We start from the raw sequence: 72,089 nt of genomic DNA on the forward strand, positions 1-72,089 counted from the left end.
TGACCACCCAAGATATTGCATTTTCCTAGACCTTTTGACCCATCCATAGTGTCACAGTCTGAAGCCCAGCTATTTGCAGGCTGTACTGCATCTTGCTTAAACACAGCTTTCAAATGGCTTTGAAAATGACTCAAGTGTGTCAGCACCTTCAGCAGGACAGTGCATGAGGTGCATGAGCTCCAGTTCCCCTCAAGAGCCTCCACTGTAAAAAGAATGTACCTGTATAAACAAGAGTGAGAGTAATCATGAAGAAGCTAAGCCACTGCAGTCATTTTACCCCAGAAAATGGTATGAGGGCTTATGCTTGTTCGAATAGGCTTTTAGAAATGGTAGTGTAGGAATCACAGGCTTGGTATGGCATGGTAAGTTAGAAGAAGTTTATTAATTGAGTGTTTTGGCAGAATTGTTAGAGTTGTGGGGCCCAAAATCCCTGGCAGCACCCCAGGTTGTTCTCACAAACTGTGCCATGCAATGTTTTACCAAAGGTTATTGCACTACTGAAAGTAAGAAAAACATTTAGATAAATTTACTGCTTTTAAAATAAAACTTATAAATTTAGAATAAAGAGATAAATTTGAGCAAGACAAAACACTCACCGCTGAGATCATCAGCTTTTAACCATGTTTTTTTTTACTGGTCTAAGAGTTCTGCACAGCACCATAAGTGCAGTATAACACTCCTGTGGGAAATCTGTCAGCCTGACATGTATCTTTGAGTGTCTATGAGAGGCCACCATCAATGCCAGCATGAAAGTGTGATCCTAAGAGCTTGTGATTGCGCTACAGTTGTCATGACTCATTAGCAAATGTGTGTGTGATGTGTAATTACTGGACCCTGTGTCCAGGCCCTGACATTGTCACATGGGATAAAAATAAACTATAAAAAGCTTGCTTTCTTAGATCTCACTCTCTCTGTCCATGTGCCACACTGTACACAGTGAAATATTACATATAGTTAAATAATAACTAATAATTTTTTGTGACATCACAGTGAATTCAGAACTGATTTGCAAATAAGTTTCCATTAGTGGGAAGTGAAGGGGCCATTACGAGCCCCTTAAGACAGGTTTCTTTCTCATTATCAGTTTAAGTGGATATGATCCATGTGGTCCATGCCTATGCTTTAACTCTTCAGTATAATGTTATTATTTTCCAATTCCTCTCCTTCCCAATTGTCTGTCTCGTATGTTAGAGAAAGTGATGTAATTACAAGGTAATTATCCCAGATTATCGTGCATGCGCAGGACATTAGTGAAGGTCTTTTCCAAGTCTGATCTATTCATAGACACATTGCGTGAGCTGTCAACTCTAATTATAGTAAATAACATGCCAGTGCTGGCGTGGAAAGCACTCACATGTTCACTTTTTTAAATTCATGACAAGAGGAGTCATGTCTCCTGATAGCTGCTGCTGTCAGGTAGAATACACTGCTCCTTTAACTGACCCATAAACACCTAGAGCTAAAGGGTCCATATCATGGAAACACAAATCCTCCTCATTAGTTTTAATGTAAACTTGTGCACCTCCAGTCTTTAGAACCTAGGCTCTGAAAATGGCTTATTTTGCATTAATTGCTATTGTGAAGTCACTAAAACACTAATCTAGTAAACTAATTTACATAGCCATTATCATACCTTACTGCAATTTGTCTCTAATTGCATTCAGCATGTTGGAAAAGATGCAGCGTCGCCTCTCTCGAAATAAGCACCTAGCCCATCACCCATCCTGCCCTAGTTTTCTGACTACCTAATTTCTGTTGGAAGTTGCTCTGAAGAATAAGGTATTCGGTCCACCTCCTGAAGGCCTAACCAATGAACCATTGGGAGTGTGTGGAAAAACTTCCCTACAATCTACTCAATTTGTAGTGCAATGAAGAACATTTGGAAATACAGTCCAAGACATGAGAAGATTTTACCATTTTAGCCAGTGTGTTGGCTCTGCCCTTGGTTTTCACTTTTCCATTTTCCTGTGCCTGTCATTCCTGGGACTGCTTGTCATTGTTTGTTTTGGTCTGTATCTACTCCCTAGTCCAGCCCTCTTGTATGCCATTGGTCATTAGTTTATATCGTCACTGTCCAATGAAATACATAAAAGTACCAAAATGGAGATTTTACAGGAGAAGGAACAAACTGCTTAACTTTCAATGGAAGTCAATGTAAAAAAGATTTCATTCCAAGTACTTTTAAAGCATTACTATTGGTCCATACATCAGGAAGTATTCATTAAGTGTACAGAGCAGCTACAGGGTTCAAATGATGAAGAAAAGTAAAAGCGGTCAAAAATGGAGAGACATGTTTTTTCATTGGACAGCAGCGATATGTAGTCTGGTGTTTGTCTTTGTAGAGTCTTTGTCTCTTGTTGCTTGTGTTTCATGCTGTCATAGATCGCACTTGTGTTTTATTTGTTTTTTTATTATTGTATTTTGCTAGTTTGGTTACCTTTGGCTTTGTTTGCAAAGATTATGGTCTGTAAAATGGTTAACAGGCTGGATTTGCTCCTTGTCTTTGAGGAGTAAGTGAGTAGATTAAGGGCAGCTCCTGTAATCAAACTGTGGGGTTACAACAGGCTACTTCCTGATGAATCATAATCTGGCAGAAGGAATATTTTGCAAACTGCTGTATATAAACAACAGAACACTTGAAGTCATGTGATAATACACTTGCTCTCATGTTGCATTGCTTAGTAAACCTAAATGTATAACCAAATGATCATATAATAATTAAACACCATCAACACTCATGAAGTAATGATCATGCTGCAAATATTTAGGAAAAAGCAGCCAGGCTGGAGTCACCAAGCTGAGTTACCAAGCTGAGTTTACGTTCCTCTGTGGTAAAAGGCCTGTTCCACAACTGTGTGAGATATTCTGGGATTCTGCACTGCAGATCACTGAGGCATAGAACAGCACACATAGTAGAAAAAGAGCTTTATTCTGTGTGGGGTTATTTGAAAAGGTTGATGTGATTTTTTCTTTTCTCATCGACACGTCTCAGGACTTGAATCGGCAGATTCTCTGCCATGGCTGAGACATACAAAGCGATCTGATCTACAAACACTGGCAATATACATTAAACATGCAGCTGGAATGAAATCAGTCCGTTGGCGTAGAACAAACACAGGGGCTGAGCCCGGAGAGACGCCGAGCTCTCTGGTCTCTGTAAATGTTCTAATCTAATTACAAAACGCTTTTAAAAACTGCTTGGATGGGTTAGACAGTGTGCAGGTTTTAAAAAATGAGCTCCATGCCTACATTCTTGAGAGTATTAAAGAGATGTTTCATTTGAGAGAAAAGCTTGAGGTACATTCATGATGATGCACTACATGCCCAAAAGTTTGTAAACACCATTTAGATATTGTGAAATCAAGGCTATTAAAAGGGAAATTGCCCTGCTCCCTTTTTTTGCTGAAGTAACAGTCTCTTCTCTTCTGGGAAAGCTTTACACAGGATTTAGATGATGTAACATTGCTGTTAGGAGCATTTGATTGGATTGGATTGCTCATGAGAGCATTAGTGAGATCAGGTGCTGATATCAGACGATTAATTATAGCCCAACGCTGGGGTACCTTATACCCCTCTTGCTGATGGCCATGGTATTCTTACACTCATGTACGCCATGTCAGGGCTTCACTGTATAACTGAATGTCAATGTCAGCAATGTGTTCACCTTGAAGTAGACAAATTCACTAATAGGAAGGGGCATCTGGGTACTTTTGGACATATAGTGTAGGTAAACAGCTAATCGCCCTCATCTGTGTCTACAGTTCAATCAAAGCTACTGTTATACTGGGACTATTAAGGCCTACTTTTATAGACAATGTCAGGGGAACATCTCAACTGCACCTCAGCAAAATGTTTCCTGGGCAAATAGCATGACTAGACACAGACAGATTCAATCTTTGGTTAAATGATGTGGGACGTTTCCATCTACCTCCTTACTTTTCAGCCCAGGGTTATGCTTAAAAATCAAATGTGTACAATTCTGTATTTACCTCAAATGTAGCCAGTCAGACAAGATATGTTTAGTGTCTGCTGTCTGCTTTATTAGTTTTGTACTGTTGCTGCTCGTTTATTATAGTTAATAGAGTCGAACAGCCCACCAATAAGCATTGTGCAACCTGGATATTAGTAGTAGTTTTAAAGTTTTGTCTCTTCACCCTAATATCATTTTGTGAAGTGTGGACCATGCTTGCTAGCTGAGGAGAACGGGCTTCAAGCTGATGGGAAGCCAGACCCCCCTTGCCAGGTAGAGGTTGCGTATTGTTGGACCATCAGGAGGAGCAGGGGCGGTGGGGTGTGAGTTTTCATCAGGAGAAAGAGAGGAGAGAGGAGCAGTTTTATAGTTTTAGTGCGTAGTAATGGGGAGGAGAAATTTGGGCATGATCCTTCCCACAAAAATGTTGTTATTACATAAGTCCATTAAGATTTAAACAAAATTATTCAATGTGGATTGGTGTGAAACCAGGGGTGGTGATAAGAACCATCTGTATGGCAAAATAGTCCACAAGGAATTGCCACTTCAAGCAAGCAATTACATCTTCAAAATGACTATGATATCAAACTGAAAAGACAGGAGTAGGATCCCTGGTGGGTTTGGATGGTGGAAATCCCATTAAACTTGAACTGTTTTTATCTCAATGAGACTTATGGGAGCACATGCATTATCAGGATTTTTAGTTTTGTGAGTAAAATTGCCATGGGAGTGTATTCAATATCTGACTCTAGAAATTTCATCCAACTACTTTTTAAATGCTGCATTGAGGTTTTACAGTACTGTGAGGCATTGCCATTAAGAATGTGATTTCCAAGCTTCACACAACTTCAGGCGAGTGTGTATTGATTTCGTTCATGCAGTTTGCTTCATGCTAACTGGCAAGTTGTTAACGTCCTTTACTTGTTAGCTACATTAGCCACGCAGTTCCAGTGCAAAACTAAAGGCACTTCAGGCCGACTACATTTGGAGCAAGTGGGGAAACTGTAAATCATTTTTTTTTTTGCTGAGCTGTCACATTTAGCTGTGTCTGGAGCTGAGCTAAGTCGTGTGTTATAGTTGTTTTGCTGAGGCGTGCTGACGTTCGTCCCCCAGACATGTCAGTATAGTGTCCATGTTTCTCCTCCTGCAGCCTCACTGAAAGCACACTGTGTGTAGAAGTTCACTTTCAGACAGGTCCCAGTGTGGAGAATATAAATTTATGATGATGCTCATGTGTACACACAAATACACACACACTCACATACACCCTCTCTCTCTTATAAAGTCCCCCAGAGGCGGCAGACTTCTTTTTATGTAACAGTAGGTCTTAGCCTGGCTACAGTCTCCCTTATTTCCCTTCCTCTCTCTGTGACAGGAGGGCGTGCTGTCACATCACATCAAACATCAAACACAGAGGAAATCATGGGAGCGAGCTTTCCACAAGCTTTTAACATCATCCTGCTGAGCTCCTGGAGACAGGATTGGGGGCCAAACCACTGCCACAGAACGTCGCTGGGCATTCCGTCCATGTGCTCGTGTTTTACAGAGGACATAGTGGGGGACCATTTGAAACAGCATAACTTATATTAGATGATTAGCTTAGCTACACTCTTAAAAAATAGAGGTCTCTGACGGGCTCTCCGCTTGTATGTACAGTTCAGAAAAGACATTTAATTGGTATGAATATGTACATTATGGGAAGATTCTTTAAATGGTAATTATACTACATTTGTCTTGTCTTTTATATCATCCACTCATAGCATTTGTACAAAAACATTGTTGGTAATATTAAATGAATGTCAGCAAAACTATTCTCTGTTCCGGTTTAGCAGATAAACGTTTCATCTTTATCAGAAAAAGTGCATTTACACCAATTTCTCCAAAGTCCTCCTAGTCCTCCTGCATTCCAAATAACTTACTAGATAGACCATCAGAAGCACAGTCATTGATGTAGTAAGTCAAGTGCAGAGGTGTGTGATTTGGGATGCAGCAAAAAAACCCTACCAGCACATTGAATAAGTGGAGCTGGACCAGGAAGAAAAGCAAAATGGCTTTTAAAGAAAGTCTGACACTTTTCAGCTTTTACAGAGAGAGACAGCCAGAAACGGTTGCAGTCGCTCCAACTGGAAAGCGCTCAGAGAGACAGGATCTCTCACCCTACAGCTCTAATGGAAAGAGCAAATAAGGTGCACAGAATTTTCTGATCAGTAAAATATGGGGACATTAGAGAAGTCAATTGTACAGAATTTAGGATATATGTAAAATTAGAGATGCCTTTATTATATACTTAATATTATATACTTTTATAAACTTTAAACCAAAATGCTAATCCTTTAAACTTAAAATCAGAAATTATGTAGAAAACAATGTAAAACTGAGTTATTGTCAAAGGGCACATAACAATTCTTTAGTAGTTAAAAACTGGAGCATTCAATGCAGTATGTAAACACTTGTAAAATACAGTGTGCTCTACAGTCTATAAGGTCTATATAAGCTGCAAGTAAATGTCCTTTTAATTCATGCTCACAAAAAATGTCTTAAAGTAATTTAGCTCTGCTAATTCATGCTAAATTAGCAGATTTTCAGCCTTAGCTTATTTCTGAGTGTGGTTTAATACAGTTCAGCCGATTGGAACAGCCAGAGCTCATTTACTCACCAGTCTTAAAGTCACCCACATAAAAACAGCCTGTTTAGTATGTAAACGTTAATACAATGAATTTCGGCTGTTTTTGTTACTTAAACCTGAACAAATATCATAAGTGGACAATAAAGACATCGAGAGTCACCAAATGGTATTTAAGTACTAATAACTCTCCCTTGTGGACAAGTCTGCTAAATGTGAGTAAGTGAGTAACAAGCTATGTATGTTGCAATAAAAACATATATGTTGCAAATTGGTAATAAATGTTATAACCTACTGGAAAGTCATTTAAGGTGCTAAAAAAACACCAGTTAAAGGTTAGTCCTATGGCATCACTCCAAAGAGTCCTTTTGGCACCTTTTTTTTTAAGAGTGAAAGCTAATCAGCTGTATTTAATAAAATACTGCTGTTTCATGATTTCGGCTTTGAAACAAATGGAATTAGGCTAATTAAGACTAGGTGGACGACTACTGTGCAGTTCAATCACAGTTAAATATACAGAATCCTGCAAGACCATATCAGAATCCCTCACTATTTCTCTACAAAGGCCACATCCTGGATTTGGCATACAGCGATGTAAATGATCAACACACGGACAAAATGCAAATCTGTGAGCTGTATGTTAAAGTCACACAAATATGAAAATAAAAGCATAAATGACATAACAAAGCAAACTTTTCAGTCTCTCTCATGTCTAGGAATTTTAGTGTAATCATAACTCTAGCATTTATGAATTAAATAATTAGACAATTGGTTGAAGACTAATAAAAAAGAGGCGGCTCTATTGGATTTGGCAAATTGACTCCAGTAGCTTTCTCTAGGTTACAGATATAACATATACTGATAGTTTGTGATCACATATAAAGTGGTTCATGCATGCACATATGTTGTATATAAGGAAACCTATAAAAGGTCAATAATAAAAAAAAAACCTTCAACCTCAATTTGGAGCAACCATTTTGGAGCTAAAATACAGTGTACTGTATATCATTCTAATGAAATGCCACTCTCAAACTCTCAAACTTTATCCTAACCTTTTACCAACTTAACTTCTAAACAATAATTAAAACAGTGAAAATGCACTGGAAGTAGTTGAGCATGGTAATATCATAGCAGTAACATACCAGAAAAACATTCAAGTAAGACTGAGTAATATCTCTATTGCCACTTTCCCTTTTCTTTGCATATACGTCCTTCAACATACCAATATATATTAATATCATTTGAGATTACATGCTAGACAGCATACATCAAAACCAGGATAAGACACTGCAAAGAAACAATATCATGTGAAAGCATCTTCACATGTTGATGATGTATGTAATGTTTCTCGTTAGGAGAATGCTTTATGGATATTCTGAGATTATTCAATCTGAATATTAATTATAGCAATTACATTATCTTAATGCACTGGTAGATTTGACTTAATTTCAGTTTACTTATCTTATAACATTTGACTTATTGCATGCATAAAAATGATAATTTCACTTCATGTTTTTTTTTTTCATTCTAGAATCATTTTACAACAATCTCATATTGGCTGAATTTAAAGGGCCTATTATAATGTCATAATCTTATAATAATTACATGTTTTTTTTCTGATTCACCTAACAACATGAAGTGAGGTTTTGGGCATTTATATAATTTTTTCCCCAACATTATGTTTTCATTGTGAATGCGCTTTAAAGACTGATAGAAAGTTGGACTGCCTTGTGTTGTGCCTCATTCAAAAAAACAGGAGGATGGATATACGCAACATTGTTGGCTTTTGTGACATAAAAATTTTAAAACAAGAAATTGAGGAAAAGTATGTATGGGCCCTTTCAGATGTTTTCACTTACCAAGAGTTTTCTAGATCATAACATGTGAAGGCCTGAAAATATCTAAATAGTAAATATGGATATTTCTAAGATATGTGATGTGATAGCATGGAGTGTGGAGTGTACAGGTAATTTCCTTGTGATTTGCTCGCAATCTCAGTGCTGGAGCCAGATAATGAGATGGGATGAATCAGGTGTGCTTGAGCAGGAGAAACTCGAAAAGCACCGGGATTGATAGCTACTGGTCTAAGAATATCCTGTGATTATTTTGCCCTGTTGGTTTCACTAGCAGGGTAACAAATCATGTATCCTATTCTATCCTTTTCAAAGACCCAATACTATTTCGATGTTGCCGTATCGTATACTTCCAAGTGAAACTGCTGCATGGCTGAGATAAGGCATGTAATACAAACAGAGTCTTGGTACTTTTAATGAGAAATGCCACTGAACTGGCTCTACAGTCATGTCTCGGTTTTTGCGCCTGTAGCCCACAGGGTGAGAAGAGGGTGCAAGTCAGACTATACTCAGTTGCCATGCTATAGTAACCATGGTAATCCTTGCTCGTTGCGGGGACTGGGACCTCTTTTTTTTGAGGGGGGGGGGGGGGGGCAAGAGGCTCAAGTCCTATTCCCAGATCACCATGGCAACAGCAGACCTCCTCAGACCTTAGGTGGTTCAAAGTTCAGATCTAGGCAAAACCCATCTCCATCTCCTGCCCTGTTTCCTTTCGGCCTGGGGTGCTTTGCCTTTAAAGCAAAGGTGGATGCACACATCCTTTTAAGGTGGATTGTGAAATATCGTTAAAACAAATAACCAAGCAGAACCAATCCAGAAATAGATCAACACATGCAGTGAATGTTCTTGAAGAGAGAGAGAGTGTGTTCCACAGTTCCATAGGAATTAAGGCACTTTTGACAGTATCTGACAGTAAAAAGCTGCAGGACTAAAAGACAGAACATTCTCTGGTCCAGACCTTCTTTCAGCAGACCGAAGCAACTGAAAAAAAAAAACTGTTTGGCCTTCAGAACAAGAAATACACATTCACCTTAAAGCTTTCCCAGGGCTGCAAGCAATGGCTCGAAGTCAGCTCTTAAATGAGTTCCAGTAGTGTGCCCTTTGTCTCTAAACAGGAGCGAGTAAAAAAAGGCAGAGTGAATGCAGTCCCATTCATCGCTGATATAGAGCGGCGTAGCAGGGAAAACAATATAACCTCTTCATCTGATGCAGACTCTGGGGCCTTTGGGCTCATTGGAGGGTTTCTCAAAAAGTGGGTGGGGGGTGGAGTCAGGGGACAGGTGTGCTGCACCTGTGCAGGTGGGCCATTGTCGTTACCTCTCAGGTGTGTAACTAATATTTGTCCTTAAACTGGGCTGGTGTGCAGACGTGTAGGTCCCTGAATTAGGAATCTGCCATTAGGAGTTGCGCTGGCACTGGACCTTCGTACCCTCGTAAATATTGGCTATCGCACTGAACACGAAGACATTTCTAAAGGCGTCTTTTGAGGATGTAAACAGATGACTACATTTTACATCATTTAAAGTCATCAAAAGCTGTCTGTTGCTAGCCGCCAAGATGACTAAGCTCTGGACAGTTTTAAATCTATGGCCAGGCCCAGTTAATGTCAGTCAGTGCTTTTTATGATGTTCACATTACAAGCCTTCTGTTTCACATTAGTTTTTGCAGATGACCCATATCTGTCATATATTATGTGATTTCTTTACATTATGGCGGAGCCAGAGGAACTAACATAACTTCTTCTAAAGAATTTAGTTATTTTCACATATCTTGAACAAATCAGCAATTTTACACTACTACAAGCTAAAGAAAAATAGAATTAAAGGTCAAGAATTTGAATGTTGGCCTTGCAATCTCTAAGCAAACTAACTTAAAAGTAACTAAAAAGTACCATAATCTTCTGTGGAACCAATAAAACGACTCCTGGCAATGTGTTGTACAAACCATGTAAGTACAGCATGAGCAATGATTATGAAATGTGTTTAATGGCAGGTATGGGTCACTCACTAATCAAAGATCTCATATAATTTGTACATATACCACTAACGTCCACGTCCAAGAAATTCTCAACTTTTGCCTGAACATTTTTGTAAATATTTTGCGATTTACAAGGAGCTCCCGTCCACTAGTGGTGCTGTTTTGGCAATTCACACATGCCAGCCTGTCATGTAGTCATGTAATTGAGAAAGCAGCAGCATCACAGCTACCTTCATTCTTCTTTTCTCAGTTATGGAGCTTCTAATAAAGGAATTCATGGATGGAAACTCCTGCAGAAACTGTAAGAATTTCACAATTTATGGTTATGGGTTAAGTTAAGGGTTAGGTTATGGTTCAGGTTAGCATTAGGTTAAATTGAGGTGTAGGTCCATGTGATAAAGATGCACAGTTTGATTTGGTCGTTTGACTTCAGCATGTTAGTAATTTGTGCATATACATCACACATTGGTACACATTCTTTTTTTTTTGTCACATATGTACAAATTCCTCTTATGACCAGGCTACACTCACAATACGAATGTGATCGTGACCTGTTCTGATAGAAAGATCTGATTTCGGCAGAGAACTGGAAGTGAGCAATAAGGCTTGTAATGAGAATATAGTCTTAGTCCTGTAAAAAAGTGTGTAAAGGAGCACCTACTGAGCAGAGAACAGTACACACTGCCACAGTAAACACAGCACTCTCTTTTCATTCCTGACCCTATTTTCATCATCTGCTCCCTCATTCACAATCCTCCCCACTTTGTGATCTCCTCTCGCTCACTCTCTCTTTCTCTCGCCTCATTATTTTCTCCTTTTAGAACCATCCCCCTCTCGCTATACCCAAACCCTCAATATGTTACTGAAAGATCACATTTACACAGTTTCTTCATATTTACCAAATGTAGTGGATCATAAAAGACATGTTTGCTGTCTTAAGATTCTTAAGGCAAATATATTTTGGTGTCTGTTAAAACAGTACTGATATGCATTGCTTGTATCTGACTTGACGTGAGATGACATGACTGAGAATCTTGAGCTGGGAACATTTTCAGCAAGATAAATAATAGATAGTAACTATGAATGAACACTTAAGCTACTATCAAATTTATAGAAATGTGTTAAACTTAACAGTATTTTAATCCGTTAGCAAGTACAGTCCCACCAGTGGGATCTGCCATGGCTGGTCCCTGGTTGGATCGGTTCCGGCCAGTAAGATTGGGATGTTGAGTGTAGAACGTTCAGCTTTGAACATGACGCAACAGCTGTACTTCCACTAGTTCATCTAACCAGCTTACCCCAGCTAACAGCGTGTCTCTTCAACACTGCCGAAACACAGCAACACCTGTGTTATTCATTGTAAATGTGACATACTGGCCATGTCACTCCAGTGATATATTTCCCTGGTTTACGCTAAAACAGCACTGAGAGGTTTTGCTGAATTTTTCTGTTCCACCTTAAACGGTGCAGAGGCATAACTCTCAGAACATAACTGCAACAGTGTTTTAAGGTGGAATCAGAATTATGCTGTGAGATCTGCACATGACAAACTTTTCACATTCTTTATATCTTTAAAATGGTATTTTATATCAGTCAGATCCAGTGAAGTGTTATCAAAAGTGTCAGCCGTAAAGAACGGCTGTTATAATAAATGATACCACAGGATTCTTAATCGGGCCTTGTCTGTACAGTTACTGCCTGTAGATTCCCCTCATTGTTCTACAGATGATAGACAGCTGCGTTGCTGAGTAACGGTCAAGTATTGGCTTGAACTCCCACTTTGCTTGTGCCAAAATAACTCACTCTGTGCGGACACTACTGAAAGGGATAAAGCTTAATTAGCAATATATAGACAATTCAAGCTAATTGTAATTACTTGCTTTTATTGAAATGCCATGGAGGTGATCACTAATAGTGTGATGTGTAGACAATATGTGGCCTTGAAGCCTGAAAGCCTGAAAGCCCATTTTGTGATTTAGGTGTGCAGGGCTATTTAGTGGGGAATTAACCTCATAGCTAACTGAATCAAACTCCAGACATCAAACATGTCTTACCTGATCCACTACACTCCAAAAAGAAGGGGACTGTGTATATTTGACTTTTTTCGCACACCTATCACTTTAATATACTTGTAAGGCTTACATCCCATCCGTTTCTCTCTCTTGCTCTCATTTGAAGTGTTCTATAACAGCGATGTCCCGGCGGTCAGCGGCATACTCAGGACTGAGGCCGTTCATGAACAGACTGCCATTGCGGGACAGGGGGTAGGAGGGGTATGCCTCCCTCTCGTCCCCCAGGTTGACGGACAGCGTGCGCTTGCCCATCTCTTGGTTGACTGGTGGGTTGTTGAGGCCCAGCTCGGCCGAGAGCTTGCGCTTGATGGAGGCGGCGCGCTGGAACTTGTCGTAGATGTCGACACTCAGCCGCCGGCGAGTCTCTTTGAACTCAGCCGAGACGTTGGCGGTCCACTCTGCAGCGTGCGCTCGGAACTCGCCCACCTGGGTTGGAGACACACAGAGATGGATGTAGTAACATTATCTAGGAATTCTTGCACCACAGTATTCTTGAACAGCCTTGAAGGAAGCTGCTCTAGTCCCTTCTCAGATGGACACTGGGCTTACAGCATGGTCAGAGAGGGGGTCATTTGGGTGACTATATGTTTCTAAGTTCTCTCTCCCTCAAAAGTACAAGTACACCCCTTCTGAACACAAAGAAGTGAAGTAGTGTAGTTTATTATATACATATTATATAGATATTATTGTAGAGGTTAATTGATCCACTGTGGTGCATTAACTGCTCTGTACCACTTGCCAGAGTCGTCGTTCTCCTCTGGCTTTCAATGGACCATGGGGCACCAGTATTATACTGTTGGGAGGAACTCAATGCGTGAGTAGTGTTTATTCTCGGTACATGTTCACTATGGTGGCACTAGAACACCTGAAGTTACAAATTCTGAGACCAAACCCGCACACTACCCTATTATCATGCCTTTCTGGACATTAGTGAAATTGAGTCCTTTGCTTATGACAATTGTATTGCCCTCTGCTACAACTGACTGGTGTGCTCGCTTATTTACCCATGCAGCAAACCCTGTGACATTGCATCTATGACGTCCTGGGATGGGTTCATGCCAAACCAGGGATAATAGTCTGTTACGACTGTGACAGTGGGCGAAGGGTAATACAGAGCAAGCAATGCACCACAGTGGACCCGTTAACCTCTATAATCAACACCTGCCGCCACCTAAACCACAGCCCATGCCACGTTTTGCTAGTGTCATCTGAGCCAAGAGGGGGGTTATTTCCACTATTACATAGGTTGTCATAATACCCTGATATGACTGTGTATATATTTACATTACATTTACATTTATCTGTGTATATTCACATTCACTGTTCAAAAGTTTGGAATCAATGTTCTCAATAGTATGAAGCTGGAATATATAAAAGTATTCTAGTGTTAGGCCTGTACAATCGGTACCTTCTCTTTTAAGAGTGTCCAGAAACTTTTAAGAATGTCCAGAATGAATGGCTCAGAACTAAATTGTAGTAAAATTAATTACCACAATTTATTAAGTCTTGATTTATTAATCATTTAAAAGTAGATAACATAAATACACATAAATAATTGCAGTTTATTAGAAATATTAAGCAAATTATCCTCAATGTACACTTTTTGTATTATACAAAAAACATGCAAACTGTTGGTGTAAACAGTCGTGTAATGTAAATAGGTCAGCTGTAATGCTGCTGAACAGATGTGATAGTGTGCAGATGACCGACAGGAATTGAATCAAGTGAAGGAGATATTTGGGGTATCATGGAGGGGATGACTTGAAGTCACTTGAAACTAATGAAGTGACATCAGATATAGCAAGGTCTACATCTGCTCTCTCTCTCCCTATCTCAATTTCTTACACATGCACATTCACAAATGAAATGATTCTTATGCAAGAACCTTTAAATATACACACACTGTTCACTTGTAAAGACAGCAAACAGGATGAGAAAGTGAGAGAGAGAGAGAGAGAGAGGGAGAGAGAGAGAGAGAGAAATCTGATTTTAGCAGAACTGATTTTGATTGTTTGTTTGTGTGTGGACAAGGATAAAAATATAGTACATGGTACAGTGGGAAATGGTCATGTTAGAGGTATGAGTTTACACCTGTGTATGTGTGTATGTGTGGCCTACACTCTTTTCCATTTTCTCTCTGTATGTAATGAATATCTCTCATGGCCGATTCGCACAGGAGAGGGAGGCGGTTGCTAGGTAACCTGGCGACAGGTGTGATGGTGACTGGGTTACTTGGCTGTGTGAGCAGTTAAGAGCTTTTATCCCACAGGGGCATCGTGTTCATCTGTGATCATCTGTGCTCAGGGTTTTTCTGTGTTAGCCCTTGTTCATTGAGCATAACGCACACCTAGGTGTAACAGCAAGCCTCATAAATCACTAAATATGTATATTTATGCTCAGTTTATCGGCGAGTGTCAGGTTTGCCCATGGTCGATCGGGAGCAAACCATGTGTGTCGCAGTCCTTTTTGACAGCTGAAGGATTCCAGTGACACTTATTTGTCTTCATTTGTTATGGCTTGTAACTAGAAATCTACATATTAGTCTGAAAGCTATAGCTGAATAAGCATGTGACAAGTCATTTACTGTAGCTTGGGGAGAACACACCTCTTCTTTCGTTTTCTTTGATATGACCCGGAACCAGTCTCCGATCATGCTGAGCACTGCGGCGAAGTAGGCCAGCCCCACCAGAATCCAGAACCAGACCACTGGTTTATAGTAGTCCTGATACTCCATCTCAGACCCACCTGAACAGTAGTGTGAGAGAGAGAGAAAGAGAGAGAGAGAGAGAGAGAGAGAGAGAGAGAGAGAGAGAGAAATGTCTTATATTTAATAATGATTAAACATTTAAGACAATGAGACAATGCTAAATGCCAAGAGCTTCTTTTAAGTCTTTTATAAAACAATGTCTTAGGCATCAGGCATCATATCTGTGACCATTTCATATGATAGCTTTAGAGGCAGCTCTTAGAGACTTTAAACCCAGCGGGGGACCCTCAGGGCCTTCAGAGTTGGCCTAATGGATTTCTGGGAATTTCTTAAGGGAATATCTTAAGTTTTGATTCCTTTTTATTTCATTTAATTCAAATCATATTTATGCTTAAACTCTGCAAGATTACAGCACTAGCCCTTTTCATTATTAAATATTGGTGGCAAGAAAAGAGCTGAAACTGAAAATTGTCCAATCAGAATTGGTTTTCTTAATGGTATCTGGGTAGATACACCTAAATGAGCTCTTCCATTGGTTGAGATTTAACAAGCAGATGTGAAGGCCTAATGTTAGGAATTTACAGAAAAATCAATCAATTACGTTCAGTTTTCCAGTGGGTTGGAACAGTTTCATCTAAATAAAACACATCATTTAATGACTTCTAAAAGTCACGCATGTCACTGACTGTGAAGTGGTAGCATAACCAGTTTTAATCAGTTGTTCGAAATGGAAAACGCTGTTTACACTCCAAAGAAAAGGCATGTACATGTCTGTAACAAACATGAAATCCAGCTTTGCATGTATGTGTTTATTCTAAAAACAATGTTCAAATGCATTGCCCTTAGCTTTGTGCTAGCATACTACTAAAATCCCATATTAGGGCTAGCAGAAATGTATATTATTTTGGTGGATAGGGCAGGACAACAGTTGCGAGAAATGTTTAATGCTGCGTAACCCAGAGTCATATCTGTGTAAAATCTGTTTTTATTACTCTACTATGTGAACCCACATGATTCGTTCACTGTCAATGTGTCTTCTGTATCACTTAAAAGTCCAGAAATGCATGTGTAAAAAGTATACTTCTTGAGGGGCGACTCAAAGCACACATTCTACTTCCTGACTGCAGGGGGAGCCCAGGAGCAAGAAATACAAATATGCACATAATGCTGCTTTAACTACAGCGCAGTGCACCAAAAATAGAAAAGTGGTGTCTGTCTAAAAATGACACACTACATCAGACACCTCTTCATGCCCTGTCACTAGCAGCTGGTATGGACAGCATCCCTTATTATAATGAAAGACTAAGGTAAACATAGTCTCTAAGAGGCTTGATCTGTTATCCAACACTGCTTGCCAGGTGTCCTGAAATCTCCCACACTTCCAGCTGCAATTCTACTCTCTGCCTTCAGTTTGATAAGAATGCTTTTTTCCAGCTGTGTGCACATGAGGGGTTTGGCAAAGGACACTGAACAATCTCTTGAGGCCACTGGATTAGTCCGAATTGCTTTATGCAACCAAATACTTGCTCCAATTCAACTGACATCTAAGACAGGAAATGGATTGTTTATGCAGTATACCACTGGAACAAGAACGAAAGTCCCAATGATCAAACAATATGAAAACGTTCTTTAATGTACTGCCATTATTGTTTGCCCTCACCTGCCACAAAATCTCCGAAACCAATGGTCGTCAGTGTGATGACAACAAAGTAGATGGCCTCGAGGGTGCTCCAGTCCTCTATGTGCTGGAAGATGATGGCTGGCAGCGTCACAAAGAGCAGGCAACCAAAAAGGATGAAGAGAACTGTGGAGATCACACGTATTTTCGTCTGGCTCACGTTCCATTTCTGCAATGCAAGAAGAGATGGATGGATGGATGAAGTGATAGTATAGATGGATAAATGAATAGACCAATGGATGAATGGATAGATGGATGGACAGAGAGTAGCATGTATGATTGGGGCATGGGAATGAAAAATGGATGGATAGATTGAGTGGAAGGATTCAGAAATGGGTTTGTGGATAAATGCATGTTGCGGAAAGATGGAGAAATGAGAAGAAGGTACACATGAATTGCAGGTTTGAATAAAGCAGTAGATAAGGCAATAGAAGAAAAATGAAACTGTACACTGTAAAAACTGTATATTGTTGAACGGGCAAAACAATGATTATATAGTCATAGACTGCTATGCTATGTCACTTCTTCCTATTTTTAGACACAAATCAGCAAAAGAGACATATTGTCTGGTTCCATTCACCACTACTGTGAACTAACTCTGACTCTGTTTCTCTAGAATGAAGTATTTCACATCAAACCCATCTAAATTAGATGTTTTGTGACAGTAGTCAGTTAAGCCCCAACTGTTTAATGTAGTCCCTGTAGTTACTGAATAATGTACCTTAGTGTGTAATAGGCCTTTGTAGTATTTTACTATTATATTCAAACTATTTTAATATAATAATGTTATTGATTTTTCATGAACTTTATTTAAATATGGTTTGGTGATCACACACAAATTGTACCTTTATTCTTATCAAAGAAACAAAAAAAAATATAGCTGTAGAAAAAAGTAAATGTTGAAGTACATCAGATTAGCACAGGTGTAAAAATGAGTGCAGAACCTAGGTGCACTGTCCCTCACTGTAGTATAAACACATACAAAATAAGACATGAATGAATCCACATTAACTACATAAATTATACATACAGTCTTGCACTTTTTAAAATGTACTGGGTCATATATATTCTCTGAAATGTTTACATTGTTATTATTACATTGTAATAATAACATAATAAACATGCCTATTGTGACAAACATATAAACATACATGTTAATTCCATAGAAAAACAAGATTTAAAAACCAATAGCATTTGCAATATTTTTATGTTCACCTACAAAAAGATTTTGACAAAAGAAGTTACCTAGAAATTTTTAATTTTGAAATATTTGTCATTATGAGATTATGATTAAGAATATTATCAATATTAATATCAATAATATTTTTTCACATTTTTTATTGTTTCTATTTTTTACTTTGAAATTATTTTTATATTGTTCGAATATACATGTGGCAATGTCATAATGATAAATCGGAGGTATTCTGACTAGATCTAAGATGACTTTGCTTACCAATATATATTATTCCGCAATTTTGTCATTTCGTGTCATTTGATATGTTCTACCTAAAGACTCTGCTAATATTTTAAGCAAAATAGGTACAGATTTTCATTTATGTTTTGAAAGTTTCAGTGAGTTACTGAGGAGGTATTTAAGGACAAGACGATTGTTTTCGCTTTGCTTGTTCTTGACTGTCCCCCTGAGTGCTGTGAAACCTCCTTTTATATGAGTTTATTCTGAGTTGATATTCTCTTTTAACCACCCAACAAAGAGAAATGACTATTTAAGCCCATATTAAAAAGCCTCTCTCACTCTGACTTTGTGAGTGGATGAATCAGCATTTCCCTCCGGTCCTTTGAATGGCATATTCGCTCAATCCCCCTCTCTCTCTCTCTCTCTCTCTCTCTCTCTCCTTCAGGCTGTTCTCTATGCTAGAACCACACTTTGTGTCAGCCTCCCGATTACAATTTCAGCTGCACACATTAAACTATGGCCTGCCAATAACACCGTCAAGCCAGAAATGAAAGAGAGCATCCCCTCAACAGCACACACACGTTCCTGTGACAAACTCCCACACTGAAGATCGCCTCATTTGAAACTGACTCACTTTGCACTCCTGCTGTCATCATTATCACCTGAGCTGGAGCACAATGAAGTGGATGGCACTTAGCTGACATTTTATTGCATTCAGGAAACTGCCGTACTGGTTATGTCACTGAAATAGCCATTTTCCGCCTGTGCTTGGTGCATTATTCATCGGCTGTGCTCTGCATGTAGGTTTAGGATTCTTGTCAATCTGTTTGTGGGGAACATAATAAACAACCCCCCCAAAAGGGACATTTGACACCAAAATACAGCTTTTCTTGAAAAAACTAAATGTCATTTTGGATTTTAAGATCTTGTATGTTTAGTCGTTAGATCTTTTACAAGAAAACTATGTTTGTATTATCTAGTTTTTATGACCAGCTCATTGCCATGTTAAAGTCCCAGTTGTTATGCCTAAGAAGTACTATTGCCATGTCCAAAAAGAACTAATGGCATGAGGACCAATTCAGCAATTTGAATGTAACATGAAAATAAAGAGTTAAGTGTTACTGTACTGCAGTCAGGATGGGTAAATGTTTGATTCTATGCACTTTATTAATACTATCAGGTGTGTGCATCACACTGGGTCTTGGTAAATGCATCCAGTATACAAACCAAACAGAAACCTGTGTTCTTTACTATACAAGAACACCATGAAAAAAAGTTAAACTCTTCTATGTGGACTGTGAGAATGTCACTGGACTGTCTCTACAGAAAAGAAGACAGTTAGTAAGGCTGTTGGATGATGTCATGCTCTAGATAAAGCTGCAAAGGCTAAATTATGTATTTGAGTTTAATTAGATATGTAGCACTGTTCCTTGCTCAGTGGACAAGCAATCTGATCTGATGCTGCAACAGTAAAGGCAAACTACTGCTACAGGGATTTAATCTAATTCAATAATAAATAATAAACCAAATTGTTTCCTATGTTTATACAACATTTTAGATTTGGACATGCATACTCTAAATATCAAAAATATTTATTATTTTCAAATGAACTCATCAAATCAGACAGTGTAAAGGTCAGCTGAGGTCAAACTGAGGCTCAATTCTTGTTCAAGGAAGCACACTACATTCTATTCTTGAGCAAAATGCCTAGTGCTACATTTGTCTACCTAAACAACAAAGGATTACACTGTCATTCACCCTGCATGAGCAAAAACTCACTATGGATAAGAGCAGATGCCTCCCCGCATAACCCTCAAGGTTAAGAGGACCTTGCATGTACACATGAGGTTCTGGTGTGACAGCAAGGATATACTTCAAACAAGTGTCTGTGTGTGAGTAAGAGACAGAAGACTTATTGGGCAGGTCATAAATGCTGTGAGAGGCACTTTCAGTAAATTATAGTGACACACATCCATGACAGAATTACAGAGCTTGCACATGAACAATGAGGATGGATAGAGACAGAGAGAGAGAGAGAGAGAAAGTCACCTTCACAGCAGTGCAAGTACAAGTGTCTGCATCACTTAACTCTATTAAACCCAACATTTTACCAACAATTTATTCAGATTCTGTGTTTTCTCCTTTAACCCATTAAAAAGCTTATATGTTATTTATAATTTTTTGATTCCCAAAGAATAGCCCCACTAGTTTTTACAGAAGTCCCTATAGTTATAAAGAAATACACCTAAGTGGGTAATAACCCTTGGAGTGTTAGGGGGTCAACTGATTTAAATGCCACTCCAAATGAGCTGCATGTCTTCATGTCCACATGTCCACATGTCCAAAAAGCTCCATGCTGTCTTTATTGTTGGATGCACTGCAATAGCTTCTGAGTATGCATACCTTCAGAACACAATTCACATCCCTATGGAGATGTTGAAATGCTTTGTTTGGTCACAGATTCACAATATGTCAAAAAGTGAAAAATATGGAAACACTAGTTTTTTTGTGTGACAGCAGCAATAGGGTTGTTATTAAATGAATTGGTACATCCATGAGGTGGGCAAAATAATAAAATAATACAAACACCACCTTAAAATACACATATTATATGTCCATATTATCAGAAACATATACCATAGGTGCCCTTTGTAAGGTTACAGATTGCAGACCATTTGTTACTTTACAATTTAGTAGCATCCCGCCTCCTTTTATCAGTGGAAAAGGACCACCCCAAGGCCAATGCTGACTAGACATTACTTGGATAGTAAATCATTCTCGGTGCAGCAGATGAATGGGCTACAGGGTGGCTGATGCATTGTGCCTCAGCACATGGGCTACAGATGAGCCCCAGTCAATATGGTAAGTGTTTCAGATAAAGTGGCCCAACAGTATGATCATTTAGGTATAGCATGCTGTGTTTCTGTTATTTTGTCCACCCCTGTGGTCTATATGTAATAGATAGTCCAGCTTGGTGTTGTACATGCTATACCATATAGGTCATATGTCATATGTGTTTCTTGCTGGAGAGCACGTTGGCTTGCAATGCACTGCTACCCTCCACCTTAAAACAGCTGAACAGATGTATTAGCATCTGTTTCATGACTGTGGGCAGCAGAGCACAGCTGATGAACTGGTAGCACTGCTGATTACAAATCAACTGGAAATAATAAAAGCTTCATGTACAGATGCTAATGTGCTCCAAAATATTGTAAGAAGATTTTTATTTTATTTAAAATAATAAAACATCTCCTTTTACTAACAAAAACAAAGGTATGGCTGGAAAGATTAACAGCATTTCACATTGTAATGACAGAATGCTCATTTAAGCACCAGTTTAGTGAGCAGTTTCTGCCCGGTCACTCTGACTTCATGTGGCCTGGTGAACAAAAAAACAACAAATCAAAGACAGGCTGTATTTAAAATGCTGGGAGCATGGCCAGGAACTGGCAGCCGTCTTCACTGCCTGTCCTAAAGAGCCACAGCACAAGCACGATTCATCCCAGCAGCTAATTAGCAAGTACTTCATTAGCTAAGTGTGGTGTATTACAGTGGGGAAAACACTAAACTGTAGTGTTTCTGTGTTTGTGAGTGACCTTCCAGGATTAGAGCTCTGAAACCTTCAATGACCTGGCAATGACCTGTCACATGTCCCAACCCCTGACAGATTAATGTTGACTGTTTTGCTATACTATTTAAATATAATCAAAAATGTACATATTCAACTACAGGTTATGTATGTACTGTGATAAATGACATTTGCATGCAAACCTAAAGCAGTAAACATCATTTACCAAACATGTCTTGGCTGACCATCTAAGGAGGGGAAAACTGTGCAAGTAAGATTTTTTACTGATATATTACTTTAAGATAACAAAGTCGCCTGAAAATATCATGCAGGCACTGGAGGACTGTATTTCGCTGGGTTATAGTCCTAAGTGTTGGTTAGTTTAGCAGCTCAGCTAAAGCAACAGTATGTAAGAATTGGGCTTCCCCTACAGTGTAATGTAATTCACTTTTACTCCATTGTTGTAAATACATATCACAAGGTAGGCAAGCTAGAGTAAGACTATAGGAATTACACAGCGTTCTTCACAGTTCTCAAAAGAAGTCTCATGCACACGCCACTGAAATAGCAATGACAGAGGCGCCATTCTCTTTGTTACAGTTAGTGTACCATCATTAAGAATTTAGGCCATACCTGTCAACATTGAGGATGTGTATGTATGGGAACTTTTCCAGCACCCACGCCCCAGACCATCCCACCACCCTTGTCCACATACAGACACAGACAGAGAATCTAAAACTCACCCACAGGAAACCACTTGCTCTACAAAAATATCAGTACAACAAGGATTGGGTTTACTAGTTCAAGCAAATTACTATGAAATGTTGTAAACATCCCTCAATTAAATAAATGAAAACAGAAAAGTGTACATTAATTCAGTGTATTTCTCTGTGTTTAATGTTCTTCATGCATTGCTTAAATAAACGTAACGCAAACTAAAGTTGTTGTGTGATATAAATATATATAGAGAGCTGAAGCATATTTTGCACTTGATGTGTGTGGTTGTAAAACACTTTACACAAGAGTGGGATGTGTCTGGAGTGAAATGGGCTTTCTTCTTCTGTTGGCGAATGCAGTTTGATGTTGCATAAAAAAAAATTCCGCCAAAAAAATTGTAATAATGGAGGACAGTGGGGAAGAAGTGTAAAATACTGAGAACCTCTGGAAAAACGGGAAGGAAGACAAGTATGGTTTATGCTTTTATTAGAAGTTAGAATACATAATGTTTCTTTAATATGCTTTGCTGGGTTACAAAATATATATTAATAAGTCATTTGTTTTTAATGCGGGTAGTTTTGGGGTAGTTTAGCAGCTGGTTTAATGTGTTTTGTTGGGTTACTCTCACCATGATAGTTTGCCTACTGACCTAGTGTCTGGATCATTGTAACAAAATAACCGAATGGGCTACATTACATAAGGACACTGCTTAGAACAATTTCATTTGGTATTATGCCAATAACTATTGGTGACGCAAGTAAAAATATGTTAACCATGATTTTTTGGTTGTCATGTGTTTGTTAGTTGCTGTCATTCCAATACCTTGTATCTACATGTTTGCTTTTTTTTTTTTTTTTTTTTTTTTACTATTTGACATAATTTAAATATGCAGTTCAGTAATAACTAAAAGATTGAAAGAAAGACCAGGTCCAAACCCCTCCTCTCCATTACTACTCCTACAATATAAAACTGTTCCTCTCCCCTCTCCTTCATATGACAAAAATTTGCACACCACCACTGCCCCAGCTCCCAGCTTCCAAAGCCAAAGTTTCCGAGTTTCCCTTCCTATCCACAGCCAGCGAGCATGGTCCGCACTTTGCAAACTGGCTGTTGTTCTTTACACTATGTTAAAGTGTCACAATACATGAACCAGTAAACATGTTCCAAAATGACTGTGAATGATATCTGTTTATATTGACGTTCATGAACAATTAAGATTTTTTTTTTCCGTCTCTTTCCAAATGTGCATGTTATATGACGTGGACCAGTGTTCACTTAATGTGTGTGTACATGTGTTTATGAATGTTAATCATAGGTGAATGTATGTTGTTCTGAGTGTAAGTTGTCTATCTTTATCTTTATTTGAACCCTGGGTTGATGTAATCCTGCAGCAATCCATTTTTTTCACTCGGCACTTGAATAACAACTGCACCCTGGGTAAAGCTCTTAACCTAACACTGCCTTGCTGAAACAACCCATGCTGAGTTTGTCAATAATGGACCCGATTGACCCATGTTGGGTTATTTTTAGCACAGAAATTCTTAGAGTGTACACTTTCAAAGCTTGTCTATTCCAATGTAAGTATTGAGGCTAGAATAAAAGAAATAAATTAGAGAGAGAGAGAGAGAGGTGGCTGCAGTGCCCTGTTTGTGCTACAGTGCTTCTGTTGCAAATTGCCAATTGCAGTGTTATAGATGTGACATTTAGACTCGTATTGACTTACATAACACTTCAGAGTGCAAGCTTAGCACCAATGAGGCAATTAGCATATTTTATTATGCAGTCCCTCAGGATGAGCAGGGACACATTTTCAACACTTGCATTTTCATTTACATTTAGCAGCATTATGGGCGTGATACCAAATGGACAGAGAGTTGTTGTTTTTTTTTCTGGGGGGGCTTGCACATTTTTTATTTAAACAGTCCTCCACAGACTGTCCTCCAAATCACATGGTTAACATTCCTATAAAACATAATTAAGAATAACCTCTCATTTAATAGTTCAGTGCCACCAATAAAATGTGACCTACTGTATAAATATCGGCTTAAGTGGACAGTTTAAGGTGATCTTCCTGCGCCTATAGCTTAATTTCTCTGTGGTTAGTGTGACATTTGCATATAACTGCCTGGCTCATTTTTTCATTTCCTGTATTCACACTTACGTCCAGCCGATTTTATTCGGAAGCGTGCCATGTGTCTGCTGTAAACTGTTTTGATTTTGCACGTCTTTATTCATCGTGACCATTTTCATTACTTTCAGAAGATGGAAAGTATCTGCGTTGCTGACATCTCATTCTCTGCTGTGGTGAATAACGTTTGCTGGTCATTCTGTAAAGCCCTGATAAAGATGAGGAATGAATGTTCTCTTATCTATTGTAGAGGGGATCCAAGATGAGAAAATGGCAAAGCAATTGAGTATAATTAAATTCAATTCACTTCAGCCAAAAAGATGAAGACGACCTGAGTCATGGTGCCACAAATAGGATGGTTCCATTCTGCTGCATGAGCTACCATTAGAAACTGGGATGGGAGAAATGTCACTTATTACCAAGCATTCAGAAAGAATATAGAAAAGACAGAAAATATATTTAGAACCCAACAATTTAGGTTGAATAGTTTATGAGACTATTTTTATGCACTTGAACATGAATGGTCAGCAGACTGAATGAGGTGAGATAATGCAAGGTGCATAGGGACATTTTAAGTACAAGATTTAAGTGCAATAGAATCAAAGTGGGTCACAATTAGGATATTGCTAATATCCTCACCAACGTTTTAAGTGTAAAGTAAATTAAATTTACATTTTACAATTTCTCTGCTCCATTTTTGTCCATTTTTACCTTTCTCCATGATTTGATCCCTGTAGCTGCTCTGTACACTGTGTAAGTAATTCTGGATGAATAGACCAATTGAAATGCTTCCATACTTGAAATAAACTTCCATTTATTGTTAGGAACCATTTCACTCTGTAAAGTCACCATTCAGGAGAGAAACTTTACCATGTATAAAAATGTTTATTTAATTCTAGAACACTCTTCACTAAACAAAATTTTATTCGATTTTGCAGAACATATTGTTAAAATTCCGACACTATATGCTTTTATTTTCAGGTTATTCAATTTTATGAAATGTAACATAAATCCTGCTATGAACAGTATATTAACAAATCCCTGTAATATCCTTACAAAAAAAGTATATAAGTGTAAGTTTAAAAATGCAACAATTTTAATTGTACACTTTTATAAAATCTCCCTGTAAATAGTCTTCCCACAAAGTACAGCATGTCTCAACACTAGCAAAACACAGTGACTACTGCAATCAAGTTTGCACGTCATACTGGCTATATGTAGCCATCCTTTTTTAGCTGTATGCATTTATGAAGCTGCATAAATGTCACAGCTACACACATGCCAACTAACTCAAGTCGAACCTTTTGAAATAACCAGAAATGCATAAAAAAGCATTTGACTAAACAGCTGTAGGCTGAGTAGTCGGACATGCCGGTAAATGCTTTGGTTTTGTGACCAAGCAATGAAGTCACAGTGGGCTGTTCTTGCCGCTTGGTTTCCATATCTAGGCAGTATGAGCTGGGAAGTGAACGGTACATTTTAAAACTTTAACAGTGTTTGTACACCATGTCAAAATTTCTTTAAAGCAATTCTCCTACAGCCCCCGTTTCTTATTGATTGCTGCTGTTGTGAAATTGATGTATGTTCTGTGTTTGCACTGCATTAATACAGCAGGGGTCTATTTATCATAGCCTTGCTGCGCCTGTAGTTTCACACACACCGAATTACAGCTAGCTTGATTCTTTATCCTGGCTGCTTATCTCACTGCACCCTGGTGTGAGAGTCAGTACAGCACTGATATTGCTCCTGGCCATAAATATTAGTTATGGTGAGAGAAGGGAAAGTAGGGATTTGGCTTGGCCATCTCATCCATATTTTAAATGGATCTCAAGAATGCACAGAGAATATGTTATGTTTTTTTGGAGGACATGCTGCAGATTCGCCATGAGAGCAGCTCGTTAAAGCCAATAATATCAGTCTAAACTGAAGTTAATGCCTAAAAAAAGAGCTTTAGCTACAAGGCACAAAAGCAATTCGTGCAGACCAGCCAGAACAATAAAGTGAATTGACCCCAGCCAGGAAAACCATAGCATAGCATAAGCAAAACCAACACATTTACATATATTCACTTATTCCGCAGTGCTAGGGCAGTTTAGCTCCACCCAGTCAATCATTATAGGTCTCATTGACATGTATCAGTCTTAAGTTACAGTAATGAAAACAGTTTGTTTAATTCTAAGAGCTGACTTCTAGCTGTTCTTTTGTAAATAAAACCAGACAAACATCATGTGGGCCACAGGGGGTGATAATGACAGAATTTTCTCACACTAAAGCACTATGGAATATATCTTAACAGTTCTTCAAAAAGATTCAAAAACCCAACCATCAGATTTATGTTAAGAGCTAATAGCATTGCAAGTGCTCAGTCATAAATGAAGACACTGTAGTCTGTTTTACAATTTGCATGAAATGGCGCTTTACCCTCAGTTGTACTGTTCAACACAAATTCATAACCATTTCGCAAAAAAACCAACACCTGAATGAGTCTAGCACAAAGCAAATAAGGATTTAAAAAAGCTTTAATATAATGCCATTAAACATATTTGGTAAAAGAGCCCATATATTGGCTTATTAACTCATATTTAAAAGGACAGTTAGGATCTGTCAACAATTTAGATTGAGCATCATGACAAACAGCATACCTGCTGTTCTTTGAGAAGGATTTGAAAGCTTTAATACACTATTTAATAGTAATATTTAATTTTCATATTTAATTAATATTTCACAAAAGCTTCAACACTGACTCAGCCTTTTAGAACAAACAAATATGAATTAAGAAGAGATAATTCCATCATGATTTAAAAAATAATAAGAATTAAAGTATCAATATTCTGTTTATATGAAGCACTAAGACTTCCTGCATATCTAAACACTTTTCCTTTAACTTTTATATTGCCTCTGACATTAGACAAAAGTTTATATTGATTATGCATTAATATGCATGAGTTTTATGAATTCTGAAATTGTGATGGACAACTAGAACTGTTTTTTAGAAATCCTGAAAAAAAAATTCAGGAGTAGCTGAATTTGAAAATGTGTTGAAGCGTACAGTCACACAGGTCTACCAGCAGTGGCAAAAATCCCAGTCTGCAGGAAATTCTTATCATTATTAAGCAGAAGTAAGCACCCTTGTGTGCCTCTTTGCTCCATGTATTCACGGTATGCAGTTCTCTGAGGAGTGTTCTTTCAGAAATTGGCTGTGAAGGACCTGTGTTGACTAGAAGCAATTTATGCCTGGAAGTGAAGAGATTTCACAGGTCATGAAACCTGCCGGCAGGTTTTGAATGCAATTCTGACAAGAATTTCTTGTAGACTGGGATCTTTGCCACTGCTGGTAGACCATACACTTCGATACACCTGCAAATTCAGCTACTTCCTTCACACTATGTCCTTTACGGCCATTTCATTAACTTTAAGATTAAGATTAAAAGGCTGTTACACTATCATATAGGTCTGTGCAACCATACATTATTACCATACATAAGGTTCATATATACGTGTGTGTGTGTGTAAGAGAGAAAAAAAAAAAAGAGAGAGAACTAACGACAGAGCTACTTTACTTCCCTAATGAAGGCTTCTGGGGCTGTTGGCAGCTCCTGTAGCATTGACCTACTATTGGTCAGAGCAGGTCAGGTAATAGAGCCGATCTGCCTGCAGTCGGATGAACTGAGAGGGTCTCTAATGAACACTACACTGTCTGCTACAAGACTTAATGATCTTGTCTGTTATGCGATAGTGCCTGTATACTGAAATGCTGAGAGTTACTCAATAAAATTACAGCATACTACACTGTTCTGTGTTGGTTTGAGATTCACAGAATTAGACAACACAAATCCTACAGTAGAAAACTATTTTGCTCTTTTTACATTAGGCGCATTATGGCAAACTGCAAATTCTGTCACCACCAGTTAAACGTTCCATCAAATAGTATTTTTTCCTAAACCAGATATTGATATTTGATGTAAAGACCACTTATATGCTATTGTGCAAAATAAAGTTTGACACCTTTTTTGAAAGTAAACCAACCTGAGTTATCGCATTCTCACCTCAGGTTGTGTGATGTTGATCAGCATCATCTCTTATATGTGGGACTTCTTTATGTGTGATCTAATACAACGTGACACACTGGTCTAATGTACTGTGGAACCCAACATAGCTTGGACGGAGACTTAATCCTACAAACTGCAAATGTTCAGAAATACTCACATCCATACATAGCTGTCATGACAACTCATAGTAGCATATGTCATCTTCAATGACACATTTACATAGCTCAAACAATTTGAGCAGCAATCATGAAGATTTATGCTTTTTCTGTTATTCATACATTTATAGCTGTCCACATTACCTTGAATTTGACAATAGTGTGTTGAGTGTAAAGTCTAAAGTTTCAGACACTTAACTGTTCATAGAACTGAAAATCATTCACCACAAGAACAAGAAACAAGGCGATCATCATCTCATCTTTTGTGGTTTGGCTGCTTGTATTTGGAATCTGCTCCCTTTTCTCCAGGACAGTGTGGTTGATAGTGATAAAAATCTGTCTGTCAGCCATCCTGCAAAAGCTTGATCACCCTGCTAAGACATGTTTAGTGTGAGTACACTGCGGGTTAGCCGGAGAGAGCCTCTCAACTTAAAAAAACAACTTCTCTTAGTCGCAAAGCAGGGGGGAGGGGGGGTAGAGAGAGAGAGAAAGAGAGAGGTAAGAGTCAAAGTAAGAGAGAAACTCATAAATGTTTTAAACGGCGCAGGAGAGGAATTTCAGATGTGGTTGTTATGGAAACGTAAGACACAGTTCCCACATCACCTTGTGTACCTGCTATATTAAAAATTGCATTCATTTTGGTTCTACTTCTAGCCTTTTGAGGTATTTGTCCTTGCCTTTATGAGCAGATCCCAACACACATCGGTCGGAAAACAGACAACAAAAACTGAACAGTAAATACACTTTAGTGTCGAGGTTTGCATCCCCTTTGAAATGACAAAAGGACTAAAACAACGTTATTACTCGAATGGTCCATTGTAGATGTGTCATAGATGCTCATATGACATTCAGACATGCAACTGAATGTCTATTAAATACAACTGAACTAAGGTAAATGAGTTACCGTCAGGTGCAGGGTTACATTCAATATACACTTATTTACATTTAACTTAGAGTTCAGATGCATTTAATACATATTCAGCTAAATGTTAGTTGAGATGAGTCTGGTGAGCGTCTGTTAGGCCTCTACAGGGGACCCTCCAAGTGAAAGAATCTGGGAAATGTATTACTCTGCAGTAAAAATGTAAAAAACAGCTTAAGATCTTTTGAGATGTACAGTTTAAGTACGGTTCGAATTGCACACTATCAATTTTAAATAAAACTGAGCCATTCATCAGTCAGCCCAAAATGTAAAAAAGGAGGTTGATACCTACTACACATATATTTTGAGCTTTGACCCTATCATTGCCTCTTTTTGGAACATGGGTAAAAAAAAAAGCTGCACCATTTAGAGTGAGCCCTGCTTTTTATACTTGGTATATGTAAGGATGAGGTCAATCTTACATTATCTTTTGTGTGTTAGTTACTCTCTGTTGCTTATAAATTTTGCATTTTCAGTGGCTGATGATAGACCACTCAGAATTAACCGATGATTAAATTATGAAAACTCTTCCCTTTGAGGGCTTATATGCTAAATTAAAAGGTAGTAATGCAGAAATTGAGCACATTTGCTCTCCTTTCCTTGCTAGTCTTCAATGACATGTATGTGAAATTGCTGAATGGCAAAGTTTGTTTGGTTATGTTTGAATTTGTGTATTTGGCTGCAGTATCAATGCTGTTCCTGGTTGTGTTTCTATAACTCCACAGGTGTCATTTTAGTTAATTTATGCTGCCATATTTGCTGCAACTGTACCAGATTGATGAACCATCTGTCATATACTGCTTTGTTCAAATCTATCCACATATCACACCTCAGCTGACTTTGCTGCAGTATCCATCCACACTTTATTTCAAAAGGCTTAGTTCTAAAATCTGTTGATCACTTTCAGCTCCAGTTCCTGATGCAAACCATCATCTTTTACTGTGGGAAGGTGTTCCCCTTACAGTCACACATGTGTCTTGCCACACATACCTGTGTAAAGTATTTCTCACCAGACAACATGACGCTGTTGAAAAATTCATCTGGTGAGTTAATATTCTCTACGGTGTGTCAAGAAGGTTAAGTTTTAAATGAAGTATTATGGTGCAGAGACCAGAAATGTAATGTCCCCATATGAGGACGCAGGGTCTCAAGAGATTAAAGCTGTTTTCACACTGAATGCAGTACAGGCTGTGTTTGCCGCTCACGTCCACGCAAGTGCCAACTGTGCTCTCTCTGTGCCCGGCTGCTGATGGCTAGCAGCAGGACCAGGATTCGAACTAGCATTCCTCTGGTCATCCTGACAGTGCCTTATTTCGCTGGACACTCTGGGCCCTTCTTTCTGATAATAATCTGTCAGTGTAGGGAGGATGGAGACCAAGTTCTACCACCCAGACCCAAGCAAATCCGCTACAGACATCAAGCAATTCAACACAGTTGATCTATGAATTGACACACTCACCACAATCATTTTCTCCACTTTGGCAATGCCCTTGCCAAATATGGTCCCCAGCTGGTCACCTACTCCGGCCAGCAGGAAGCCGAACAGAGGGATTCCCAGAAGAGCGTAGACAATACAGAAAATTCGGCCTCCCTCTGTGTGGGGAGAAATATTCCCAAACCCTGCAGGAGGAAAGAAATAGAGAAGTAGAGACTGAGTGCTCTCATACTGCAGTTCAACATGATCCATTTAATTCCTTAAATAGTATTCAGATATTGACATATTATTATTATTATTGTAATAAGACTTTATTATCAATTAATCCAGTATTTAAAATGATTCTGTAGCATATATACATTATACACTAACTAAAACTATTTTAATATCTATTAAATATTACTCAGTAACTATTATAAATATTTACTATAAGTAAAGTACTATAAGTAATTTAGTAACTACTATAAATATTACCAATATCTATTAAATATTTCTCAGTTACTACTATGAATTATTTAGTAACCATTTAAAGTAATTCAGTACCTAATTTAAAGTATTCAATGTATGATGCATTTAGTAACTATGAACTGTGAATTATTCAGTATATTATATGAATTATTCAGACACTGCTTTAAATGATTCAGAATAATTTATTAATTATTTAGTAATGACTAATTATTACTCAGTAACTGGTATACATTTTCAGTAACTGGTATGTTTTTACATTATCTACTATGAATTATTCACTAGGTACTATGAATTTTTCAGTACATAAAATTAAGTATCCACTATGTTTTATTCAGTTTTTACAATGAATAATTTAGCATGTACTCTGAGTTTATACAGTATTTTGTATTAATTATTCAGTTATTCAGTAACTACTATGAATCAATAATAAAATGTATCTCCTTCTGCTTATTGACACTAATGTGATTTCAGTTTAAAATTAGAATATGTACTTCCTGGCTATAACTGTGACTTCTAAGGGCTGAGGGATTAAGTGTAAGTAAGAAAAGCCTAACATCAGAAAGGACTCAAGGACATAAAACATGAGACGCTTTTACGTTTTTACTGCATTTTTGAGTTTTATGATGCGAGGGAGTAAATTACTGTAGCGTAAAAATGTCTGCCTCAGTATGGTGTGTGCTCAAGGGGCTGCGGTTGAATCACACACTCCACATACACACTCCAACTCCTGCTCCACAGCTCCAGGCTAAAGGCTAAATGCATTTTTCAAAGACTGATGCTAAAGCACACAAGAAGCTTAAACTTGCATAAACACAACTGAGGGCAAATAAAGTGCTGCGCTTGGTGATTTTATAGCAGGATAAAATAGTGTGTGTGAAAGGGACAGAAGGGTGTTTTAGGCTAATGTGACTATTAGCATCAATAATTAAAGTCTGATGTTCCTTGCACTTTCTTTCTCTTTTACAAAACACCTATTCACATAAATAAACACACACATAGTACACACAACCTCTCATTCATACAAACAGTCATGATGTCCCACCAATGGCACAGTATTCAGAGGGACAGTTATACCAGGGTTGTAACTAAATTCTGTAAATCCAAGTAAGTTTAAATCCAAGAGGTCAGTAGCACTGTATAAGCCATCATTAATGGCACTTTCATATTCACACTAATGGCACTTTCACCATTCTTATTCAAATAACAATGACCATTATTTCACTACACTCAAAACAAACAAGCAAATAAATAAAGTAGTCGAAATTGTTTGTATTTTATATATTTTACTTATTAGTAACTAGTTTATGTTGTAGTTTATGTTGCTGTTGCTGCCTGATCAGAAGCTGATGAACTATGAGCTACTGTTCTAATAGGCTTCCCTAAGTGCTGTTTATTAAGCCCAGCAGCTACACTGACTAGAAACTAGGGCTATTCAATGTATTGTCTCAGCATTGCCATAACAACATGAGCATGCGCAATAGCCACATCGCCGGATGTGCAATGTCACGCACTATTCTCATTTTCCATGACATATCTACATTTCTATTTCTACATAGCTTTCATTTTACTTCAATCTGCAATACACTGAGTGCATTGCTAATATTCTGACATGTTGGATCATTGACTTCGGCTGACTTCTGGTGAAAATCCCTGTGTTTCTTAATATTGCTATATTTATCGCAAAAAGAAGAAAAATAGTGCAATGTCAGTTTGTTACAATATTGTGCAGCCATTCTAGCAACTACTCAAAAAATACCACAAAATAAGCACCACTGGAAATTACCAAGCAAAATGACCCAACGGGCTAAACAGTGTAAATTGTATAGTCTATTTTGTACTTTTTTGTGCTGGGTAGTTTTTGCGTAGCCTAGCTGGTGGGTTACCTGCTTGAGCACAGTAATAACCAAGCCAAAGAGTGAATAATTAGAATTTAAACAGGTTTACTCAACTGACAGAAATTTGTATCAGAACCAGAATCAGTATCAGTATCAGTAAGAAAGCTTCCATTCATTTCACTTTTTATTGATTTATATTTATTTATTTATTTATTATTTATTTAACATTTTACTACAACAAGTTATCAATATGGGTGTTTCTTGTCCAGCAAAAACAACACTATAAACTGTATTTCTGTGCTGTGACTGATTCATGTATGCGAATGTTAGCTTGCAACATCAGCTAGTTGTAGTGGTTGCTTCCACTGTCTTACTGAAGAGTCAGTTGTTTTTTTGTCAATTTGTCACTTCAGTGCAGAAGGTTTTTAGGTTAACAACGTTAACGTTATCTGTGTAATAACTGTATTGTAGTTGACTAATAGTAACTTAGCAGTTGAATAACCATCTAGCTAGTTAACCAAATGTAAATAGTCTAATAAGCTAGATAATACCATTATAACTGTTATAGGTTGGTGCATTACTCTGAATAAGGTATTTGTTAGTGTCTGACATTTCATGCATTTTATTGTGAGTCTGTAAATGTGCATTTTTAAACCTTTTTTAGGTTTAGTAAAGTTTTAAGGACATTACAATAATATACAATGTTTTGAGTAATGAGTAATTTTTTAACACCCAGCGTGTTCGGTTGCTCAAATAACCCAGCAGTGCCAGGTCAGTAAAATAACCCAGCATGTTCTGTAATGGGACCTGCTATGTCCCAGTACTGTGCTGTTTTTAACCCCACAGGCAGCATAGAAACACTTTTAAGAAGTGAAGTATTAGCTTAATTAAGCTACAATGCCACTTTGAAACTGTAAGTGAGCACCACATTACAGAAACACTGCTGTAAGGATTTGATTGCATGCAGCTATAGGAGCATGAGTCAGACTTTAGATGGTCATCTGTGGATAACAAACAATACTCATCCCATAAATACTGGATGAAGCTACATACGTCAACATCTGACTGGGTCTCCAATCAGTTCAGTCACTCATTCAAAAGCACTTGTAGTGAAGTATTTTGTTCTATCAAGCAAACTACACTGACCTTTAACGACTGAAAAAAACCCTGCCTTTGGGCTGTTCCCTTAAGAGTCCAGCAGGAATCCTCTCTGGTGTGAGGGACCTCAAGAGCTTTAACCATGAGTGCAGAATAAATACAGTATCCTTTTGTGTCATAACACATTACTACAGAGGTCATCACAGTATAACCTGTGTCCAAATGTTTGTGGACACCCCTTCTAAAGAATGCATTCAGCTACTTTAAGTTGCACCCATTTCTGACACAGGTTGCACACACAGACACATACACACACACACACACACAAACACACAGCCTGTCATAGAAACATATTGTCAATAAATGTAGGCTAGAGCAGAGTTATCTGGAAAGATGGTACTCCATTCCAACTTTTGGTATGAGTTGGAAAATTAGGGGTGAGGTGGGGTGGTGAGCAACCAACAACCTGACCTAACTAATGCTGTTGTTGATCCTCACAGCAATGCTCCAAAATCTGGACAGTAGAGACTCTAACAAAAGCAAGATGTACTCTTTTTAATACCTTTGATTTCAGAAGAAACAATGAATGAACATGTGTCTCAATACTTGTGTCCACATTGGAAGGAAGGGAGAGGGAATGGGAGAGAGAGAGAGAGAGAGAGAGAGAGAGAGAAATAGAGAGAGAGAGAGAAAAGAGAGCATGTGAGAGTATAATTGCGTGACTGAGACTGGGAGGCTGGGAAAGACAGACTGAAGAAATAAGAAAGGGAGAGAATGGACGAGAGAAAAGAGCAGCTGAAATGAAAGAGAAAAATAAGGCAAATGGGCAGCTGAGGGAATAGTATAAAGATGTTCATATGTGACATGTCAGGGATAATAGCTTGGGAAAAGCCACTGTGGAGAGCTGAAAAGAGGCACTGAATGAGGGGTGGCTTTTTAAAAGCCTGTGTGATTCTCCACACAGTCAGATCACTGCTGCCCTGGGCTATTCGTAGCACACTGTCACCACAATGACCACAAAGCTACCAGTGTTTGGTTTAGAAATGAAAATTGTGGTTGACTTAATTACTTAATTGGTGAATGACTTGTGTGCACACACTGATTGGCTTTCAGAGTGATCATAGTGTTACTACATCATGACAAACACTACCTTATCTTCATACTCCTCATATCCTGACCACTTTATTAGAAACCCCTGCAGTTCTTTTTACTAAATAGTGGTAAATGTAGCCTATCTTTGCTCTCATTAATAACTGTTTAAGGCAATTTCAAGGATTCCAAAGCCTGTGAACCCAAAAAACGTGCAATTATCAAAATGAAGTCAATTCTATTTCTTAGTTTATGTGAACATGTATAACATTGCTCTTGCAACAGCAGCTCATAAAAAACATACATTCACAACTAAACTTTGCTTAAAGACTCCTATCCACTGATAACACTGTTTTGCCAATTACACATAATCTGTCTGCCATGTACTCGAAGAGGAATTGAGAAAACAGCATCAGCTTAGTTACATTCATGCTGCTTTTCTCCATTATGGAGCTTCTACAAAAGGAACTAATGGATCATATATGTTTAGGGTTAGGGTTTGGGTGTTGTTGGTTAAGTATAGGTTTAAGTAATACTGCTTGCTTTGTAACTTCCTCTGTTTAAATAAATTTGTGTGTGCCTGGGTTGTGTCAGTACCTTGTACATTTGCACAATGCTCGATCTATATTTACAGTTATGTGAAAAACATAGTCATCTGTTGTGTGTTGTTGTTTATCTGAGGTAGAATTGACCTTATTTGTAAGACCTACCAGGGACCAGATGTTTTTTTGAATATGTCCTGATAGGTAAAACCATAGAATTCAAAGAGGGTGTACTTTCACATGACTGTAGTACATATTGTATGAATCCTGAAACGGTCTTTTAGTCACATATGTATGAGTTCCTCTTGAGTCCAGGCTGGACATTGATATCAGATGGAAGGGTAACTTTAGCATTATTTCACACACATTAGCCAGAAGCTATTATTTTCCATTCCACTTTAAATGGTGCAGCCCTTTATATTCTATCACCTAACCAGCAATGTAACTGTGCCACCACTTCAGGTGGAACAGAAAGTTCAGACTAGAACTCAAATTTAGCTCACAATCCCCTGTCTTTTCCATATGGGCCATTTAACTTTCTGTTTTGTGGTGACTGCTGTCACAAAACAGTGGGTGCTTGGTAACATCATGAACCAGAAAAACAAATTCGCACATTCTTAGGAACAACATTTTGATAGTTACACTTCATGGAGAAAAGTACTGGGACACATGCTCATTCTGTGTCTCTTCTGACAACAAGGGTATTAAAACAGAGTTTATCCTGCTTTTGCTGGAGTAACTGTCTTTATTGTGCAGGGGGGATGTTATACAAAATATTGGGAAATTGTTGTGAGGATTTGAATGCATTCAGCAAGAAGCGTGTTACTGAGGTCAGGATGTTGGATGATCACCACCCCACTTCATCCTCAACTTCCCAACATCCCAAAAGTATTGGATGGAGCATCATTCATCATTCCAGAGAACATGGTTCCACTGCTCCACAGCTCAGTGCTGGGGGGCTTCATACAACAAGTTCATATTTATCTGCTCCAGAGAGTCCTATTCTATTGGAAATACTACTGCATCAACAATCATCAACTAAACTAACATTTAACTGCACTAGTGTTCACTAACTAAACTAAAATTCATCAACTGCACTAACACTCAACTGCAATAACTTCCATCCACTGCACTAACATGTATCAACTGCACTAACACGTTAATCAACTAAACTAACATTCAGCAACTAAACTAAAATTTAAAAACTCTAACGTTCATCAACTAAACTAACATTCATTAACTAAAATAAAATTCAACTGCACTAACATTCATTGACTAAACTAACATTCATCAACTAAACTAACATTTAAAAGCACTTATGTTCAGCAACTAAACTAAAATTCAACTGCATTAACATTTATCAACTAAACTAAAATTCATCAACTAAACTAAAATTCAACTGCACTAACATTCATCAATTAAACATTCAAACAACTAAACATCTCTGTCAGGTGCTTGTGCTGATTAGGATCAGCTGGAGTAGATCAGCCAGAGACACAAAGTGGAGAAGAGGGAGAGACATGACAGCAGACAAAATGGCAAATACTGGCAGAGGACAGTTCCTACTGCTCCATACTGCTAAAGTCTCTCAGCCCTTGGACAAAATGCCAGTACGTACAACAATCAGAATGTGTGTATGCACACCCTTCTCCAGATTCCCTGTTTGAAGGCTTTCACAAATTTAGAGTATTTGACTAAATGTTTAAATTTTCACTTTATGTGGATGGTTTATGAATTATATATTGTATATTCAAATTGTGTTGTTGCACAGCAGTCTTACTGGTGTCTGTGGCTGAAACATGCGGCTAAAATGTGAATGAAAAAATGTTTCAGACTACCTCCTGAAGTGGTTTGAGTGATGGGGTTTGTATCTGGTTTAAATGGTCTTGGGTGAGTATAAACTTGCAGTTTTATGTGGCTTGGCCTTATTCGGATATAATCCTGATACTCAAGACACATAAAGTGACTAAATGTAAACAGGGTCAGAGTGAGAGCATGTTTGCCGTTTTTTAATTTTTTTTTTATGTAAGGGCTTTATGACATCATAGACACAATAGAACTGACAAATTTGCTACTGATACTACAATAATAATGTAGTAAATATTCATAAACCCAGGAGAGGAAAATTTGGACTTTTCATAGGTTTAAACTGCTCTGTATTTAGAAGTTAATACAAAAGTAGAAGTCATTGCATAGTCATTGGCTTTTTCTAAATGCTAATGCTACGTATTTTTTACGCAACAACTGTAGCTACATAGCATTATACTCTTCTCCAGTTTCCCTATTTCACTGAATCAGAAGATTTGACTATAGATTTGTGTCTTTGACAGCATCTCAGAGTGAGAGCATTAGTGTTTGCCTTTTGTTTTGGATACACAAGTGCATTATGACATCACACAACAGAGCCGAACAGTTTGCTACGGAAATGTTTATGACATCATTAGCATAATAAAAGTGTTCTAATCATGAAAGAGGCAGGGAGCAGATAGCAGGGGGCATGAGAATCCTGAATTCCTTACCAGAGCGGGGGGTTAAAGAGGTAGGTGGTTGGGGGGGCAAAAGATTCAGAGATACATTCTAAGGGAACTGATTTCCCTGGGGAATCAAACAGCTTTGTGATTCATCCTGGTTCTTTCCCTCTGTCTGTGTCTCTCTTTCTGTTTCTGTTTCTCTCTCGCTTCTGTCCTCTATGTCGCTGAAGAATATCAGACAGAGGTTATGACTGAGGCCACTTGCGATTTCCTGATCAGGGGAAATCGCAAATACTTAGCTCCATGCAATTACCATTTCCGGTTGCCCTTCACTCAAACCAACCAAATCAAACTAACCAAACAGCCTGTCCTTTACTTTCCTCTCCGCCAATTAACAAAAGCGTCGCCCGTTTCTATACCAATCAGCTGATTGCAATTACTGTTGCTGAGATCCGACTCATTGAGGCAAATTAACGAAAAGTCAGGCGGAAAGCGGCATCCAAGTGAACCGAACGAGTGCAGAGCTGTCAGAGAGGCGGTGCAGATGGAGAGGGCCCTTAAGGGCAAGATGCTGATAGAAGTTTCTGGATGGATAAGACACAAAGGAAGACGCAGCAGCTTACAGCACAGCTGCTTCTGGCATATGCAAATACATGACACACACAACCACTTGCTCTACCTATCAGCCTTTTTTTTTTTTTTTAGAGATGTTTCTGTGTTTTCACACGTGAAACAAGTAACAAGTGAATCATGACAACAGTTGGCAGTGTCATCTCTTTCTCTCTCTTGCTTTCTTTTTCTCCTCCTTATTCTTATCTCTCTTTCCTTTTCATTGGTTATTCCCACACCTCTGTCTCCTGTTGCTCTCTCTTTACTCTGACAAACTATTTTCTGTGAGTATATATTTTTTGTAAAACTCGATAAATATTTGCTCACAAAAAAGTCAGTGAATAAATAAATCTATTTAAAAATAGAGCATCTCTAAACTTTTAAAGGTTTATGGTAGATAACTTGACATTATGCATTGTAAACACGTCATAAATTCAATAGCTTTATTTCATAATGATTTAATAGCTTCTTGTTTTTACAAAAATACTTCACAATAAAAAAAACACAAAAAATAGTTTCTACTAAATATTTAAATAGACATTTTAGAAATGACTGCATATTATTGCATAAGTGATTTTACATGTTTAAAAGCCAGGATGACTGAGTATGTGTGTGTGTGTGTTTTTAGCGCCTATAGTAGTAATGATAAAGTGTGTGTGTGTGTGTGTGTGTGTGTGTGTGTGTGCTGGTGTTACCTATAGTAGTGATAACAGTTCCAGCAAAGAAGAAAGAACTGCTCAGATCCCATAAACTTGTCTGATTGGATGAATTCCCTGAAGGGTTCACTCCTGCTCGGATGGCCTGAATCACTTCCTACAGTCAGAGAACAGAACAATAGATATTATTATTAATTATTATTATTACTACAATCATTAACATACATTCATACAATAATTCATGAACAGTGGATGTTGCAAATAGCAATGAATAAGATTTAAGAGTTCATATTGACTCCATTGTCCTCATTTTGAATAATATGTATCCTCCTGAGAAACGGATTTTTGCTTTGTGTGCATTTGAATTTTTCCTATTTGGGATTAATATGACCTAACAAGTATAAAACCTAAACTTAGTCTTTGTACAGGAAGTCGTTTTTGCAAACAAAAATGTCTTCATATAAGGCCAAAGGGTCAAAAAAAAAAATAAAAAATGAAGGATCATGGTGCAGAGAAGGACAAATGTAATGAGGACGCAAGGTCTCAAAAGGGTTTTGATTGCATTAGTAACTAAGCTTTTCCATTTTGTTTTTACACATGTGCACATATATAATGTGACATCAATACATGTAAATTACATTAACATTTGTTTATTTATTTATTTTTTAATGTTTCTCAGTATTTATTTGTCAATAAAATCAACAGCAATATCATAACACTAATATAGGTATGCATATATACTGATAATCAAGAAAAATATCTCCAGACACAACACTGCAAATTATAATAACAGAGTTATAATTATTTTACTTTTGATTTCCAGCAGCAAAAAAACAAACAAAAAACAAACAACAACAACAACAACAAAACAAATGTGTTGAATACTGGTTACTGTTTACTCAGGTTACTTACAAATACTTTTGATCTCCAACTTCAGAATATATGTAATTAGGTCAATTAATATGTAGAATTAAGTCAAAATCAATGTGTAGATTTATTTATTAATTTACATAGAAAAAGGTCCGTTTTATACAGTCTTGTGGTAAGTCATTAAGCCCTGGTTGCACAAACACTGCTCTAATATTCATTTATTAATTATCATCAATTATTAAGTTCTGTTCATGTGTTCACATTTACACCTGAGCCGTGACCATGGTAAATGTTAAGCCATTACCAAAATATTAACAGAAAATTTAGATAACTGACAACTTCATTATGCTGCCAAATGACCACATACACACACTGACACACAGCAGCAGACAGGTCAAAGGACACTGATAACAACCTGTTTAAATGGGCATCTAGTTGTAACCATGGAGATACTGTTCTCATTAAAAGGCTGTTAATGAGGTCAAACGAGGAACAGCCTGACTAATGTTCACACAACACCTGTCCACTCGCAACGCATTAGTTACAGTGTGCATGTGAAGAGTTCTGCCTGTGTGCGTGTGTGAGAGTGTGTGTGTGAAACTGTAGGTTGTGTTGAAGAAAAACACTGTCTATCGGTGCCATTGTGTGCCATTTTCATAAATCACCTTTATTGTAAACAAAAGTGTCCCCAAGCTAATATGCTCTGTTCTGTGTACATTTCTCGCTGAACGTTACTGGATCCTTGGAATTACAAGGTCACCAGTCGGGCTTGGGGGCAGCTCCTATGTTGATAATGTTCATTGATCTGTTGATGCTGTCACTGTTTTCTGCTCCCAAGCTTTTATCTGTGTTCTCTAATGTTTACCTTCTTATCTCGTTTTCCGAGTTGTTCCGGCATTGGCTAGATCTTATTCCAGCCTGTATTTGCCAGCACATCAGGACTACTGAGGAGGTACGGGATACTGACTCTAGAATCTTATACCTGGATTATTTCCTACACTTATAAAAAAGGGTTTCTTGAGTTATAATAATAAGATAACCATTTATTAATGCTTCATTTCTTTAGATACAAGGACAATGTATAGCAAATATCTCTTTAAAGAACCTTTCTATATAGTTGTATTAAACCTTTTGTAGACAGTCATTTGTAAAATTATGAAGTTTCTTATTAAAATGTGTTTCTTAAAAGCACTAAAAGGGGTCTATTACTAGGGTCTATAAGACTAAAAGGTTCTTCTATTGTTTAGAGTCCTCTTTGTTTACAGTTTATAAAAGTAAAGAAATGGTTCTTTAATGGCAACTCAAAGAACCCTTTGCGTGCATAAAATGTTCTTTGCCTGGTTAAGTGGTTCTAAATAGAACCACATTTAGTCTAGAGTATATAAAAGCTAGAAATGCCCTTCCTATATAAATATGTTTCTGATAGAAATGTGTTTTCGTACCCCTCACAGATTCAAAAATAGACCATGTTTGAACGTCTACATAAATTACAATTAAATCAATAAAAACATACTTAATCTCTGCTTGTTTATGACTGATTGGTTTGGCAGTTTGTAACCAATGCTGGTGCTTGGCCAAAAAAAAATGCTCCACGATTAATGTGCCAAAATCAATTGCTGCTACTTTGCTGCTCATCTGCCGTTATTGGCAATGGCTTGTTACTGCAGGACCAATATGATCATCTATCAAAAGTGAAATGTTAATGTTGTCTGTGATTACACAGATGATACCATGCTGATGTGCTTCTAGAAGAAAATAAAAGCTTGCTCTAGAGTTCCTTTGTTTGGTGTGGACCATCGTAATCACCATCAACCTGAACCAGGATTCAGGATTCACAATTTTAAAGACCTTGATTCAGCTGTTTAGTGCTGACCTGAGTATGGGTGGAGTGTTCACACCTGTCAAAACAAACCAACCTAAATAATTCTGATTGATCTGCAATAAATATCTTCTCTGGGAATGTCTTTAGCTCAGCTTTCAACTTTCTCCAGATGCTTCTACAACTAAATCTGGGTTGGAAAAAGCACTATACAATTTGTATAGTTGTAAGTCACTACAATATGATTATAGCCACTATCCAGACCCACCGCTGTAGCTACATGGAATGATGATGTTAAAATAGTGGCAAATCTGAATTATGTGTTATGTATTTCACATCACAACCCCTAGCATATGCTCCCCCTTCTCACCCTATGTGTGTTTTAGTCAACATACTTATTGCTTAACTACCTGTCTTTGAGATGAAGCCTATGGGGCATTAGGGGCAATAAACATGTTAGACTTCTGGCTCCATTCACCATTACTGTGAACAATTCAGACTCAGTAGTTTCTCCACAAAAGAAGAAATTGTTTATTATGCTGAAATGTATATTTTTATGTGGCTAACATGCACGCTACGAGCATATTTAACTTAGTACTGTAACGATACACTACTTAACAGTATTACAACATACATAATTTAAAAAAATTAAAAATCAGAGATGTTAGCTTAAATGTAACCTACTACATGTGGCAATGTTCCTTTTGCACTTTTTAAAATTCAAATGACAGATAACCTTAGGATGCATTCTGAAAACCAACATTCATTTTTCCCATTAAGAAAAACAGCTTAGACATATGGTATGTGGGACTATGCTATACTATAGGATGCACGTCCTCTGAAGACAGTTGTACATTTTAGAGAAAACATGTAGATTGTGCATAGAAAGGTAGAAGCCTAAACACAGCTTTGATAAGTAATGTGTATATTCTGAGCAGGGGGTGAATTAATATGGGAGGGCTTAAAACACCACTGATATATTTAATCCAACGACATTTTTCTCTGTTCTGGTGAACTGTACCAAAAACATGGGATATGAGGTCATGACAGAAAATGCAGGAGAGATATTGGAGCTACACAAAATTGAACCTAAAAGCAAGGAACTGCAATGACATTATCTTCCATTATAGAGATAATAGAAAATGGGCACACCATCAAATGAAGAGAGAGAGAGAGAGAGTAAGAGAGTGTGTTTATGCCATGATCTGGTTGCTGACCGGGGTCCTTAAATGCACATTTTGCTCTTTCTATAATGGCCTTCTGCTCCCCAGATAATGAATTACAAAGATTCATCATGGGTTAAAGGAGCCAGGTCATGAAACATGCATGCCACCCATTCACCCACATACATGCATACGAACCTCACCAATAGATCAAGCTAACAAGTCGTCAATTCCAATTATCGAAAGGGCTTAAAGAGCTTAAAGACCTTAAAGTAATATGGTACCATATTGACAGCACCTATCAACATATTAAACCTACAAAACCATAATGAGTGCCTTATACACATCTTTTTAAATCAGTACTGACTTTGAAGTAGCATGTACATGCCTATATGCTCCAGTCAAGTGCAATATAAGCACAGAGGCTTAAAAAAGCCAAAGAGGAGGCAAAAGAAAAGATCAATACCCTTTATCAATACTTGTTCCATGCTGTTTACTCTGTTTTATGCTGGCAAAAAAACAGTCGGGCTAAAAATAAATGTGAGTCTATGTGTGTGTGCTGCAATTGTCCAGAATCACAGTTCCAAGATCTTGACCAATCTAGCCTCATGCATCATAAGACTAGACTAGGCTAAGTGTCACTGCCCCTAGTTCACCTTGAATCTTTTAAATGACTGACCCTTAAAACTGTTTGAGCCGTACCTGGAGAACCAATTCCTATAAAGGTCTTCTGGTGTCCCACAAGTCTCAGTGCTAGCCCCCCTTTTTTGTTTTGCCTTTACTCTATATCTACTCTATTTGTGATGTAATATCCCATGGATATTTACAACAAAGCTGACCACTTTCTCCTTCCTACCCATGCCTGGCTATCATCACATGATTTTGCCAACTCCTTTAAGAATTCCTGTATCATTCCTTCCAAATGCACAAATCTTTGGTGTGTTCATTTTAGTGTACACTCAGCCTTTTTTTTCTAATAACATAAGTGGAATTCCATGTAACTTGAGCATGGCTTCTTCGATGCTTGTTCAGCCCCTGTCATCTTAAATCACACCCCTGCAAGACTCTTCTGGCTGGGATTCCTGTGAAGGTTATGACAATGTATGTGAAACGATGACAGCTGCAGTTTCACACAGCAGTTGAATTTCATCATGGTTGTCTTTGTAGGCAGATGTGAATTGTTTTCATAGTAGGGGGATTTCATTCTTCCCCTTTTACCTCTCATTGCTCACTTGTAGCTTAACACAGCTACAAGTCACACCATGTTACATTCAGAGCCAACAGTCCTCAAACCCTTACTGCTAACTGGCAGCTTAGCACAGAATTACACAGAAAGCCAGTATCCTAGTTAATCCACTTACAGAGTTACAGGGAAATATGTACACAATGACCACAAGGCTGTAATGTTTCTACACAATGAAGCTGAAGATGTCCTTGTAATGTTTCTTATGGGATAACCAATCAAGCAAAGAGAGGATATGCGAACCATTGGGAAAGCTCAAGGCTAAATAGTACTACAGTTTCACTTGAATTCATATATAAGAAAATATTGTGATTTTATAAAGATAAAAATAAAGCACTTAATGACGCTCCATTGCTATCAAAGAAGTATCTGTTTCCCTATACAGCAGCACAACAGTATCAGAGCTAGTATCATTTTTGTCAGTCCACTTAATGTAAAGTGTGATATAGGTCAAGGTTCCTACCCATTACACTGTCCAAAACTCTGCTACATTCCTTCCCCCTTTCTTTCATACCTTTTGCAAATCTTCAACATGTGGTTCAGACACATAGACTGATGAGCCATCATCTCATAACCAGCTGCCTAAACGAACACTAATCTCACTTCTACAATCTTTTAATATCTGTTCACATGTGCATCCTTCTAGCTGTTACTGCTGACTCCTGCCTCTGGCAGTGCCTCAGCTCAAGGGTATCTTTAAATGGCCAGACATTGTACCAAAACAAACCTGTGCATGTGTGTGAGAGAGAGGTATTATGCACCTGACCCTAGTTAACATAAGCTTGTTTGTAGTGTTAATGTGTCCATTTGATCTTTTGACTCAGCAGCTGTGTGGCATGGCCACATCACACTTGCATATAAAATTGTGCATGGGAAGAAGTGTTATGGTGAACATATGACCCAACCAATTGCCCATGGGTGTGAGAACTCTTTCTCCCAACCTATTTTACACACACACACACACACACACACACACAATCATGGTGACATAAATGCACCAACTTACGTATGCCCTGTAGGCCTAACAGCTGTAAATGACTCTGATAGTATGTGAAGGAAGGGTGAACGGGGCTGAGCATCGGAGGGAGAGAGCATGGAAGCAGAGGAACAGAGGTGAGAGCAATTGGTCAGCTTTAAAGAAGGTCATAGCTGGCTTGCGTTTTTCGTCTGCATGGCTGCTAGACGCTTTAATTGCTACCATACTGAGCTTACTTCAACTGTCAAAACTCAAGACTTCCAATTATCTCTCAGTGTCTCTCTCGGCATGTCTCTCTCCCTCTCTACGTCTTGCACTGTAGTCATTCATTAGCTCATATAGCATTTGCTATATAGTGAATTGACTGGAGAATGGCTATGTGTATATATATTAAACTTCACTGTTGATCATTACTGCTGCTGACCACTATATAGAGCACATTTCTGCAACAGAATACAAAATCAATGGTATTAATAGGGAGTCAGTTCTGAAAAGAGCTCCATCACTCCAGAAAACACAGTTTCACTGTTCTTCAGCCCAATAGTTGGTTTTGGTAGATTACACAATATTAAAATTAATGAGCCAACAGCACTGAGACTACACTACACACTTTAAAACTGACTTGAGTTAAAATTACCCCCAAAACAAACAGAATAAGTCTCTGCTGGGTCCAGTAGGGATGGTTTAAAACCATAGTTGGTTTTAAACCAAACTGTCATGGTTTATTGGGAATAGCAATGCCATTATAAATCAATCTATTGTAATTTATTGTCTTTAAAAATAATAAGCAGATGCTATATGCTAGATCTATTTACATCCTTCTGCAGATATACTGATCTGTTTGTCCTGCAAAGACAAAACCAAAAGTATAAAAAAGATAAATAATATAGAGCCACACACACACACACAAAAAACTTATCATGTTAACTGCAAGGCCAGCTGCCAGGCTAGGCCTGTAACTCGGCTGATCAGCTAACATTAGCCAACTGCAAATTAATTGAAAAGAAAACATTGAAATCTGCTTAACCTTTACTTGTTTTACTTAAGAAATTTCATATACAAATTTCAGTGCTTCTACAAAATGAAATTTTGTTTCACCTTCTCTAAACGGCATACTCACGCACTGTGTGTGGGAGAACTTACCCATTGGCTGGGTTGTTACTATGCTCCAGACACTGGCTCAGTGGTTAAACTGCCCAGCGCTAAAGAAAAACCCAGCCAAATGCCCCTGCAGGTTTATTCCAGTGTTTGGGTAGAAAAAAAACCCCAACAGAAAACAAACAACCCAGCAGATTTAAGAGTGCACTAAAGGATAAATTCTCCCTCTCTCTAATCCACCAAGATTCTCTATAGCTACTCTATTCAGTCACTAGGCTGTGGTCACTCAGCCTGCACTTGCTCACTATCTGTCTCTGCTTTGTATCTCTTATAATAGAGGGATACTCTGCCAGTTCATGAGTGCTTTCAGGGATCAACAGTAATGCCATTTGGACTGTGTTTCGGATCTTTGGACTATATTTTGGATCACTTTGTGTTCAATATAGGCCTTTTATTGCTTTGGTTTAAGTTGTTTTTTCCTAATTTGACTTTGAGGTTGCTCTGAGACTGCTTCACATTAGAGGACAGTGGGTTAATATGCAGAAAAAACAAGCAGACTGGCATAGGTCCAAAGACCTTTGGCTAAGGATCATTCATACAGTGATCTGCTCTGGCTACCATCTCATTCTCAAAGCCAAGTACACTGTATGTATAATACCAGTTCATAATGAATGAGCAAATAAGTATATAAATAATGAACAAACAAAAAAAAAAACAAAGAGCAAAACAAAAGCAGATTAATCAGTTCTAATTAGCATGTCTATTTAGCACATTTTCTATTGACAATGTAAAAAGCTCTTTTAGCCTTTTAGTGCATTCTTCTTCATGTCATAGTTTTCTGAAGCAGTGATTTTCAGTCCTCTGTAATCATAATCTATCTATATTATTCGAATTCTTTTAGAGTTTTTGTTCATTTTTGCTGTGCTTTGACCAAGAAGTAAAGAACTGAAAAATGATCAGAATGCACTGTCGGTCAGTTCAATTATTGCTATGTTGATTAGAAGAACATATTCACTTCCCTGGAAACTAGGTGTTGGATGGGAACTGGAAACACTGGCATTCCTCCACTAGAGCTCTGGAAATGGTTAAACTAACACATTGGATTATTTATTTGTTTGTTTGTATTCTTTTTTTAATGTTTGTGCATCAAATAGAACTAACTGTTGGTCTGTCATCAAGTGTCAGTGAGTAATCCTCCTCAAAAGACTGTTACTGCTCTTGTTGCTTAGATAAACAGCTGTACAGATGTTTTTTTTAGATGCTTCTTGTATATTTGTGATGTTAACCATCAATATGTGTGTCATATTCCCATATTGAGTGTTGATATATATTCCCATGTATTTACTGTATGTGTGCATGTCACATCACTCAGATACTCTCTTTTGCTCTCTCTCTCTCTCTCTCTCTGCGGTAAAGATTGTGTCTGGTTCTGCCTAATTAGACCCCCTAAGCAAAAACAGCATGACCATTTATCTCAGAGGAGGAGCAGAACCATGGGACACACTCCATCACTGTATGAAGTGTGTGTATGTGTGTGTGTGTGTGGGTGGGTTTGCATATGTGAGTGAGCTGTGTTAGAGTGAATGAATGTGTTTATAGAGGCCATTTATGTCTAGGATTGTCTGAGAATAAGAGAAAGAGAAAGTGTGTGCATTTATTTGTTTGTTTATTTGTTGAGTTTATTTTCAAACTCAATGAGCAATTTATTAGGACTTCTATAATAATAGTGCCTATAGCCTCCTTTTGCGTTAAAAACAGCCTCAGTTCTTCAAAGTATGGATTCCACAAGGTGTTGGACACATTTCTTGGAGATTCTGGTCCATGTTGACTTGATTACTTGCATGATCTGAATGCCCTGTTCTTCCACATCCCAAATGGGTTTTATTGGATTCAGAACCAGTGACTGAAAAACACTAAACTCATAGTCATGTTCATGAAACCAGTTTGAGGACACTTATGCTTCGTTACATGGTAAATCATCATGCTGGAAGTATCCATAAGAAGATGGATAAATTGTGGTCATGAAAGGTTGCACATGGTCAGCAATAATATTCACAAAAGCTGTGGCATTCAAACAATGACTCATTGGTATTAATAAGCCTGAAGTGTGTCAAGAAAACATTCCCCACACCATTACACCCCCTCCTCCAGCCTGGACTGTTGACACAAGGCAGGCTGGGTCCATGGATTCATGATGATGCCAAAATCTGACCCTACCATCTGGGTCCCTCAGCAGAAATCAAAGTTCATCAGACCAGGCTATGTTTCTCCAGTCTGTAATTGTCCAGTTTTGAAGAACCCATGTCCACGGCAGCATTCTGTTCTTGGCTGACAGAATACAGTTCTAATATCCAGAATAATATCAGTGATAAATTATTAAATGAATGAATATTCTGAAAGCTCTGCAAGTAATAATCAGAATAAAGCTCTAACTAAATAAATATCCAGAATAAAGTTCCATAATTTCTGGAACTGATGATCAAATCTCTTAAAACAATGACATAAGAATAAGGTATTGGTGTATAGTTGGTAATATATAAAGTTGCATGTAAAATAACACTATGTAAAAAAGTGATCATTGATCGATGATAAATTGAATGGTAATGTATGTGTGAGTGTTTAAATGTGTCTGTGTGTGCTGCATGGTGGAAAGGGGGTGTAACATCATTAATAAATGATCAGAGAGCTCAAGTGGTGATCTTTCTCCAAAGCCTCTATGTAAGCTGTTTCCCTGCTTCAAACGCTATCTCACTGCATGTTGACCACACCTCCAAATCTAATGATTCTTTTCTTCTCACTTTTAGTACCATTAGCACCTTCACAGAACTTCAGCTCCACAAATAGTCAGTGTACCTCTACATCTCAACTCTACTAAGTCCATAAGCGATAATAAACATAATGAGCTGAAAACTCTGTACGTACAGAGTCAGACCTGCACACAAGTGCTAATGATGTTCAGCTTCAGCTTCAATTTGCATTGCAAATTTCCATGGATCTACACAGGAAGCCCAGCTGAAGTTAACAGAAAAAATCTGGCAATACGTCGCTGTTATTGCAGCAATAACAAAGTGTGTAATTACTGTATGTATGAATTATTTCCTACTGTCGCTGAAAATGCAGATTCTAAACTGACCACATTTCTTTGTATGTAAAAGAGGAAATATATGTGAATTAATTGTGTGTTTATTTTGTAACTACATAAAAACTTCCCAGATGAGTTCAGGGGCGCAGAAATACATAATATTAATGTAATAGTATTATTTTATTATTATTATTATTATTATATAATTATCATAATATCAATAGTAGCATTTTGCATTTGAAATCCACCATGCAAGCTCTCCTATCAGTAATGTCTGCAGGAGCTGGATTGAAGACCCAATGCATTTCATTAACTAACAGCGTAATTAGAAAGTGAAAGTGAAATCAATAACTCTTAGTTACAGTGGAATCCATCAATGCCATTGACAACTTGTAACCTATCAGCCTGTCATGTCCCTTAGAGCTCCCCCTAGTGCTCTGGAGAGTCCTGCCACATCTGTGCCTGCCCTGCCAGTGGCATACAAGTCTCCTGTTTTGCCTGTGGCCTTCAAGTCTCTTTACCCATGGGTTCCAATGTTGATCACCCAGTACCTTGACCCGCCTGCTTCAGTGCCGGTAGCATGATCTCCTGACCTGTAGGCTTCTGTGCTATTGCCTAGGATATCTATTCCAGTCCTGGCCACCAGATCACCTGGTCCTGTATCTGCCCCTAGTTAATGTCAGTGTCTTGATCCATGTCTTTTTATCCATATTAGTCCCAAGTCCAGCAATCATTCCCATTATGATTCTGTCATTGTTTTTGTTCCAGTTTCCTTAACCTGTCTAATTTGTCATTCTCAGTTCAGCCCAGTGTGCATCTTTGCTTCATTCTCCTGTCCATTCTTGGGTTTGTTCTTCTCTGTCCTTGGTGTCTTCTGTGCCAGTTCAGTCCCATATGCCCTACATTCAGTCTGGTCCATGTTTAATTGTGTTTTTCCCCTCTATCTCTCTCCTCAAAGCTGGTTCCCTTGGTGGCTGTTTTTTCACACCTCAGGGGCTGTGTAGTAGCTTTAGTAGAGGGGCTTTTATAACATATAAGCCTGTCATGTCCCTCTCTCATTTGGTTTTTCTCTTTGTTTATGTTTTTTTATGTGCTTTGCTCTGACGTTCCTGTCTACCCCCTTTCCCTGCCCTGTTCAAGTCTCTCACCTATGTATTATTAGTTTTATATTTATCTTGACTTGGCTTTGTTTGTGAATAAGCAGTGGTTTTGTTATTCTGGTTTGTTCTAAGACTAGCATTTGATTTTGCTAGATTTATATTGATGTTCCCTGTTACGAATGTTCCCAGCACTGAAATGGACTTTAATGAACACATGACTTGGAACTTGCATCCGGCTTCCTTGCCTCTTCACTTATCAAACAGTGGAATCAATCACATTTCGATTTCCATTGGTGGCACCAGGCTTTAAAAAAGACTCTTGTTGACTTTTATTGGTATGCTGATGCATCACTGGCAGTGTGGTAGTGAGAGAAGATTTCAGTCAGTTAGAAAAGGAAAATAGTCACTGTTAAACTGATACACACAAGTTCATGTTTCAAGTCACACAAAACATGTCAACTGAGTGCTTCTTACAAGTGTCCAGTGTCTATGTTTAATCTGCAGTGCCCAGAAGAGTTCATTTCCACCAGTGTTAGGTTAGTGCTAAAATACTTCTAGAATCCCAAAGTAGAAAGTAGCATTAGTGTTCAGGTAGGCTTTTCCTTGGTTGACATGTGTAGGCTGAAATAAAGGCCTACCTCTAAAGACTATGGATCTCTAATACATTGTATGTTGTGTACATTTTTCATTGTCTATAAGTCCTCCAAATAACAAGGCAAAATATTAATGACGCTGCTAGCAAGCTTACACTACTGTTCAACACAATTAGGAAAAACACAACTCACACAATAACTATGTTATTCTATGGGTTGATGGGAATTTGAGTTGCTATATTTTGATCATTTGGTCCTAATTCTGGTTTGTAAAACCTGGCTTTAGAGACTTGTGTATGTAGCTACCCAACTCATCTCACTGAAGTGCCTAAATCTCTCAGATCAATAAAAAGTGTCAATTTTACAGGCATCAATAAAGCCTCATATTAAACTAATCCCCTGTTGATGGTCATTCTTCATATCCTCAGTTTAAGCTTAATCCAGGTCCAGAAGAGCAGCTTTGGGACATTACACTTCTGTATTGAACAACAGATGCTGTATTTCTGTCTCTCTATTCAGTTTTTTTTTATGTTTCCTTCTAAAAGTTGCCACAGATGGTAGGGCCTGTGAGACAGTGAGTTTCCAAGGAACAGAGTGTGACAGCCAGGTTAATGAGTGATTGCCCACACATGTCAGCCTCTAAACCATTTCCTCTTTATTTCCCCTTTGTGCCTCAGCGGGCTGTTGAAAAGCAGAGTCCAAAGCAAGCCTGAATAAAGCACTCAGAAGAGGAGGGGTTAGCATAAAGGTTCTGTGCAAATTGAACCTCCTGCTTTGCTTTGTTCATTAAGCCTAGCCGATTACCTTATTTGACTAATGAGCACAAAACACACTGATGTAGTTTGCCGAAAATGACCGAAAAATTTCTCAAGCTCTAACGGAGGTTAGTTCAGGTTTTCATTGAAGGGGATCTTATGTTAAAATAACATAAGGTTGATTGGGGACTAACCCCCATAACCTTTCTTATTTTATGTATGATCACTGTGGGGGGATGGTTTATCCTCATTCTTTGTCTTGTGGCAAAAAAAATCACATACATCAATCAACCATAACAATAACACCTGCCTAATACTGGGTAGCCCCCCCTTATCCTGCAACAACAGACCTGACCATTTAAGACATGGACTCCATTAGACCTGATTTACCTGGTTTATTTATCTGGTTGCTTTTACATTTAGAGTTTATTAAAGAAAAGTAAGAATAATAATCAGTGTGTTATTCTGGAATTGTTTACTGAAGTGCAGTTTGAGCCGCCAGCTAATCTACTATAAAACACTGAATCTTGTGTTTTTACAGTATGTGTATTGCAGGTAATCGCAGTGGCAGCATGTTCTTTCAGCATTATCTAACAGAGCTGAGGCAGCAATGTGTTGTTTTTTTGACTCTTCCTTCAAAGCCAGAAATGAACAGATGAAGGATCTGGTGAGTGAAGAAAACATGGAGTCCAACTTCCAACACAGCCTGGGGCTTCACACTCAAAAAACATCTTTACAAGACTATACAGATTTGTCAATCACACTATGACATGTAAAGGGATGGGACCAGCACCTGCCCATCTGACAGAAAGAAAAGAGAGAGAATGTTGTGTAGTGTTTGTTCATTTTTTTCAGCCCCTCTTATCCAGTTACTGATAGAGAGTGGAGGAACAAAACCTCTACACACACACACACACACATTTCCTCAACTTTTTAATAAAGAAACTGATTTCCTGAGGTCATCTGAGTTCCTCCATTACACATTTTCATTACTTCTGTGTTTTGAACTTGTTCCAACTCCAGAATACACAAACAAATTAAATTAGCACAGCTGAACTGACCCCAGGGACAGAGAGTGCTGTGTGGTGACTGTCCATGGTGCTGAAACACGCCATCTGAGTTTGCATGTGCCTGTGACTTCACCAGTCCCTTCACAAGATTCAGCATTTGAACTTCACAAGCAAACTATGACTTTCTTTCTGGGTAAAAGTATTAGACTATTTCACACCTTACAACCTCCAGTGGACACAAAATGAATGGATAAATAAATAATATTAATAATATTGCATCACTTCAGAGGTATGGAGTGGGATATGAGGAGTGTAGACTAATAACCCCCCCCCCCCCCCCCCCAAAAAAAAAAAAAAAAAAGTGTGGTTAATGTCACCGATTCCAACATATACAATTTGAACAGAACAAACCCATTGTGGGACTTCAGGGATGTTATGTATGTATATAAATACGATGTTGGCAATGAGCATATCATACAGTTTACAGTTTATACAGTCTGCGTTTGAATACTTTCCTGAACCTTCCCTTTCTGTCTGCTTTCCTTGAGTCATTCTGGTCTGACTCTTATCCTAAGTAAACACACAGGCAGAGCTGATACTCTCAAAGGCCCGTCTTTGTACCATAGTGGTGGCGGAAACCTGTCTGGGTTTGTCACAGCAAACTTTTAGACTCAAAAAAGTATAGTTGACTTCTGAGTTCTGAGACATTTATTCAAGCCGCTTTACTTTTGGTTTTAACCAAAGAACTGTGAAGACAAAAAATATCTTAGCTTGTGTGTGAGAGTGTTTCTTCTCACCTTTACTAAGTCCTCCAGCTCAGTCGAGTTGACGCAGGGATGCTCTGTGAGGAAAGTAAGCTTTTTGTGGAGAATGGCCAGTTTTTGTGAGATCTCCTGCGGCTGCTCCAGAGCCTTGAACACGGTGGCTCCTATGATCAGGTAGAGCACCACCAGCAGGAAGACAGTCAACACCGTTTTCCAGCGCATGACGCTGATCCGCAGCTCAAAGTCCTCTAGTGTGTTCAGCACCACCGGTTTAGCGGAGAAGGACAGGCGGGGCTTGGAGTTGTGGGCGGCAGCTTTAGGGTCCAGAAGATCAGGAGCGGCCACTGTCAAAAACAGAAAAGGGTAAGTGAATGGGGTTAATGTATAAATGGATGGATGGATGGATGGATGGATGGATGGACAAATGGAAAGATGGACGGATAGATGGATTCCCTTTTCCAGTTCATATTTCTTGTTTGTACCTTATCTGGAAATTATGTTAAAACTTTAGATTCTGAACATTTAATCAATGCGACATAGATATTTACTCGTGATTAGATAAGTTATTCTACCACAAATAGTCTTTCTTAGTTTTGCAGGAAAAGTTTCACATTAAAACAACCAGAACAAATATCAGAAGGCGAGACTCAAATACGTCAATATGTGTCGATGACTTGTTTAACTCACTATGCAATTAAAATGGAAAGAATTTGGAAAACGATATTGCAAATGTAATATCTCTCACAACCTCAAATCTTCAGTTGATGCATGTGACTGCAGACAATATCAGTACAGCAAATTCATAAAAAACAATATTCAGATACTGTCCCATACTAGTACAGTGATTGCTATTAAAATGGGCTGTGATAATTACACTGTTTGTAATGTAAATAAGTTGAACAGTGTTCTGTAGACAGTGAAAATATCCTCGATATGCTTAGAAAAGCATATTGTGTGTAACACTAAAACAATCTCTCACAAAATTATAAAATATCATCATAAAATCCAGCCCTACTTTAGCTCCTGTTCTATCACTTTACTATCAAAGGTTCAATAAATTAACTGAAGGTACATTCAAAAACAGCAAATTTAAAACAAAGTATTGTGCCCTGCAACATTTAAACCCTTTAACACCTGGTCATGTAGTAAGTATCAGGGTTCTATCTGGATAAGGCCAAGCCACCAAACCAAGAAAATACAAGTGTAAACTTGCCCATGACGCTTTTACAACAGATACAACTGATCATTTAAGATCACCTCTTCAGGAGATGGTCCAAGATGCATCTAAGCCACATGTTAAAGAAGTGTAAATGCATCTATCTCTCCAATGCTCAACAGCCAAAACTCCTCCAAGCGCCACCAAAACATAATCATTTCCACATAATGAATGAATTTGCATATTCCATCCCACACAGCAATCAGATTCAAATTTCAGTCTGACTAACCAAAGACACACATGACTACCAAGTGTAAATGCATGTGACATAAGTCCCAGTTAAATACCAGTTAAAAATGGTAATACTATTGCATGTGAGCCAAATTGCAAATGACAAATAAACCTGAAACTTGAAACTTGTATCTTGATTTTTTGTGATTTTACAGTTCCTGGAAGACAAGCTAGCCAGTATGCTAATTACTAAGCACATCATGTGTCATACAGAGCAGTTATGCCTATGCTGTGTGAAACTGTACAGTAGCGAGCTTATAATGATCTAATTATACTCACTTTTGTAATTATACTAACATTATGGTAGCCTGCTAATGCTAACTCTGCTCTAAGCTAAGCGCAGCATCACACACACAAATCCCCCCTATTCTGCCAACCATGGCGGTTCTATGTTTTGCTCTTTTATTTATTTATGTATTTTTTGCTATGACTGGGTGTGCAGCACTGTGCTTCCACTAGTTTAAAATTAGCTGATATAAGTATGGTTAATTATGAGGATTTGTTGATAGCCAGGTTACCAGTCCTGCCTATTTTGCTAGATGTTTAGTGTGATTGTGCTTTCAGCCTGTTAGCAGTCTCCTAAATTGCTAAAATGTTCATCTTTGATTAATACAGACAAAATCTGTGAATGTTGTTTTGGCTTATTGATTGTGACTACACACTAATGTGTCCTATAGAGTAACATATGTGCATTGAATATGCATTACATTACATTGCACATTACCTATGGCTTATTAAAGCACGACTGGTCCCCATGAAAGTAGCAGCCCATGCTCATGATAGGAATTATGTATGAGATCAGGCTGGGAAAACTAATGTGACTAAACTAAAGTGGCAGGACTAGTGAAAGCATTTCCGCACCCTTTCCTTGGTGAAAAATGAAAATCCATACATATAGAATATCTTCTGCTCAGTCAAACCAGCGCAGCTTTCCCATAGACTAGACCGAAACTAGCAGTTAATGTGCTAATGTCATGTTCCATAATATTCTGTTGATATTTTGTAGTGCAAGACTGTCAGTCCAGTCGAATAAACACAGGTGAGATTTTTGCAATACAAGCAAATAATGCTACCTTTCTGGATCTCCTACATTCAAGATCCATCATCAGAAGAGAGTTTTCCTAGTCTTTAAACCAGTAAATCCATCTCTCCAGACTATTCTGTGAAAAGGCATGTTTACAACAGAAGTATCAATGGCTGTCAAAGTGTCCCCTATTAGGACCATTTCAGAGTTCACCTCACAAATGACCTAGTCTTACAAACCCACATCTGAAAGTGCATCAAAGCACACTCTGACCACACTGACCTCACCCTACTGAGCTTCTACCCACAGTTTCATCTCATTAAATCAAGTTAAAGTGCAAGCAATGAGTTTGCATCAACAGCTTCAGGGTTGTGTTTAAAACTGCGCCTACAAATAGTGCTGTATTCCTAACAAGTGTGAAAAACTGTGTTAAAAATGAATAAAAAAAATCACACCATTTGTCAAACCGAAGAAAACACATTATGAAAGTGGTCTGTGCTTGCCTTTACTCTCTCTCTCTCTCTTTCTCTCTCTCTCTCTTTCTCCCTGTCTTACCATCTCTTTCTTAGCCCACGCACAGAGAAAGCCCACTTGACTTTTAATCTTCAGTTCCACGGGCAGGTAGACCAGGCTCTATCACAAGAGTGCTTCAAACAGCCATAATAAAAGAACAGAACTCAGTAACACAGATAGGAAGATAAGAAATTAACCGGTTTAAATTTAAAATGATATAAATGATCAAATAAATGGGCTAGCAGTAACACAATAATAAAAACAGGTGCTCACCCCACCAACTTGTTTTCTGTAGATAACATGTGGATATGTATCGTTATTGTGATAAATGCCATTACTTTACATGGCAGCATGAGTGGATCTGAGTGCATCGTGGATGTTGTTAGCAGTAATAGAGAATTACAAGACAGCCTAATTCATTCTCTTTAGCTGAGTATGAAATGTCCAAAGTATGAAATGTCGAGATTAAATCATTATAGTAATTGTATAGTAACAGCTAACTGATCAAAACTCGGAATAGCAAAACACCAGGATACGTATTGTGCACATGTTTTATATTTAATACAGCAGAAAGATGATAATATTGTAACCCCTGTTAAAAGGGTGTATATTTGTAGTTATGCGCTCGTGCTTAGAGATTTGGGCACACTAAAAAGAGCGTCTTGCACGTGGTCGTAAAAAAAATAATAAAAATAATAATATAAATTCATAAAAAAAAAAAAACGTCCACATAAAAAAAAAAAAAAAAAAAAAGAAGAAGAAAAGAGCTGTACGCGGCACACGGTGCGGCACACGATTTGGCATGTAGGCTATTTACACAGCATTGCATTCACACAACACCATCTAACCGAGATCTCACGAGCCGCCCAAACAAGACCTATCAACAGCTAGAGCTATCGTCTACACATTCTGAGTGTGTGTGTGTGTGTGTAACGGATAACCGCTCTTACTTCTTTGATGCCCGATTCTCGTCTCTTTCCCTCATCTGCAGAGCTCGCGCGCGCTTAAACTCCGCGTTTCCGTCCTCTTCGGCTCCTCATGACTCGTGATCGGAGCTCGAGCTCCGTTCTCCTCCTCCTCCACCTCTTACTCGCTTCTCGCGCTCCGCTTTATAGCCTCTCTCTCTCTCGCTCGCTCTCTCTCTCGCTCTCTCTTTCTCTCTCTCTCCCCCTCTCTGGCTACTCTGCCATCCGGACGTAGCAGTTCTGTGGAGCAGGGTGATGCTGAGGTGTAGCGCGCGGTCTCTGTGCGCTCGCAGTCATGGCACCGAGGCGCGCGCGTCCTTTTCTCTACAGGTACTGAATGTGCTAAGTTGGAGTCGCGTGTGTGTGCTTGCGCGCGCCGGTACTATCGCACCACGCGCGCGCCTCCGCCACTCCCTCACGCCCACGCTCACTCACACAGCCCCAAAACACACACACACACACACACATCTATCTATCTATCTATCTATCTATCTATCTATCTATCTATCTATCTATCTCTGTCTGTCTGTCTGTCTGTCTGTCTATCTATCTATCTATCTATCTCTGTCTGTCTGTCTGTCTGTCTATCTATCTATCTATCTATCTATCTATCTATCTATCTGTCCGTCTATCTATCTATCTATCTATCTATCTATCTATCTATCTATCTATCTATCTATCTATCTCTGTCCGTCTATCTATCTATCTATCTATCTATCTATCTATCTATCTCTGTCCGTCTATCTATCTATCTATCTATCTATCTATCTATCTCTGTCCGTCTATCTATCTATCTATCTATCTATCTATCTATCTATCTCTGTCCGTCTATCTATCTATCTATCTATCTATCTATCTATCTATCTATCTATCTATCTCTGTCCGTCTGTCTGTCTATCTATCTATCTATCTATCTATCTATCTATCTATCTATCTATCTATCTATCTATCTATCTATCTCTGTCTGTCTGTCTGTCTGTCTATCTATCTATCTATCTTTCTATCTATCTACCTATCTCTGTCCGTCTATCTATCTATCTATCTATCTATCTATCTATCTATCTCTGTCTGTCTGTCTGTCTGTCTGTCTGTCTGTCTATCTATCTATCTATCTATCTATCTATCTATCTATCTCTGTCTGTCTGTCTGTCTGTCTATCTATCTATCTATCTATCTATCTATCTATCTATCTATCTATCTCTGTCCGTCTATCTATCTATCTATCTATCTATCTATCTATCTCTGTCTGTCTGTCTGTCTGTCTGTCTATCTATCTATCTATCTATCTTTCTATCTATCTACCTATCTCTGTCCGTCTATCTATCTATCTATCTATCTATCTATCTATCTATCTATCTCTGTCTGTCTGTCTGTCTGTCTGTCTATCTATCTATCTATCTATCTATCTATCTATCTATCTATCTATCTATCTCTGTCCGTCTATCTATCTATCTATCTATCTATCTATCTATCTATCTATCTATCTATCTATCTATCTATTCTACCTGCCAAAAACACATGGTAGGTGAATTGGATTTGTGAAATTAGCTATAGGTGTATGAGGTACATTGTGATGGACTGGCACCCTGTCCAGAGGGTATTTCTGGTAGGTAGGCTCCAGACTCACACCAAGAAGTTGAAAAGAGTGTACCCCACATATATCTAACACCATATCTATTTTTATTGTTGAAAACATGGACCCTTGTCACCATTATCTTCCCAAGAATTCCCTTAAATTTGTTTTTGACCAAAGTCAAAGATTCATGATGTGTTTTTAAATTGCAGAATTGTTCTCAGCTCTGCTCAAGCTCTGCTTATAATGATGGATCCCATTCTCCTCATAAACTGCACACATTCCAACTAAGGAAACACCGGTGAATATCGGAATCTGTGTAAAACGGTGTGAGTGGATTTGTTAGAAGAAATTTCTACCTAAGAATGGCTAGTCGATAAGCCGCAATGACTTTAAAGAAGCTTTAAACAGTAGTGCACTGTGAGCGAGTCAGGTGTAGTCAGGTGTTAATGAATCTTTATCTCTGTCTTAATCTGAGCTGTTTTCGTGAGCTGCGAACCGTCAGGTAATTTCTAACCAATGTAAATGGCAGCTCGCCAAAGCACACACTCTCACACACACAAACAAGGTCTTTTACTGTTATAGACAGCAGCTGCTCTCTTTCTCTCACCCTGCCAACACACAAACAGGCCTGCACGAAATAGACACACACAAACACACATGCACGCACAACCACTCACACAGAAACACAGTGTTCTGGGCCAATTCTGCCTCAGAAGTGAACTTGCAGCATAAAGTGCAGAAGGAAACAGACAGAGAGAAACAGAACAAACCCTTTTCTTACCAATATCAAGTTTAGTTTATTTACCATCAGACTGATACAGATTGATCCTGAGGCTCCACTCAGATCTGTTTCTCTGACAGCCATTTCATTTCATTAGTTTTATTTATTTATTTATTTTTTTAACATCTTAGTGTAACTAGGCCAATACTGTAGGTGTTTATGCAAGTTTCTTTGCTGCATCTTCTCCTTTTCTCAGGCTTTTCTCAGGCCACTCAAAATCTCAATTTTTGCCATGTTTGAAATACTTTTTTGCAGTTTGAACAGCAAAAAGGCACATGGAATATTCTACTGTCTGGCAAAAAGCCACATGAATATAATCACATTTTGAATAGTAAATATCTGGACATGCAACTGGATGTTTTGACCGGATTTTATGTACAATAATGTGAAAAAGTTGTTGTTTTTTTAAAATATATTTAAACATATGAACTTTTCATCTTCACTTGATCAATATTAAGAGATAGAGTTAATTCCTGTGAGAAAACAAGTTAGGGCACCCCCACTTGTATTACTGCTTCAAATGCCTAGAATTAGAATCAGGTGCAGTACATCAACTGAAGATGATAGGAATATAATTTATGGGGATTTTGGAAGAACCTGTCTTATTTAAACCTCAGACATTTAATCTGGTTTTGCTTTTGATTGGTAAAGAGAGAGTTCTTACCATGGTGAGATTCAAAGAGCTCTCTGAGGCCTTCAGAAAGAAGGTTAGAGATGCATATGAGTCTGGAAAGGGATTTAAAACGATATCAGAACACATTAGAAATCAGCCGTTCCACAAAATGCAAAGATGCCTCGAACAATCCTAAAATGTTCGGCATAAACCACACACAACATTTAAGCACAAATCATCTGAAGCCTGGATAACCCTCCAACATAGAATCCACTAGGAATGCTTTATTGTATCACATAGCACTTGAGACCATCTGTCTAAAAACTAAAGCTGAAAAATCACACAGCTGAAAGAATTCTGCATGGAGGAGTGGGAAAAACTTTGTCCCAGTTGATGTCAGAGACTGTTAGATTATTATAGGAAATGTGTAACTGAAGTTATTTCAGCCAAGGGAGGAAATATAAGATATTAGGGAATGGGGTGTCTAACATTAAATTGCATACATTTATATTAATTGCATTTTACACATTTGTTTTCTTTAGTAAATTTCTTTAGTTGTATGTGTTTAGTGCTGTCCTATGAAAAACATATATCTCCATTTTTCTCTGTTTTTACTTTTCTCCATAGTTTGAACCCTGTAGGTGCTCTGTACACTGTGTAAAACATTCTGAATGAATAGACCAATAGAAATGCTCTGAATTACTTGAAATATTACTTTGACTTCCTTTCAAGTTAAGAACATTTTACCTTCTCCTGTCAACTTTTTAGAGATACATGTTTTTCATAAATAACATTTTTACATAGTTTGAGCATTTTGGGAAGCAATTCTAAACCTCTAAAAGTAAGTTGCTGAATGACTGTGAAAGGAACTGCAGTGTGGAATGCGGGTACTACCTTACTAACAACAAAGTTGGTGGAGCACATTGACATGGTAACCAATGTTTATACACAAACAATCTGACCATACAAATTGAATTTCAAAGCTTGAAATCTGAACATTTTAACAAACTCTTAGACCACAGACTGACTATTCAAAGTACCCTCCCCACCGACCCACTGGAGAGGGTAGGTGGGTGACCATCCTCCATAGTTCACCACTGCACTACCTGGCTGTAATCAGCTGATGTCAGTTTTTCTTTAGCAAGTTGCGCATGTTGATTCATAGTCAAAACCTGGACCATACCTGGAGCCCTTAAGTTACAGAAATGCCTCAGCTTGACCTGCCATCTTCTGATTGAAGTGAACTTTCTCAAGGCTGTCTAAGTAATAACTTACTCTCTACAGTATAAATACAACTAAAGATGTCTTTAAAAACCATTTGGAGCAAATTGGCACTATTTTTGCACTTACAAAATGACTAATCTTTAAGTACTGTGCATCCTTGTAGCTTAATATCAGCACTGATTCCTGTGTTTGGCATTGTTTCAGGGATATCATAGGGCTCTTGTTTATTTGTAAGAGCATAGGAATATGTTCATGGGCAGGCAACTTTTGGAATTCTCTCATGATGGGATCTGTTAATATCGTGCATGTAAATGTAATGGAAAACATTTGGTCACTGGTAGCTTGCAATGTGGACACATAGTCTAAAAATTGATTTGCCATGCTGTGAGACCAAAAATGACATATTTCTCTCATTCCTCTGTTTATGAGTTTCTATTATCCCAAGCTGCCAATAAAAAAAAGGCATGAACTAAGTACCAAAAGCAATGTGTCACAAACTGGACCCACAGTGACATTCCAGAATTTAACTGAAAGGCCGTATGATTACTAGTAGGCAGCAAAGCCATACATGTAAATACAATATAAACACTTATAACTTGGATTGTAGACATACAGACTTAAAACTATTTTTTATGCTGCTCATTAACCCCTTAAAACAAAAAGCCTTATTACACACTAAGGTGTATTACTCAGTAACTACAGGGACTTCTGTACAAACTAGTGGGGCTATTCTCTGGTAACATAATTTTTTATTAACACTTTGGACCCGTGAGTGGGCAAGAGGATGCTTAGAGGTTAGGGATTAAAACTTACCTAAATGACCTAAATGCTGTATCTTACAAGTTGGACCCATACTGGCACTATAAAAACAAATTAACTGTCTGTTTATTGCACAGCAGTCTGTGCAATAAATTAACAATAAGTGGAAGTGTGGGGATTTTACCTTTTATATATCATATTAAGGCTTTGTAACAGTACTGTAAGGCATGTCTGTATGCTCTCTAACTGAAATCTGCTAATTACCAACATGCTGTGCTTTATTTGCTTAGTCTTCTTCATTTATCTTTAAAAATGACACTAATGAGGGCTTAAACTGCTGGTGATATGTGTGAACGTAATGGATGTAAAGTGCATTAGCAGCCTGATGGAAAATCCCTAGTGCTGACATCATTTTTACTCTGTTAATAGTTTTACTCTGCACACAGGAAATTGCATCTGATCATTGTAGGACAGTGGGGTTGGACAGATATCTATTTTTGTGTCATGTATGTTTACTTTTTTAATGCTTGTTCTGTGTTGACAAGGCTTTTATGAAGGTGCCCTAAATTGGAAAACTTTATCTTGTCACAGTTGAATAATGAGAGTTCGATCGATACATGGAAGTGACAAAGGGCCACTCTAGCTGATTGGGGGCTAACCTAATCATTTACAAACCCACTGTAACAGAACAAATAGCATGCTTCAATCTAAGGCCAAAACATCATGTTTTGCCCCAGCTAAAATCACATGCTTACTACGTATACAGTAAAGAACAACAACTTAAAATACTCAATAAATGCATGTTATGGCACATTTAGATTCTTGGGAGTATTTGCTGAGTTGCTGAATGAGTGTGAAAGGAAGTACAGTATGGGTCAGAGAACCTGAAACTGCAGTTCAGTTCGGGATGAGGGTTTTGAAACTTCAATATGCTCTGAAACTGCAGAGAAGAGTGAGTGTTCTGGAAATACAGTGTCTTAACATGGTTAAGTAGAAGGTTCTAAACTGCAATTAAATTGTCTGGAACTTCTCTGAGGGGTTAAATATGTGAGAAATTATGGCACTGAACTGAGATCAGGGTTTTGGAACTCAGAATTTTGGTGGATTTCAGAATCGATGTTGTAACTGTATGCAGAGTGAATATATTAGAACTCCAGTGTGTATGAGGCTTCAAAAAGAAGTGTTTTTTTTAACTTGTTTTGAAGGTTGAAGGATGTACTTTGAGAGATATGGCACAGAAATCTGGAGTGAGAGTTTGCAACATTAGTTTTATGAGGCTTCTGGTAATGTGGTGCACAATCTCTGAAAATGTAGTCAGGAAATGAGAGTACAGGCATGGCACCTTAGGCAAAAGTTTCTGGACTTGTTGTGATTTGCACATAATGGTAATGCAGTTTGAGAAGAATTTTGCAGTTGTGTTAGAGAGTCAGCATTCTGGTACTGGTATTTTAGAGGAAAATATTGTTTACAGTCCAAGAACTACTAAGATTTAATTAAAAGGTCTGGAATGTCCATGAGGAACAAAGATTGCATACAATTTTTCGAACTGCAGCCAAAGTAACATCGCTGGGCAACCAAAGCACCTGGAGGGAAGCACCGCATACCCAGCTTTGACGCACCACCTCGCAGACGCCAGCGGCGGCCAGCACCACAGCGAAACGATGTGGGGAGAGAGCACCATCTACCCACCCTGGAGAGAGCAAGGTCAATTGTGCTCTCTCGGGGCCTCGACTTCTGATGGCTAGCAGCATGACTGGAATTCGAACCAGCAATCCTCTGATCCTGGTGACAGCTCCTTAGTCCGCTGTTTTAATACAGAGTGAACATTCTGACACTGCAGGTTTGAAGGTTATGGATATTTTTGGTGAGTTATGGCACAGAAATTTTGGATGAGGGTTTTAGGTACTGTGGTACATATGGAAATAGAGTTGAGGATTGAAGATATAGGCAAGGCATCTTAGGCAGAGAGTTCTGGATCTGCAGTGTGGTTTGCATCTAAAACTACTGCACTTTGAGTGGAGGGTTCTGGAAGTAAAGAGTAAGCTGGAACTGCAGCAATGGGCTGCTTTACATTTTATTTAGCCAGACTGTTCACCACAGCCCTAAGGCAGTTAGTCAATCTGTTGATGTCGGCGATGAGCTGAGGCAGCTGCTTCAGACTAAAATTCCCCTTCTACTTCCCAAGCACAACTTACCCTGTTTACATCCTCTCTCTACACTGCTCTTGCATTTGGTTGATACCTGTAACTGTGACCTTGATAGTACTCTGTGGTAATAATTGGTACCCTTTCGGGTACAGGTCTGTTAAAACAATCTTAAAAAAAGTGAGTGTTGTGCTGAGCTAACAATTGTGTGGTGACATAACAGAATTAGGTAATGTTCGATAACATGCTTAAGTTTCACTGGCTCTTCTTGAGAGACTATCATATATGATAGGATGTTTACCAAGAAAAATATTTGTGAGAATTATTTGTTATCATGGGCTGCTATAATGGGCTGATTGGCTAAACCGGTAAGATGACACAATGCCTGCTTAATGAGACCCAAGCATTTCACATCCTTACAGTATATCTGGGAATCTGAGCTGATTCAGAATCGTCTAATGGCAATGTCCACACTCAATGTCCATCTACTTCTCCAACACATTCTTTTAAATCCATGAAATAATTTTAAACATCACTCGTCTCTAAAGGCCATTTGAACCAATCATAAGCATCAGATAACATCATTTGAGCTGAATATTAGTTCTGATTCATAGCTTTTTAGACATAGTAATGTGAAGAAGGCCCATTATAGCAAATAATGATCCTTTGTCCACAGTAGGTAGAAGGCCAGAGGCAAAGACACTTCATCTGATCTTACTGAAGTGCTCTGAGAGTTTTAGTGAAACATCAAAGTGAATAGCACTTGATTTGTTCTTAATGCCTTAGTGTCGTTAGCAGTTTCTTCATATTTTGTGTAAGTGTGTGCAAGACAGACAGAAAGACAGAGGGTGAGAGAGAGAAAGACACAAAGGCATATGTGATTGTGGTGTGAACATCAGTGCTGGTGACATTACACCTGCCTTAGCCAATCAATCACACCCATCAAAAGATTAATCTGATCTCTAATCCAATTTAGTCTTAGCAAGACAGCCCATCAGCAGTTGGGTGGAATCTAATGATAAGATATACACACTGAGGGCTGAATATCAAAGCAAGGACATTTCTCCATTCACCATTTTTCTTTTTACAGGACACTGCAACGGGTGCTTGAGAAAAGCAATTGTGTGATTTTACGAGGTTGAGTATAGGGATGTTTGACTTTTGATTTACTATGCAATTCTTGATAGGTTTATTTATCTGTTTATTTATTTATTTATTAAGCAAATAATACATAATAAGAGCTTGATTCTTTTTGCCCAAGAAAATTTTGCCAAAGTCTGATCAGATCTGAATTTAGAATATTAATGGCTGTATCCCAATTAACATGTAATGAAACAAAGGTCTATATAAGACCTCAATATATTCTTAGCAGATTTTGTCTAAAACCTGACTGTAGCCTGATTTGATTCTGTCAAAACCTGACTATATCCTAAATAGAATCTGTCCAAAACCTGACTGTATCCTGATCAGATTATGTCCCAAACCTGACTGTATCCTGACCAGATTCTATCCAAAACCTGACTGTATCCTGACCAGATTCTATCCAAAACCTGACTGTATCCTGTGCAGATTCTGTCCAAAGCCTGACTGTATCCTGACCAGATTCTATCCCAAACCTGACTGTATCCTGAGCAGATTCTGTCCAAAACCTGACTGTATCCTGAGCAGATTCTATCCAAAACCTGACTGTATCCTGATTAGATTCTATTCAAAGCCTGACTGTATCCTAACCAGATTATGTCCAAAGCCTGACTGTATCCTGTGCAGATTCTGTCCAAAGCCTGACTGTATCCTGACCAGATTCTATCCCAAACCTGACTGTATCCTGAGCAGATTCTGTCCAAAACCTGACTGTATCCTGACCAGATTCTATCCAAAACCTGACTGTATCCTGATCAGATTCTATTCAAAGCCTGACTGTATCCTAACCAGATTATGTCCAAAGCCTGACTGTATCCTAACCAGATTCTGTCCAAAGCCTGACTGTATCCTGATCAGATTCTATCCAATGCCTGACTGTATCCTGATCAGATTCTGTCCAAAGCCTGACTGTATCCTGACCAGATTCTATCCAATGCCTGACTGTATCCTGATCAGATTCTGTCCAAAGCCTGACTGTATCCTAACCAGATTCTGTCCAAAGCCTGACTGTATCCTGACCAGATTCTATCCAATGCCTGACTGTATCCTAATCGGATTCTGTCCAAAACCTGACTGTATCCTGAGCAGATTCTGTCCCAAACCTGACTGTATCCTGAGCAGATTCTGTCCAAAGCCTGACTGTATCCTGAGCAGATTCTATCCCAAACCTGACTGTATCCTGACCAGATTCTGTCCCAAACCTGACTGTATCCTGACCAGATTCTATCCAAAACCTGACTGTATCCTGATCAGATTCTGTCCAAAACCTGACTGTATCCTGATCAGATTCTATCCAAAGCCTGACTGTATCCTAACCAGATTATGTCCAAAGCCTGACTGTATCCTAACCAGATTCTGTCCAAAGCCTGACTGTATCCTGATCAGATTCTATCCAATGCCTGACTGTATCCTGATCAGATTCTGTCCAAAGCCTGACTGTATCCTGACCAGATTCTATCCAATGCCTGACTGTATCCTAATCGGATTCTGTCCAAAACCTGACTGTATCCTGAGCAGATTCTGTCCCAAACCTGACTGTATCCTGAGCAGATTCTGTCCAAAGCCTGACTGTATCCTGAGCAGATTCTATCCCAAACCTGACTGTATCCTGACCAGATTCTGTCCCAAACCTGACTGTATCCTGACCAGATTCTATCCAAAACCTGACTGTATCCTGATCAGATTCTGTCCAAAACCTGACTGTATCCTGATCAGATTCTATCCAAAGCCTGACTGTATCCTAACCAGATTATGTCCAAAGCCTGACTGTATCCTAACCAGATTCTGTCCAAAGCCTGACTGTATCCTGATCAGATTCTATCCAATGCCTGACTGTATCCTGATCAGATTCTATCCAATGCCTGACTGTATCCTGATCAGATTCTGTCCAAAGCCTGACTGTATCCTAACCAGATTCTGTCCAAAACCTGACTGTATCCTGACCAGATTCTGTCCAAAGCCTGACTGTATCCTGATCAGATTCTGTCCAAAGCCTGACTGTATCCTGACCGGATTCTATCCAAAGCCTGACTGTATCCTAATCGGATTCTGTCCAAAACCTGACTGTATCCTGATCAGATTCTATCCAAAACCTGACTGTATCCTGATCAGATTTTGTCCCAAACTTGACTCTATCCTGATCAGATTCTGTCCAAAACCTGACTGTATCCTGTGTAGATTCTATCCAAAACCTGACCGTATCCTAATCAGATTCTGTCCAAAACCTGACTGTATCCTAATCAGATTCTGTCTAAGACCTGACTGTATCCTGAGCAGATTTTGTCCAAAACCTGACTGTATCCTGAATGTTACATATAATGTGACAAAGAGACATATAAATGGCAATGATTGCAACAATTGAAGGCATGCAACAAATAAACAATTGTGCAACAAATAAACCATGAGGGTTTGATCAGCCTCGCTAATGGCTAAAAGCTGACTAAGGTGATAATTAGGGGCAACGTTTTGTTTAATTCCAAAACCACTGCATAATAAGATGATCAGGACAATGATTGAATTAACTAAATCTAACAGAAGGAAATGCGTTGAAATCTGGGTGTAAATTTGTTGTCATTCTTTTCTCTTGAGTCATTGAATAAGTAGGCTGTTAAATGGAGCAATACATTCCCCCCAAATGAGACAGGAACACAGTCTATAGAGTGAAATGTAATAGGATTTACAAGAATAACTAATTTCCAGAGTTTCTATTCCATAATTCTCTTATGTAATAACTCTGCCACTGTGATTGAATTAGATGAGATGCATTGCTAATATCTAAGTATAGAAGACAATAATTATTTTAGCCCAGACTGTAATTGAATAAATTGTCTCTTTCCTGGTCAAGATCGTTTCATTTCTATTCACTAATTGCTTGGGGATGGGCTAGAATGTGATTGCCTAGACACTCAGACGCTGCCTATAAGAAAGAAAAGGAAAAGGAAAGTTTCTAAAATACTGATTGGGAATTATCTAAATGGCCAGTTATAATCAGGAATGAATGGTAGTAATTGGTAGCAAAGAAGAGGCATCTCAATAGCATAGTTGTTCATTGTAAAATTAAGAATTTTGCCCAGGTGGCTAACTCATGGTTACGCAAGTGTTGAATATTGATGTCAGGAGTAGTCTATCTAGTTTCTTGCACCAGTTGTTTGTCATGCTAATAAATTAAAGATATTTGATAAGTCCACTTATGGTTAAGGAAGGAGTGAGTTCAAGACCTATATGAGGTTTTAAACAATATAAAATCCAAACATTATGTCTTTTCCACCTTACCCTTTGTAGCCAATCAGCTAAGCCAGCTAATATAGCTAACAAGTAAGGTTAGGTACACCGATCAAAGAACCATTGGAAGCACCTTTATGTTTAAGAGTGCAGATGAAAACAATCAGTTTGAACCTGACTGTAAAGGAAAAAAGTTGGTCTGAACCTGATTGTAGATTACAAAATTTAGTTTTAACCTGACTATAGATTACAAAATATAGTTTGAACCTGACAGTAAATGGCAAAATTGTACCTGACTGTAGATGACACTTTTGTCTGAACCTGATTATAGATGGCCAACGTCTGCTTAAACCTGCCTGCTGATTACAATATTTTGTTTGAACCTGACTGTAGATGAAAATATTCTTCCTAAACCTGCTTGTAGATAACAAAATTTAGTTAGAATGTACCTATAGATGACAAAATAGATGGCCAACGTCTGCCTAAACCTGCCTGCCAATTACAACACTTAGTTTGAACCTGACTGTAGATGGCAATATTCTTCCTGAACCTGTTTGTAAGTTTAGTTTGAACCTAATTGTAGATGACAAAAATGATTCTGAACCTGATTTTAGAAGACATGAATTCTGTCCATACCTGATTGTAGATGGCATGAATTCTATCCAAAACCTAAAATCACCCTTAAGATAGATTTAGCTTTCTGTGATAACATTTAGAATTGTTCTACACACCCTTGAAGACAGTGTATCAATGACATTTTTGGGACTAGTCAGCACTGAACATCTGTAATCTTAGATTAAAACTGTATATGTCTACAAAAAAGGAGAACCTTTGTTCCAGCATTTTGCTGATGAACGGAAGTGTGCACCGCTTCACACCTTGTGTCCAAGCTCTACACAGTATGGTGTGATCTGAACTCATTTACCCCCCGTGCAGAAAAGATATTCACCACTTCAAACAACAATGCACAGCACATGATACATCGTCTCTTCTTTTATCTTCTGATCAGAAGACAGAAAACTCTCCTCAACAAAATCCATTCAGGCTTGTAAACAACACTGACCGAGCATTTAATCTGTCTGCTCAGAGTGAGCTAATGCTCACACAGCATGTGTGTTTGGTGTTTATCTCTCTGTTCTTTATGGCCTCCAGCTTTCTTTCCATCAGTTCTCATGATTTCACAACTATGAAGGGTGTGTGTGTGTGTGTGTGACGGAGTGTGTATAATGCATAAGCTGAGACAGCCTGCCAAAAGGAAAACATGAAAGAGAGAGAGAAAGAAATAAAGAGTAAGTGAAGTACAGAGAGAAGAAAGTGAAATGGAGAGTTAGACAGACAGAGTGAAAGAGAGACATAAAAAAATAAACCAGAAAAAAGACAAAGATAATAAAGTATAAATGAAAAAAAAGTGAGAGAGAGTAAATGAGAGAAAGTGAGAGAGAGACTGACAGACAGAGAACAGAAAGTAACCAAAAGAAGCGAGAGATATAGATAGATAGATAGATAGAGAGAGCGAGAGAGAGAGAGAGATAGAGAGAGCGAGAGATTCTTAGTAACACTGGCAGGGTTGTAGACAGGAGCTCAGTTTCAGGCAGACTCTCTGTAGCTGTATAGGAGATAATGAAGGCTATTAATGTGAATGGCGAGAAAAGGACAGCATGGGTAATAGAGGCATTAGTATATAAAGCCAAAAGCCTTATATCTGGTGGGAGACACACATTACATACCAGCTCTCACTGTTTGGGTCAAAGAACCTCCATTATTAAACATTATTAATGCTCCCTTTAGCTTTTTGGCCATAATGTGAACACTCACCCAAGGCAATGAGATTTCGCTTCTAGAAATAGGAAGTTTTATTTGTAAAAACTAAATCCACCAAACTGTATTTGCATGTTTTCTGTTTAGAAGACGTGGTGTGGTAGCTCACTGGCAGGTAGTGGTGTTATTTGTTGCACCACACCAACCACCTTATTGGTTTGGCTTTTCTTTTGACTGCATGATTTGAATACATGCATCCTTGTTCACTCATTCATTCATTGTAGCTCAGAGACTGAGATTAGCTGGAAAGTGGAAAACACAGTGATATCAGGCTAGCAAGCCAGCTCAGCAGATTCATACAGGCAATGAAGCGCCCCATAAATCGATTCAGCTGGAATTAAATGATGAAATACC

The 72,089-nt window shown here is 38.3% G+C and overlaps 1 protein-coding gene across 1 annotated transcript; it reads right to left on the reverse strand.

Moving 5' to 3' along the window:
- Window positions 1–2,910: 2,910 nt before the first annotated feature.
- Window positions 2,911–58,791, reverse strand: kcnk2b (potassium channel, subfamily K, member 2b). Its single transcript, XM_072677988.1, has 7 exons — window positions 58,444–58,791; window positions 54,543–54,853; window positions 40,076–40,193; window positions 31,293–31,453; window positions 16,863–17,049; window positions 15,101–15,240; window positions 2,911–12,921 (listed from the first exon to the last, which is right to left on the reverse strand). Coding segments are annotated over exons 1-7 (1,248 nt in total). The 5' UTR covers window positions 58,445–58,791; the 3' UTR covers window positions 2,911–12,591.
- Window positions 58,792–72,089: the final 13,298 nt, after the last annotated feature.

This window comes from Salminus brasiliensis, chromosome 1, assembly GCF_030463535.1.
Source record: "Salminus brasiliensis chromosome 1, fSalBra1.hap2, whole genome shotgun sequence".
In the NCBI taxonomy this organism is placed as follows: domain Eukaryota; kingdom Metazoa; phylum Chordata; class Actinopteri; order Characiformes; family Bryconidae; genus Salminus; species Salminus brasiliensis.

Excerpts from the sequence above, each read along its gene's own strand:
- kcnk2b (XM_072677988.1), bottom strand. Across the intron at positions 40,194-54,542 it reads AGCTGGAGGACTTAGTAAAG|GAAGTGATTCAGGCCATCCG; the intron begins GTGAGAAGAAAC and ends CTCTGACTGTAG. Across the intron at positions 15,241-16,862 it reads TTTCGGAGATTTTGTGGCAG|GTGGGTCTGAGATGGAGTAT; the intron begins GTGAGGGCAAAC and ends ACTACTGTTCAG.